The sequence below is a fragment of the Elaeis guineensis genome, chromosome 8 (assembly GCF_000442705.2).
Source record: "Elaeis guineensis isolate ETL-2024a chromosome 8, EG11, whole genome shotgun sequence".
Classification (NCBI taxonomy): Eukaryota; Viridiplantae; Streptophyta; class Magnoliopsida; order Arecales; family Arecaceae; genus Elaeis; species Elaeis guineensis.
In genome coordinates, this window is record NC_026000.2 from 88741418 (window position 1) to 88813506 (window position 72089).

At 39.9% G+C, this 72089-nt stretch overlaps 2 protein-coding genes and 1 non-coding gene across 4 annotated transcripts; 2 read left to right on the forward strand and 1 right to left on the reverse strand.

Moving 5' to 3' along the window:
• The first annotated feature begins 11543 nt into the window (after positions 1-11543).
• LOC105035368 (UPF0664 stress-induced protein C29B12.11c) lies at positions 11544-16221 on the forward strand. 2 transcript variants are annotated; one of them, XM_010910914.4, is made up of 5 exons: positions 11547-11828; positions 14234-14345; positions 15419-15490; positions 15577-15794; positions 15876-16221. In XM_010910914.4, exons 1-5 carry the CDS (start codon positions 11719-11721, stop codon positions 15988-15990), a joined length of 627 nt encoding a protein of 208 aa, XP_010909216.1. In that variant the 5' UTR covers positions 11547-11718; the 3' UTR covers positions 15991-16221. The 2 variants fall into 2 exon arrangements, with proteins under 2 accessions (XP_073117723.1, XP_010909216.1); XM_073261622.1 differs by lacking the exon at positions 15419-15490 and having other exon boundaries at positions 11544-11828.
• Positions 16222-16519: 298 nt separating this feature from the next.
• LOC105035369 (uncharacterized) lies at positions 16520-39445 on the reverse strand. The gene is made up of 3 exons (XM_073261621.1): positions 38937-39445; positions 33299-33505; positions 16520-16857 (listed from the first exon to the last, which is right to left on the reverse strand). The coding sequence occupies exons 1-3, from the start codon at positions 39375-39377 to the stop codon at positions 16714-16716; spliced, it is 792 nt and encodes a 263-aa protein (XP_073117722.1). The 5' UTR covers positions 39378-39445; the 3' UTR covers positions 16520-16713.
• A 14735-nt stretch (positions 39446-54180) lies between these two features.
• On the forward strand, positions 54181-54286 carry LOC140851307 (small nucleolar RNA R71). The gene has a single exon (XR_012134059.1). It is a non-coding gene; the product is annotated as a small nucleolar RNA R71 (small nucleolar RNA).
• The last annotated feature ends 17803 nt before the right edge of the window (positions 54287-72089 follow it).

Consider the following 72089-nt stretch of genomic DNA (forward strand, 5'->3'; position numbering starts at 1 on the left):
TCAATCCCATCTTGACACACGCAACGACAAGTCAAGTACTTGACTACACCCAGCAGCCTTCCGTCACTGAATTAAAAATTCAGGTAGTCCAGTGCCTAAGTGCAGTGAGTTGCTTGCAAGTCACCATGGCGATCTCAGGTCAGAGAGATATTTATACCCATATTCCATCGGAGCAAATCTTGACAGCAGAAATAGCTCCGGAGTCGGTCACGTTCAGTGCAGATGTACCCTTACATCTCACCTGTATGCCATACCAGTGTCTCCACACTCATTGGTTAAGAGGACAACCAACCTATATGGCACACAACGACCTATGTTTGATAAATATTGTCATCTTTGGTAACAACGTATCATTTGGTCTTGAACAAATTTAAGGACTAAACGACAAATCCTCTTTTGTCGAGTCTAAATAGTCCTAAGGATTTCATCACAACATAGGAGTTCATTAGAAGATGAAACATTTTGTGATGAAAAAAAAACTAAAATAATTTTTATTAATTCATAATTCATGTACAATACAAAAATGAGCACAACCATCAACAGACTGATGATTGACTTTGGGACACTATTCCCAACAATCTTCCACTTGGCCTAAAGTCAATCGGTACAGTATCTAGTACCCATCTTTGACTTGTAGTTGTCGAACTCCTTCACCGTAATGACTTTAGTGAATGGGTCAACCAGGTTCTCCTTCCCATCGATCTTCTGAAGATCGACGTCACCTCGATCCACAATATCTCGGATGAGATGGTAGCGGCGCAGAATATGCTTCGTCCGTTGGTGTGCCTTTGGTCCTTCGCCTGAGCAATGGCTCCAGAGCTTTCACAGTAGAGCAGAACTAGACCAACAAGGGAGGGTGCTACTCCGAGCTCGATGATGAATTTTCTCAACCACACCGCTTCTTTGGCAGCATCTGATGCAGCGACATACTCCGCCTCGCAAACTGAATCAGTCACTGTGTGCTGCTTGGAACTTTTTCAGCAGATAGCCCCACCATTAAGGAAAAATAAATTTCGACACACTTTTGCTGTCATCATGATCAGACTGAAAATTAGAGTCTGTAAATCCTATAAGTCTCAAGTCCGATTCATCATAAACAAGCCACTGGTCCTTAGTATTTCTTAAATACTTTAGGATGGTTTTAACAACCTTCCAGTGATTCTCCCGTGGATCAGATTGGTATCTACTCACTATCCCTAGTGAGTATGCCACATCTGGTCGTGTACATGTCATGGCGTACATGATAGATCCCACTACCGAAGCATATGGAATCCTACCCATACGCTCTCTCTCTTGAGGTATTGTCGGATAATCCCTCTTTGAGAGAGAAATTTCATGGCCTATCGGAAGATAGTCTTTCTTGGAATTCTCCATACTGAACCTCTTCAGCATAGTATCAATGTACGTAGACTGAGATAAACCAAGCAACCTTTTAGATCTATCCCTATCGATCCTCATCCCTAGGATGTAGGAAGCTTCTCTCAGATCCTTCATGGAGAACTGTGACGACAATCAAATCTTTATTCCCTGTAATGCAGGGACATCATTCCCGATTAAGAGAATGTCATCCACATACAATACAAGAAATATTACTACTGGACCATTAGCCCATTTATAAATGCATGGCTCTTCTCCGTTCTTAACAAAGCCATACGTCTTGATCGTCTTATCAAAATGTATGTTCCAACTCCGTGATGCCTGCTTAAGTCCATAAATAGACCTTTATAGCCTGCACACCTTAGACTCATCTATGGATGTGAATCCTTCAGGTTGTATCATATACACCTCTTCATCCAGCTCTCGTTTAGGAAAGCTATCTTCACATCCATCTGTCAGATTTCATAGTCCAGATGGGCAGCTATCGCAAGCATAATTCGAATGGATTTGAGCATTGCCACTGGAGAAAATATCTCGTCATAGTTTATACCATAACATTGATGATATCCCTTGGCAACCAGACGGGCTTTATAGGTTTCCACCTTTCCGTCTGCGCCTCTCTTCCTCTTGAAGACCCACTTACACCCTATGGGTTTTACTCCTTCGGGTGGGTCAACCAATATCCACACATCGTTGACCTTCATGGACTCCATTTCGGATTTCATGGCCTCCAGCCATTTCTCAGAGTCGGATCTCTGCATTGCATCCATATAGGTGATCGGATCCTCATCATTTTCATCAAGTTCGATAGGATCGTCGTTTCAGACCAAGAAACCATAGTATTTGTCCGGTTGATGTAGTACTCTACCAGATCGCCTTAAGGGTGCTTGAACAATAGGCTCCAGATCTGATCTAACCAAATTCGGTTCAGGTTCAGCAACTTGTGTCAGTTTTTTCACCTGTCAAACTTCATCAAGTTTGACCGTAGAGGAACAGTCCCTTCACCAAGGAACTCTTTTTTCAAAAAGATTGCCTTAAGGCTGACAAACACCTTTTGCTCATCAGCTAGGTAGAAGTAATACCCTTTGGTCTCTTTTGGGTACCCTATAAAATTACACTTGTCAGACCTAGGTCTAAGCTTGTCCGTAATTAAACGTTTAACATAAGCCAGACACCCTCAAACCCTAAGGTGCGAGAGTACTGGCTTACGTCCTATCCATATCTCATATGGTGTTTTGGTTACAGACTTACTCGAAACTCTATTTAGAAGATAACAAGTCGATTCGAGCGCATATCCCCAGAGGAAGATCGGCAGACCAGCAAACCCCATCATGGATCGAACCATATCTAACAAGGTCCAATTCCTCCTTTCAGATACACCATTATGCTGTGGTGTTCCAGGAGGTGTCCACTGAGAGAGAATCCCATTCTCCCCAAGATATGTCAGAAAATCATTGGAAAAGTATTCACCTCCTCGATCAGATTGAAGAGTTTTAATACACTTTCCAGTTTATTTTTCTACCTCATTTCGGAATAGTTTGAACATTTCAAACGATTCCGACTTATGCTTCATTAAATAGACATACCCATACCTCGATAGGTCGTCTGTGAAGGTTATGAAGTAGAAATATCTACCTCTTGCACTTGAGCTTATGGGTCCACGTACATCAGAATGTACCAAACCCAAGAGTTCACTGGCTCGCTCACCTTTTTCAATAAAAGGTGATTTGATCATTTTACCAAAAAGACAGGATTCACAGGTTGAAAGTGATTCACAATCACCTACTTCAAGAATTCCTTCTTGAGCCAACCTGTTTATCCCGTTCTTATTGATATGACCTAGCCTACAATGCCAAAGGTAGACTTCTGACACATTATCTATTCTAGGGCATTTACTTGGAGGTTTGAACCACATTAACAGGTTATGATAGAAAGTAAATTTTATTATTAAGTTGTCCAACAAACATTGTAACACCATTCAAAATGATATTGCAAACATTTCTTTTTATTAAAAATTGATAACCGTTCATGGCCAAAAGGCCTACAGAAATAATATTTAATAAAAAGCTTGGACAATAGTGACATTCACTCAAAATTATATTTTGAGAATTGATTACAAGGTTCATGATTCCTAATGCTGGAACTAGAACTTTGCTTCCATCTCTAACATTCAGGAATCTCTCGCCTTCATCAAATCTCTTACTGACCTGCAGACCCTGCATCGAATTGCAAATATGATAAGGACTTCCGATATCCAATATCCAGACAGTACTATCATAAATGAAAAAGTTGCAAGGTGTTATTATATAAGTACCTTGCTTCTTCTTTGGCCTGTTCGGGTCCAAGGAAGCAATGTATAGAGGACAGTTCCTCTTCTAGTGTCCCTTCTTCTTGCAAAAGAAGCACTCCGCCTGGCTCTGATCGGGCTTGCGCTTCTTGGTCTGACCTTGTGCAGATGTCCCAGCATGCAGCTACACCTTCTTATTCTTCTTCTTCTTGTTCTTCTTCTTCCATTTCTTAAAGGGTCGATGACCAGAAGAAGACCCTCCCACAACATTCACTGACTCCTTATGGAGCTGGTGATCCTTCTCAAAGTTCTGCAGCAACCCCAACAAACCGTGGTAGTTCACTGCAGGCTTTGTCATCCAAAAATGAGTAAGGAAGGGGAGGAAGGACTTGGGCAATGAATTAAAATCGCATACTTACCGAGCTGCTTATGCAGGGGAAAGCCTAGTTTAGTTAGGCACTCAATCATTTCGATCATGTACAATACATGATCAGTGACTGAGGCTCCATCCCTCATCCGAGCATTGAAAATGGCACAACTAGTTTTGTGCCTTTCAATGTCATCAGGCGTGTCAAAAGAGTCATTCAACATTTGAAGCATCTCCTGTGGCTGGGTGTTCTCGAACCTGCGGCTGAACTCATCATTCATTGCCGCCAGCATAGTATACCAAACGGTGGTGCGGTCGTTGAGCCACTTCAGATAAGTATCTTGGACCGTCCCTCTAACGTTCGGGGCTAGCTCCTCAGGTGCCGGATCTGTTACTACATAAAGAATTTGCTTATGCTCAAGGATGATTTTTAATTTTTGATACCAGCTATCGAAATTAGGTCCCATGAGCTTGTCATTATCTAATAATGATCGGAGGGACATGGTAGTGGCCATAGCTGCATAAAAAAAAACCAGACCTCTATTAGTACATAAATTATAAATACTAAAGACTTGGACTTTAGTCTAAAGTTTCTCCCAGTATTTTTACGAATTGGTAGCCTCAACCTCCAATTCGAAGAATTACTTTAATTCCTTAGTGGGTACTAGAATCCACACAGACTACACACGAGCCCAACTTTGGTTGGTCAACCCATGTGCATCTATGGGTAGGTTCATAACCAATTGTTTCTCTAAACAACTTCTAGTAATTGATTTTGCCCCAGAACCTAATCAGTAGGCTTTGGCCTCCACTGAAAAGATCTGGTTAGGTCCAACCATTAACATGATTTGATTTGGTGAATCGGATCAATAAATGATCAGGCCCGACTTTGGTCGGCCAACCTGACCACCATCAGAAAGACTCAAACCAAATTATCATATTATGAATGATAATTCCATTAGTCAATAAGCACCAGGCCTTTGGGCCTCCAATGATTATTAAACTAATGGACTCATTATCACTCACTTAATGAGAGGCTATGACTTAGTTATCAATATAACTTAATCATTTTTAGGACCTAATAATTTTTGAGAATTTTATTAAAGAATCGAAGAGAAAAAAATATCCAGCCAATTTCAATCCTCCCACTGACTTCACCAAGTCAGATTAAAAAAGGATTTACTTAAAGCTGGCATTAGGAGTACCTAAATCAGTTAAACTGATTTACCTAATGACATGGGTGAGCCCTAATCACCAAGTGATTTAATCAAAACCTAATTCATCAGGTTGGCCAGGTAAGTGAGATCAGTGGTGGGGATAAGCCATTAACTCGTCAGAGATCGAATCATTGCGAGTAGCTCCCGCTTAAAAATCACTGGTTAAAATGCCAAACTTACCTTAGACACCAACCGGTTCATTAGTTTTAATTTGATCAACATATTAAATAGGGTTCCACTGCGTAGCCATGAATTAAATCCATCTTGGTCTAGTTAAAGATATGGACCCATTCAACTACAACTATTGGAGTTGAGTCTAGAGTATCCTTGACCTAATCTAATTCAACTTTTGATTAGATTTGATCAATTACTCTAATTTAGTCCATTTCTTTAAGGTAACCTTAGGTCTAACCCAATTATGGACCTAATCCATCTAACCCATTGACCCACAAGTTTATGCAATTATCTTAGGTCTTAATTCACAATTCTAGACCTACTAGACAACACTTAATTCTTTTAATTAAGTATTTGGACTGATGGGTCAGGGTTTGGCATTTTGAAAATAATTTTTAAATTTGAAAAGTTTTATTTTCTGTTCACCAAATATGTTGACTCATTTCATAAATAGATCAGCACATTCATAAATAGCAATCATATTGCTAATTACATAATAGAAAATAACTCAATCAAAATAAATAATGAATATTTTTTTAGATCTAATCTAATACATTCATGATAAATTTCACAATCGAACCTTTATAATTAATTTCTTTCGCTGCTTCATTTGCATGGGATATAATTGCAGCGGCATCCCTACCGCCATATGAGACCCCATCGAATGGGAGGAGAAGGCCTTTCAACCCTACTTTTCTCCTATGACCGGACGGCCATGGCAACCAACCCAATTCGATTACTTGCTACTTGGATCAAGTATATCTAAATATACCAATTTTAAAATTTAAAATTTAAATTTTAAATTTTAAATTTTAAATTTTAAATTTTAAATTTCAAACAAATTTCAAATTTCAAAATTTTAAATTTTAAATTTTGAATTTTAAATTTTGAATTTCAAATTTAAAATTTTATCCAAATTTCAAATTTTGAATTTCAAATTTTTAAATTTTAAATTTTAAATTTTAACTTTTAGATTACAACTTAATCTACGCATGCAAATATATATATCATATCTAAGAACTAGCTCTAATACCATTTGTGGGAAAAATTCAGTGCAGGGATAAAATGATAATTTTAAAACTTTTCAAAATTATGATTTTATAGTAAAAAGATATTAATTAATCTAATTAATTAATATAAATTTACCCTACACTAGGATCTAAATATGATATATAGCATGCATTCATTTAAATTTGAAATTCAAATTCGAACAGTAAACACTTTACTGTAATGTGTTCAGAACACAATATCTTTGTGCGGGTAGTAGATCACCGCAATCTGATCACTATCGGGAGAGTCTGATCATTGCGACACAATCACACAGTGTGTCTGGTCTCTGCGGATCATCCACATGAAGCTTCCGATCTGATTGACTCCTCACAAGTGCTAGCTCGTTGTATAGCCCTTTTGACGGCGGATGCTGATCGAACTCCTTCGATCGATGTCTGTCGATTTTTTGGACACTCTGAATCATCATCAGACATGCTTGAGAAGATGTTGAAGATCTCCCTGAGATTTTGTGGGCTCACGACACTCGTAGCTCACTTTCTCACTTTCCGAACCCCAGGCTAAAACTCTAGGGAACTCACCGGAAACCTTGCACCCACTTTTCTTTCTTTTCTTTCTTTTTTTTTTGGAAGGATATGGACTTCCTTCTCATGCACAAGACTTCTCACATCCCAAAATTTTTCTCCAAAAAACTTCTTCTTGCATGCCCCACTCTTCTCCTCCTTTTATAACAACGTCAAACGTCTTATCCAAAAGAAAGGATAAAGATGAGTAATTGCACATTTGAATTCAAATCAAATTTTGAATTCAAATGGACACCAACTCATCCCTTATCCACTAAAGGTATGAGGCATGGCTTAAATTATGCATAGAGTGATTTCATGAGAAATCTTTTCTCATGTAATAAATAGGGCGTAAAAAAAGGGATAAGGTGCAAAGATTGATTGCCCATTCAAATTCAAACTTTATTTTGAATTTGAATGGCCAACCAATCATCCTTATCCATCTATTTGGCACATTCAAGTGGGGCGTGGAGAGGGCTTGGCATAAGAAAAAAATTCATGAGAAGTTCCTTCTCATGAATCCAAATGGGTGCAATGGAAGTGAGGTGGCGCATGGAGATTGGGTCAAGATGGTTTAATTATTTAAACCAACCTAATTGAACCAAATAAGTTAGGTCCAATTAGACTAATTTAAATCCAACTTAATTAGGCTTAATTAGGCTCAATAAAATCTTAATCAAATCAGGAATTGACTAAGCCCAACCTCTGATCAAATCAGGGACCAAACCATCTCGACGATTAGGTCAACTCTTAACCTAATCAGGTCAAACCCAACTGAATCCAATTCAATTGGACTTGATCAAAAAATAATTACTCAATCAAATTGAGTTAATTAATGATCAAATCACTAATAAAATCTCTCATAAATATTGAGTCCAAATCCGATGGGCAATCAGGTATCAGAATTCATCGATATGTAAACCTGATCGAAAAATCCCAACCGGTGGGACTCTTGACCCCGGTACCTATAATGTGTGGAACTCGTGATCAGAGAATCCTGATTCTCAATCACTGAGTCCCAAACATATAGGATTCTACATCAGCCATCAGATCAAATAAGAACCTCTAATGTGTGTGACCCCACAGGTTCGAACCTAAGTCGGTAGCACATGAACCAATTCCTGTACTAATCAAAGTGACCATCTAGCAATGGTATCCGACGATCGGATAGGTCGAATGGTCGCAATCCCAACACTCAGAACCTACGTAAATATGGTTACTATATAATTCATCCTTTTGACCTCTGTGTTTAGGATGACTCAGGGTTAAACTGTCAACCCTGATCAGATCATCTGAATCATGCTCAACTCAAACTGTCCTGTGACTCCTCACAAGAACTACCCTGGTCAAGGTTTTGCTAAATTAAAACACGACTGTACACGGCTCCTAAACTGGAGTGGTCAATCCCATCTTGACACACGCAACGACAAGTCAAGTACTTGACTACACCCAGCAGCCTTCCGTCACTGAATTAAAAATTCAGGTAGTCTAGTGCCTAAGTGCAGTGAGTTGCTTGCAAGTCACCGTGGCGATCTCAGGTCAGAGAGATATTTATACCCATATTCCATCGGAGCAAATCTTGACAGCAGAAATAGCTCCGGAGTCGGTCACGTTCAGTGCAGATGTACCCTTACATCTCACCTGTATGCCATACCAGTGTCTCCACACTCATTGGTTAAGAGGACAACCAACCTATATGGCACACAACGACCTATGTTTGATAAATATTGTCGTCTTTGGTAACAACGTATCATTTGGTCTTGAACAAATTTAAGGACTAAACGACAAATCCTCTTTTGTCGAGTCTAAATAGTCCTAAGGACTTCACCACAACATAGGAGTTCATTAGAAGATGAAACATTTTGTGATTGAAAAAAAGTCAAAATAATTTTTATTAATTTAAAATTCATGTACAATACAAAAATGAGCACAACCGTCAACAGACTGACGATTGACTTTAGGACACTATTCCCAACAGAGAGGATATGGAGAAGAAGAGGGGTGGCTGGCTTTTGCTGGGTAGGGAGCAGAATCACTTAAATCCTAGGCGCAGACAGGGTTTATATAGATCCTGCTGCGCTGCGTAGTGCCACATCATTCGATCAATCAAAAAATTCTATTTAATCTAAAAAAATTCTGATTGGTGGAGTGATGTCATCTGATCACATCAGATAAGAATTCTCACCCTCTCTCCTATGTTGGCGCCAACATTGGATAAGCACAAAGGAGATGGCGCCCAAGAGTTTATGTTGATCAAGACTCCTCTTGATCTTTATCCACTTCGGGCGCAAGCCTTGTCCAATTGTGGTGCCCACTTTGGTACTTATTTTTGGCAAGTGGACACTCCACAAAAAACCTCCAATAACCTCTTGCCAAGTGGCCTTCAGTTTAAGACCCATATATCAACATTTGACAGATGTCCTAAAATAAAAATGGCAGGTGTCAGGAATTAGCAGGTGTTGTCTTTAATTCATCTCATGAATTAAGACAAGCCTTTTTTGAGCTGGACTGGCTCCAGACAGACTGAGAGAAACCTTCTCAAGGTTCTCTGGGTGAGTCAAAACATATTTGACTCAATGAAGATAGAAAAGATTACACGAGGAGAAAGTTAGGCTCAATCGTGTGCTAGCACGATTTTCTTGAACCTAATTGGATCTAATCCAAATTAATTAGGCTAGCCCAATTGATGACATCCAGATCCTAACCCTTGTTAGTGTTACCCAGTTAGGTTCAATTCTATATGGTAATGAGACATGTCGTGATCTCATCATCGACATCATCGAAACTCCTTTCGATGGATCAGAACTCTTTTGATTCAGACAATTAGAATGATCAATCATCAAGATCATTCTAATTGCTTCCAAAATCCACCAGTGACACCTAGCAGTATATGGTGGCAATCCATCAGAACTGAAGACAAACCTCTTGGTGCAGCTACCTGTGTGATTGAATTCCTCTATCATGAGTTCCGACTGAATTAAGGTTAAGGTGAACTCATCAAACCCAATATCAATCATATGAATCAATCGATCGATCTGAGTCCGATGTGCAACCCTAATGAAAAATTCTTTTCCATTATTTCACTCTACCGTGGCCATGGGCTTAAGGGCTCGATCTTTCGATCATCATAGGACTACTCCTCTCATCTACCGAAGTTGATAGTCCCATCTTGGTGCGACCTAGTTCCTACAATGAATGTGCTACAACCAACTTACACCTTAGAGTTTCGAATGGCTAGGAGACCAAGTTATGGTGTAGTTAAACTATAACACACTCAAGGTAAACTGTCGATGCACCTCAGATCAAAGAATTAGACACACAACTGCAGCATCGAGCTTAGTCATCGACGAGAAAGTAGACTTCCTAATGACTGCTCGAGGTGGTCACGCTCAGTACTCTCGTTCTCAATGAATACCTGTACTCTCGCTCTGATGTCTTCACACCATATACTCAAGACACATCTACCCTAAGGAAGCGATCGTACACCAACCTTCCGGATTGATCACCATCCTCATGATGATCCTATGGTCATGAGCTGTTTATGAGTTAGTTATGTAAATTCATGCCTTAAATTTTTAACTCTTGAAAATATGAATTGACATTCCTACTAACTCAAAGGATGTATCACAGACACAATGTACACAATGTGATAGATGAATAACCCATTTATTGATTTATAGTCAAAATTATAAATTTACCCTTAGATTTGTACAGGAATGTGTCAGCTAATCTGGCATCTAGGGCACACATCTAACAAGATGGATGGATGGAGGATTGAGCACTTTGAGATTTGTGCAAGTGGATAGATAATAGAGAACGAAGTGCTTTGAGGTCTATGAAGATAAATGGATGATAAACAATAGAGCACTTCGAGATATGTGCAAGCAAATGGATGATAGATAATAGAGTGTTTGAAGATTTGTGCGAGTAAATGGATGATAGAGAATTTAGTACTTTGAAATCTATGTAGGCAAATAGATCACAGATGAAATACTTTGAGATTTGTGTAGACAAATGGATTATAAATAGAGTGCTTTGCGATCTATATAGGCGAATGGATGACAAGAAGAATGAAGCTCTTTAAGATCTGTATATGCAGATGGATGATTGAGACTAGAGCATTTTAAGATTTGTGTTGGCAAACAATGGGAAATGATAAGATGCTTTAAGATTTTTATAGGTGGATTAATGATAAAGAATCGAGTACTTGGAGATTTAAATGACAAAGATTAGGATTTCTAAAGGAAAGGTATTTTTATCTTTTATTGATTCTGTTAACTATGTTAGGATCCCAGGAAACGATTGGGCCATTTTACAATAAATTTGAAGTTTTGGGGCCTAATTGATACGTTTAAACTTTTGAGATATAAATATAAATAGTCAGGAGTATCCCTATAATTTTTTCTGTATACGTAATAGTCTAGTAATGGTTGATTAGTTCGGCTTTATGACGAGTATAATCGGGAGAAGAACAGATTTTATCGTTATCATGTTCCGAGAGGACATCGTATCCAAGTTCCAGCTGAAGCGTGGGGCAACAACCTTCGTCTATATCCATCCGGAACCCTCAAGCGAGCGACCGGCAGAGTCTTTCCATCGGTCTCCCTCTTTCCTCGTTTCTTTTTCTTTGTCCTGGAGATCTTCCCTGCCCCTCTGTATGCGGCAAGAGTCTAACCTAAAAATCTTGGTGAGAGAGGCAGGAATCGAGACGCAGAAACGAGTGAGATGGCTTTGAATCCACAGCTGTTCGCCAATGGGATGCCCGTCCCCTTCGTGGGCGAGATGTTCGTGCTGGCCCGGGATGGTGTCGACTTCGAGATCGACAAAATCCCCGGGTCTCCTCTCTTTCACCTGTTTCCTTTTGTTTTCTTCCTTTTTCTTTTGAAAAACGAAATCAAAATTGGTAGTAGATTCTATTTCATTTTCTCATTATCTTTCGTCTTTTCAATATAAACATGTGATATCAACGTTTCACAATTTATGTTTTCATATAATAATAAGATAAAATAGGCATTGGTATTTTCCTCGGCTATGAATTTGGCACCGATTGTTGTGTGGTTGATGTTAGAATTATAATTAGTTATAAATTATTTATCAATCCTTTCATGCATCTTGCTGAATCCTATTTTGATGGGAAAAAGGCTTGAACGACGGTGATGATATAAGCATTACCCCGTATTTGGATCAGCAGCCCAAAAGGGGAAAGAAGTTTTAGTAAACAATATGATTACCAATGTCTTCACATATGAAACATTTAATATATCAATTTTATGCGTTTATATCTTTGAGTTTGTGATATTAAGATTCGTTTTTTGTTAAGAAAACACAATCAATCTTAATTGATCTGAAGCGACATTGTGATTTGGGAATGATTTTGATCCAAAATAATTGTGGTTATAAGGTTTTGGTCAATTCCGGACATTTGGTTGAAAATGATACTGCAAAGGTTCTTGGTCATTGCTGGAACTGATACCTTCTTACGCAAAGAAGACCATGCAATAATATCTAGTCTATTGACCACTTTCCTAGCTGGACTACTATCATCTGCTTTTCCGATAATTAGGATCATTGATATTCTGCTGTTTTGTCAACATCTCAAAACTTATCAAATATTGTGTCGAATCGTGAGAGGCCTTTTTCACCATCCATCTGAGCAATGTCAATGTAAAATTTCCTTTGCCGGTTAAATCACCGTAAAAGAGGCTTGTGCGCTTGTTCATAGTTTTCTTTTGATATATTCAGTGTCTGCTTCTTAGATGTCTTTATTCAAATATAGCCAAACATCACAAAACTTGAATTGATTGTGATCCATACCACTCCACAAATTGCTGATGGATCTGAATTTTCTATTTTGCTATCATAAAAGTTGACTTTGAAGTATCATAGAACAGAGCGGGCACAATTTCAGGCAGTAGCAAAGAATTTTATCTAAGAATGCAAGTATGACATCACTCTCAGTACCAAAAAAAATTGTGAAACTTTACCTTTTCGGAAGAAGTAAAAACCCAAAAATAATCTTTGGAGATTTTCTTGATGATAGAAGTGGTACACGTCTTATTATCAATGTGTCTTGCTGCAACACCCATACATGAATATGTGACAAGGAAAAGCTGAAATTATATTAATTGATTCCAAGATGATATTGATGTAGGGTTAGGCACTAAGATTGCGAATCTTGATAGTCATAATATCTGCTTTGTTTTTTCTGACCATTGAGGAAACTCTCTAGGTAGAGTTTGGCATCTTAAAAGCAAGAAATTGTTTAGAAAATTGTAAGCGATTGAGATAGTATTATTTAGTCATGAAGTGGTCTCATGATAAGAAAGATAGACCTTTTGAAGGGTCTTAAGGTGACTAGCATATCCATACTCTTCCATGGATAGGGATTTTCTATGTTGTAAGCTTTATGATCATGCTCCATTCACTTTCATATGTAGAATTCACAAGGATTATATCCTTCAAGTGAAGTTGTCTTGAATGATTAGGAAGAAGATTAATTTGAGTATCCCATCAACTATAGAAGACTTATTCTATTGCCCTAGTGAATATATAATCGGTAGCATTAACACATATCTATAAAGTCCCTTAAGTATAGTGTCTTGAATATCTTGTTGTTGTTGTTGTCTGTTATCATCTCAATTTGCCTTGAAGAACAAATTTATGCTATTTGTTTTCCAACATCAAGCAAAGTATTCTGATCTTTTCTATAATGAATTATGCATTTCAGTTAGCGGTATTGCACCAATTGCTCTCTAAGGAAGTGCATTCAGTTTAAATAAGCATGATTATTACTAATTTTATTGGTTAGTGTTAGCATAGTTGTTTTGTCTCTTCTGTTTCAACAGTTGCTTGTGGTATTGTAAGTGAAGGATAACACCAGAATTACGTAGATGATCTTTTATGTGCATTTGTCTGTATTTGCACATGAGTATTTCTTGTATAAGCAATAGAGATGCAGAAGTACTGTTTCTGCAAAATAGTTTAATTGCCTAACCACAAATTACTATAATTTGGTTATTGTACCTACAAGATTCGATGTAATATGCATGCTAAAACATTTGTTTTTTATATACGATTGTGCAGCAAAGTTTCTGACTAAATTTTCCCTTGTGGTGTATTGTTTTAATCCATATAAGTACATGCAGCATATAGATTTTCAACTTGTTATGAATATAATTTTCTGCTACTGGTTATTGTGGCTGACCAAATTTTTCTTGTGGCACAAACATACTATTATCAGAGCTCATGGTGGTCATGTCAAAGCAAGGGGAACTATTTACTTGTCAAATATATGTTTGGTATTCGTTGCTAAGAAACCTGTTGGCAACTTTGTGGCTTTCGATATGCCCCTGGTACGAACTTCTGCACATTTCATGTCATTTTACTTTAGTATTGTTCATTGGTCTAATGAATAGGTGGTGCTCTCAATTTTTGCACCATATGTGGAATTGTATGAAAAATTGTTGAAATCTGTGATTGGTTAATTTGTATGCTTGCTGAATTCTGAACTTTGAGCTCTTTGGAAGTTTTCAGGGTTCTTGACAATGTGATCTATGTTATATTTAGACAGATGAGTATTTTCATTCTGATATGAGTATTGAGGATTCATGACTATGAGATTCAGCTTAGTAGAATATAGAAATTAGGAACTATACACATTTTTAATGTCCACCAATTTTCTGTTTTTAAGGTTTTGAAGTGTAAAGTTAAAGCCTGGAAAAGATGGTTAACATCAAAATAAAATAAAACTAACTTCAATTACAAGAATTTGATTTTGTCCATCAAAATTGAATATATTAAAGGGGAAAAAGGGAAATTTCATAATAGGATCCATAGCCATATTGATATAGAACTTGTCTGGAGTTGGGATGGCTTATTCTTAATGGAGTTTTGATCCTATAAGAACTGAGACAGCCTGATTGACTATTTTTGATTTGGTTGGGTCTAAATTTCACGCACTTATTTTTTGAGGTTGGATCTAGATCACCCTTGATGTGACCCTAAGTCAAAATCAGACCTAATTTAATTAGTGGCTGACATGACATGATCCAACCCAATATAACCTGAATGACCAGATCCAACCCACATAAAACAATTTATACAAATGCTATATATATTACTTGATCTTCTTTAAATTGCCAACAGTTTGGACATCAGCTTCACATGGCTAATGGGATTTTATCAGCACTATCTTGTAAGTTATAAGGTTTTATGTAAAATAGGAAGTGGTCTGTGAGGATATATCATTTCAAATTCTTTAGCTTGATTTGAAGTCAATGCTCATGTTGGTTTTCTTCAGTTTATTATCTCCATCTAGCTGGTATCTGAAAGAGTTAAAAAATTTTGCTGGTTGCATATTCTTCAATTTCCTCTTAAGCTTCCAACTTTGCATCTGTAATTAACAATAGCCGGCTATCATTGGCAGTTACATGTTCATGATGAAAAGTTTAACCAGCCAATCTTTTTCTGTAACAACATATCTGGATTTGTCGAACCTGTAAGTATAAAAGAAGCATCTTGAGTGGAGTGTTTTAAGTAATATTCTTGTGGCTCCAATAGCTGACCTTGCTATGGCAATAACAGGTAGTTCCAGATGATCAGCGCAGGTCTCTCTATTCCACTCATTCCTTCAAGATTCTGTTTAAGGAAGGTGGATGTGGAACTTTTGTTCCCCTTTTCTTGAATCTTATTGCATCTGTGAGGCAGTATAATCAGCATATGGCAAATTCTGCTCCTACTGCTTCTCGTGTTGACCCACTACAAGCTGCTCAGACTCCAGTGGAGGACATGATGAGACATGCGTGAGTAGACTAGCAGGGTTCCGTCTTCATTTATCTTCTAGGACTAATTTATTTTGTTTCTAATAAATTCTTGGCCTGCAGGTATGTCGATCCAAATGACCCAACCAAAATCTTTTTGCAGCAGCCGACACCCGAATCCCAATTGAGGAGGAGAACATACCATTCCCAGCCTGCTGAGAACTCCTACAAAGTTTAGTACTACAGTTGTCTTATGTGTCGATACTGCCACTTTTAAATATGAATAAAATTGTGAACTTTAATGCTACTATAAATACTGCATTTTCCTTTGTTGGTCATCTGACATTGTGTCTCAGAAAATTTGCCTGGATGGTTCAGTAGCTTAGAAGAAAATTTGATTGCAATGCGGTCCTTGTTGTAATGTCTATTGGATGTTTATTGGCATCTGTTTCAACACTGTTTTTGCCAAGCTTCTCCCTCTGTGTCTCCTATATTAATTTTAAATGAAGATAGCAGGATTGATTTAAAGGGAACTAGGACTACAAAGATGAGACACTTGAGAATTCTGATCCTAGTAACTTTTCTAGCAGTTATAGATCTGGGTTACTACCGTGCCCAGCCTGAGTTTGAAATTTTTAACGATCGTATGGTTAAGGACATTGCAGATAGTGATAATGATACGCCACCTTCATTGCCCAGGAGTTATTCGTAAACCAAGGCCTGATCTGGGAGCTTACTCCAACAATCTCATCTTCCACACAAAACGCTGGGGAGATGAAATGGTTCAAATACTTATTGTGCATCAATTGTTTTTGCTTTTTCTTCATGGCCTTGTAGTTCAGAGTCTTACAAAATGAATTTGATTGCACATGGCTGTCAACTGAATTTGAATAGCTGATGAGATCTAGAAATTGGCATCAAAGAAATTTCGCAGGTCATGGCAACATGAAGAATTTTCATATCAAGATATTCTTGCATGCTTTAAGGATCTGCATGTTACCATGCCTGCTGAAGTCCGCATTGGATGCACTCTGAGAACAGCCACACAAGCATCTGTAGTCTTCAGATGAGGTTGGACCGATTCCCATATCTTCTTCTTTTGGACCTGGGGCATAGCAAGTCATCAGCTGTTAAAAGTCCATAGAAGAAAGAGTGCAAATATATAAGATTTTTCAAACAAATTACAGAGTACAACTGATTCGATGCGTTATGTCATGCATGCACCGAGAAAAGCTCACGGATTTACATGTGCAGATGCTACGGACCAATTTCATAACTTGCCAAATATTAGATTTTGAAGGTATGAACCGTTCCAACCATACCAAGAAGCATGTGAAGTGAGAAACCACTACCAAAATATATGCTTCAAGCAAGCTGGAAATATGATTGCTGGAAATAACTTAAGAGCTGGAAGGGGTCATTAGCAACTTTCCATGGATCAGCGACTTATTGACTAGACTACTCTGAAGTAGGATATATAATGGAATATATAAAGGACTTGGCTTATGTATTCAACAAATATCGTTCATGCATGGGACATAATCTGGAAACATAGTAGTGAGACAAGCTGTCTTATGATCTTGAAATGGTGTGGTTAGAAGAATAGAGTTTCTAGCTGATTTACTTTGTCCTGAGATTGACATATGATCCATTTAACATCAATACCATCTTTCCATCAACAACAGGAAAAAAAAACACATGAACACATCTGGCATATAATGATTGAATGTAAGGTTTACAGCCTAAGTACCATACCCTATACTGGTAGGTTACCTACAGTACGTCCCTGTATTGACATGTTTTATACTGCGAGTTGGCACAGCAGCTGTACCATGTATCGGCATTGTCCCATACCATATTGGGATCACATTGGGTCAGTACAGTATGACCTGTACCAGTGTGTTATGGAAAAAATCCTGATGAAAGAGAAAAACAAAAAAAAAAAAAAATTTACATACATACTCTCCTAGAATTTGTATGAATATTCTTCCAAAATTGATATTTATACATACCTTCATAAATACTTATTTTGCATGTTTACACTTCTACTTTTTTTTTTTTTTTTTTTTGCACATGTATCCATGCCATCTAATATCATTAAGAAATTAGTGGCTTAAAATTGAAATTATTGAAATACCCTTAATGGGTACACATCAGTGGCAGATCCAAAAATTTTACTTTGTAGGGTCAATATGATAAAAGAAGTGGAGGAGCCGCAAAGAAAGAAAGAAGAAAAAATAATAAAATATTATTTTTTAAAAATCATAAAAGTTATAAAAAATAATAATGTGTAATACCTTAAATATCCTTTATAATAAAATATTAAAAAAATATTATAGCAAAATTTTAGATATTATTAAATGTTAAAATTATGATGACTAACCAAAAATTATTCTAATCATATATGTTTGGTATGAGTGAAAAAAAGAAGACAGAAAAAAATTAAAAGAGTGTTACAAAAAAAAGAAGTTAAAAAAAACATACCTAATTCAAGTTGAGAAAGAGACAAGAACATATGATTTTCTATTGCATTTAGATTGATTAGGATATAAAAAATAAATTAATGTGGGATTTCAATGTAACGGATGGATGGATAGGGACCATGGGTTAGGGTGGGGTATTAAAAGACAAATAAAAAAGTAATAAATAAAAAAAAAAAAGAAAGAATGAGACAGAGGGGAAGAGAGGTCAAAATGGCATGAGAGAGGGAGAGAGGTGGGATATGTGCGTCACTAAAGAGAGAGAAAATGTAGATCATAATTATTCTATTCATCTTTTGATGTGGTCCTTCTAGGGGATAAAAAATAAATCGATGTGAGGTTTAAATATAACAGGTGGATGGATGGGGTTGGGATGAGGTATTAAAAAATAAACAAAGAAGTAATTAATAATGAAAGAGAAAAAAGGAGAAAGAAAGAGGGAGCGAGGTCAAAGTAGTATGATAGAGGGAGAGAGAGATAAGACGTGTGAGCCATTAAAGATAGAAAATATAGATCAAAATTACTCTTTTGATGTTTTATTCTTTACTTCTTCAAAATTTTACATGAGATATGGAGTCAATGCATAAAACTAGTGGAATCAATTTTAGCTTTTCCTACTAGTATATATACATGCCTAATTTTTTTTTTTTTGTGGAGTCAATTGATCCCACATTTACTCACATGCATCCGCCAATGGTACACATGCAAAAAGAAACCTTTATAAGGGTATATATGTAATAATTTTGCAGGTATTCATGTAACTTCTGCTTCTTCTTTTGGTAATAGGCGAGCACCATAATTTTATAAAAAAGACTAAACCATGCTCAAAGCTCACCTTTTATTCAGGCTCTCTTATTGATCTTATAATCTTATAATGGATTCTCTACAACTGATAGATACAAATATATTACACTAACACTAGTTTAATCAAGCAGCAGAAGAAAATACTGTAGAGGTTCAGATCTTTGTCTATGACAACTTGAGAAGGTGTACATGGGGAAAAGACAGAATAGAGACAATAAAACAGGTGCCAGGAAATTAAAGCAGCAGGCATGACATGTGAGAACAGTCACTCCGGCCAGCCAAAATCTAGAAACAAGAAAGAGCCAGTTTTGGAGGTCTACTTTGTGTTAAGTTGGAAGCAAAAAGGTTGCACTGTTTTTCCTTCCAAACTTCCATCACCATCCATCAAAGAAAATAGACAACCAATCAGCATCACCATGGAAGCAGAAGGTAAGTACCATGATGATCTGTAAGCTAGAGATACAGCACATGAGTGATCATCCCTAGGAGCCGATGGTCAATATTTGATATCGAACAAACAGACACAGGAAGAGGTAAACAGCGATAAGAAGGATATCGCACTCATTTCTCAAATCATTGTAGACAAAATTTTCCCAAATAACGAAGCTGCAAGAATATTGGTGAATGGTGATTCAAGATCTTCCAAAGATATAAGAATGGGTTTACTATCTTACAGAACGTTTTGATCGTAAGGTCTCTAAATTTTGTTCATTCAACATTAATGGTTAGACGTGATTAAATTCTAATTCTAAGGGTATAAGCCCGATCAGTCTTACAGAAATGCATACTGATATTAGACAAGTAGGTCTCCAAATTTTGTCCAATGTCAGAATTTGTATCCAGATCTGTCAATAGCTAATTTGGAGTAAAGGTCTTTCAAACATGGCAATTCCCATATTAGTTAAAATTTTGGAATCCAGGCTCCAGTTGTTTTTTAGCTTTGACCTCATTGTTATTTTCTTTCCACAGGAATAAGAGAATTTAGCTGAAGATCTCATTGCACCAAAACACCTCCCAAGTTTTAATAAAACCTATCAATTAGGGTCTAATACCCATATCTGAAGTCACCTCATCCCTTCCGTACGATGTATTACAATGCCAAACATGGATGATAAACAGCTCCAAACATGAAATTTCAGACAACCTCTTGCCATATCCCTGCCTTCACAATATTTGTTCTAGAATGTGCTTCATGAGTTTGATGTTTCCTTGCATCAGCATGCCCACCTAATTAAGATTTGCTTAGTCTAGAACAATTTACAAAGCATTGCAATATGCCTCAAGCAGACCACTTATAATGATTCTAAAAGGGGCACAAAAGAAACAAACATGTCACATATCAGGCTATTTGAGAAGAAAGATTTCAGTGGCGTGACAAATGTTAGGGAAGGAGATGGTCAATGTGAACTGAGGAAAGGGAATGATCATATTAACTAGATTAACATGTTATACAAAATGGCATACACGACTAAAACTTTAGATCAAGATTTTAAATCCCATGGGATGAAGGTTTACCAATTTCTCCATGAAATAGGATGCTCTATTATGCCATCCCATCCCAGCAGCACTCCCAATAATGCATCCCATTAGATATCCTCTGTCTCTCTCCCCTTCTTTTTTCTTTTTTTCTTTTTTTTCTTTTTTCTTTCTTTTCTTTGTTTTCTTCTACCTTCCTTTCTTTCGTTTCCTCTCCTCTTCTTCTCCCTCTCCCTTTTTTTTATTTTTCTTCTTTCCTTTCACTATTCCTTTTGTTCATTTTTTTCCTTCTTTTCTCTTTCTTCTTCTCTCCCCGCATGGATGGATTTCAGCGTTTCAAATCCATACTAGTCCCATTTTCTTACAGGAACGGGATGGGATGACCAGGATGCCTCCCATCTATTGGATTCCGATGGCACAGCGGAAGACTCAGATGTTTAAAATTTTTCATTCAAATACCCAAATGCACCAAAATCCTAATGCCCAAAAATCCTTGATAATACCAATCAAAGTATAGATCTACAAGAAGTATTAGGAAGCATAACTTTTGAATTTTGATTTGATGAAGAATTATTTTCACAAGGCACACAAGTGTTTGCCCTTCAACAGTGATCCACACAGAAATCGATCCAAGGACAGTGCTCCTTCCTTAACCTTGCTTCAAGAGTTCTAGCCCTTAGAACTCGACCAGCGTCTAATTGATCAAACCCTCCTCCAAACCTGAGTCTGAATCTCTCAGAACTTCTTTAGGACCTCTTAAACCCTTTATCCTATTAGGAGTAGGCTTGTCTTAAAAGAGCAAACTTTATCCTAAAGGAACTAGAGTTGTATGAGAAGGAGAGAAGGAGTGGATAGGGTTGTAAGAATTGAATTATCAACCCTATTGACCGTCCCCTATTTATAAGACCAGAGGGGGCGCCAATTAAAAAGCCACGCCCTATCTGAATAGGCATATCACTTCTATGTATCATAATTCTGAGTCTTTAAGCAGAAAGACTCATCAAACTTGATACGTTATTTCACCCTTCTCCCACGTGCATACGTCACAAAGGGATGCTTTTGGCATCCCAAATGAATTCAGATTGAACCAAAATTTGACATGTGGAAAGAGGATTCAAAATTGAATTCAGATGGACTGATAAGCAGATAAGAGTCCCTTCCTTCTACTTAAAGCAGAAGGACATTTCATGCAACTCTATGCATGATCTATAGATTACCCGCACGCGCCAAGTTCCAGAGCTTCTCACGCCAATCCAAAGACATTTTTTACACTTTAAAAAGTATGCCAAGGAAGTTAAGGAGTTAATCTTCGTGCCATAAGGGTCAGAGATCCAAAGCAAAACTCTAGTCCTTCTGCATGCCAAAATAGAGTGGGCGTGCACCCCCTCTAAATTTAGCACCAAATGTTCCTAGCCACTTGGACTCTTGATTTCTTGGCGTGGATAAGGCTTGAGGCACCCCACTTTGAGCTGCCTCGAGATGGCTCGATCTAACCTAAATGTTCATCAAATTGAGTTTGCCAAATAGCAAAATTTGAGATCAAATCTGATAAAGAGCTAGGGTTAGCCACACGTGCTAGCATGCTTACCATAACCGATTGGATCCAAAATTTCAATCAACCACATCAAATAGATCTTTGATCAATTCTCTTATGTGTGTGATCCATTGGATTCCACATCTAGCTAGTAGTAGGTCCGAATGAAAGTTGACCTAATTTAATTAGACTCCTAATCGATTAAAGTCCAAACTGTGTGAATCCGAATTCAACAATTAGAACTCTTTTTAATTGATGATCCAACCTACAAATCAAAATTGACGTCTAGCAACATATCATGACTATCCAGAAGATGTGAAATTTGATGAAAATATTAAATATATCCTTCAATGGCAAGTTACCGTGCAATTCAATCCCTCGATCATCCCGCATCCCGAATATATTCATGAGTATGGAATCATGTCAAACTCAAATATATATTCATATTGATTCTCCATCAATCAATGATGACTCCGATGATGAAGCATTAGAAACTCTTTCTAATCTTCATCCTACTTTGGCCAAAGACTTTCTGAGTCATCTAGAGATGAGAATGCATAGGATATCTATCATCTTCTCTTACTAAGAGTGATCGATTTCTTATTGATCGACTCATAATCTCCATACACACTCCTCTATATCCAGAACATCCCATACATATCTTAATGCCATGCCTAAATATGAACCAAAACATGGATTCATATACACAAGATTTCATGATGATCTCAGATCACTTGCACAACTCCCACTTAAAAAATCATCTTTTGACATGCAAGTAAGGTTTTATAAAATGTTCTCTGTCGGCGAGTCGATTTAGTGAACTCCTTCTCTAATGAGCACCCATACCTTGTATTAATGTCTCACATAAGTGACTTGTGAAATCAGCCACCCTCTCCATCAAGCATATATAGGATATGCCAATCTATCCAGAACATTGATCTCCGACTTAATGTTCCTACGATCAGAAATGTTTAAAATTAGGATTTTAGATTTCACAGGCATGAATTCTTCATGGTCTTAAAACTATTGCTCTAATTTATGGGGTTTATCATAATCTTAAACACAATAAGATACAGCTATAATGATGAATCAATACCTCATTTCATTAATAAATGAATAATATCATTGTATGAGTTGGAAGTTTATAAAAACAAGTCCCATCGCATCACTCATGCAATTTGCTTGTAGGATATTCTTCTTTCATCGTCTTGGCGAGACATAAACCTTGCTTTAGATGATGCTCCAACACCAACATGACAGCTAAGGAATAAGGAGACAAAATGAGCCCAAAGTCAAAGGTTTCCTGCTACAAGTTACTAGGCCTGCTTTATGTTAGTAAGTGAAGGGATTTAGATTCCCCCCACCTACTTGTTTACTTCTCTAAATCTTTTTAAGAGATTCAGCTTGCCATATCTGCCCCTGAATCTGATCCTACCTGCTCCTACTTCTGGTAACTACCAACTGGGAAGTATGATTCTAGGAATGATCCCTCAATTATGAAATAATTACAAGCTGTAGATACTAATTCTCTGAAAATAAATTGAATTCCTAATTGAAAGAACTAAAGAATGCTTAACTATCTCCTAAAATATTTACATGCAAGACACCTAAAATTCAAAGAAACAGCGAACTAATGGAAAATAGATCCAAAAAAGAAAACTAAAGAATGAAAAATAGTTCAAACTTAAGTTTCTTGTTGATGAAATTTAGACCTAATTCAAAACCTAAACTACATCAAATGCTTCCATGATAGATTTCATATACAAGATCCAACCCAATCCACCACTAACTATCCATAATTTGACTATGAACCTGAAAGTTTTCTTGAGATTGATATGTCTGATGGTTGCTCAGATGCATTTTGATCCATGGTCCTAAGGTCCCTTATTGCATGATGGATGTTGAACAGGCACTAGATACAAAATTTTAAATGGACAATGTGGTGTCTAATCTCAACATGAACCAACAAAATAGCATCAAGTTTATTTTTGATATTTGAATTCTCTATGGCTCTTTAACAATTATATCCAAGGCTTGTCACCCCATTTGTCGATTGAGGACAATCAACTTTTTGAACTACAGTATCTTCAACCAAGGGATTTGTAATTAACCAATTTTAGGTTTTCTAGTCTTTTTCTTTGCCTTTTGTCTGTGTCTCGCTTGTCTAGCTTTAAACATAATGACCAAGACCTCACTTAGCAAGGCTACCTAAAAGGTATTATTTAAGTTCTTTGACCCTATATAAGTATCTATTACCCGGTGCATAGACAATATGCAACTAAAAACATACCTACACAGATCATCACATGCTCCCTTTGTTTAAGCCCTGGCATCCTTGCCATACTAAGGGTCTATGTCTATTCAAATCAAATCACAATGTCATATCAACTTGTGGTCAACTCAAATCAGCCCTTGTTGCAGTGTCCCCTAGTTCATCTAGACCATAGGTCGGATCCGCTCTAATACCATTTATAACGACTTAGGATCTCATCCAAAAAAACTAGCCAAAAAATGTTATCTAGGATCTTTGATCCTATACAAGTACCCAAGATCTACCTAATGCATAGACAATGTGGGACTAAACACATGCCTTCACAGATCCTCACATTAACATCATAAAAAACTCTTATCTTTATCAAGTCACGTCTCCATCTCTTGCATGCACCTTTCTAGGCCATTGATCTGACGACCAGTGTAATTGGGATGCCGCTGGTAGATCACTAGTTTTCATCAATCTTATGATCAAGCTTCTAGAGATGCTCTTCATGTAATTTAATCCTTTTGCCTTGATTAACATTCACCATCTTTCTAGCTTTTGAAGATATCAAAAGAAAAGGATATCCCTTTATGTTCCAATAGCAATTGTGACACACATCAGCTTAGAATCATACTGCAGAAAGTAATTCAAATTGCAGACAATAATTTTCAGATCTAATTTAATCTGATTCTTTTCACTATTAAAAATAGCAAAAATCAACAAAAGATGGTAATTAAAGGATTGAAGAAACAAAAGAGGGTATAAATCAAAGAAGAATAAAGATTAGAGAGAAATCTAGGTAAAGAAAAGGAGATTAAAGAGATAAAATGCTTTAATTTATTCAATATTCGTCATCTGCTTGACTTTAGACTATATCCACTCTTTCTTTAAGGACTCATTTGGTTGATGGGAAGTGGAGGGGAGAGCCAGTTCCTAAGAAGTGGAGAGAGGACCTCTTGTTTGGTTGGAGTTTTAAGAGGAGAATGAAAAAAATTCTTCCCATGAAAAAATACTTCTCACATTTCATGAAAAGTAGAAACCCATGGAGGAGGTGGATTTTGGTACTTCCCATGGGATAGAAAATGGTGATACTTTTTTCTTTCACAAAATATCCTTTTAAGGACCTATGGCTAAGATTTTGCAAAATATCAATGGACGGTTACGATGAAATACTGAATAGTGATATAATATTATATTAATATTATTCTAATATTTATATAAATATAATATTAATATTATAATATTTATTATATTTTAATATTATTTTAATATTTATACTAATATAATATTAATATTATATTATATTATATTTATATAATATTTTATTTAATATTATATTTATATCTATATTACTAAATTTATTATATTAAAATATTAATATAATATTAATATATATTAGTATTATTTAACACAATAAATTATCATGATTTAATATTATATTATAATATTTTAATATTATATTTATATAAAATTTAGGAGAAAAAGGTATGGTCTTATATCTACTAAGGGCATAATAGGTATTTTACATAGTTTTCTCAAAAAAAATAGGTGCTCAACTAAACATAAGCTATTCTGCAATTAGTCATTTTTCCATGATCAACCAAATATGCCAAAATCCTATTCTCAGAAAATAATTTTTCAGAAAATAACTTTCTAGAAAGTTATTTTTTGAAAAAAAAAATTCTTTTCGTGAACCAAACAAGTCCTTAAGGAAAAACATAATAAGGCTTATCAAATAGGTCAACTAACTCATTATGACACCTTTAGGTTTTTCCATGAGAAAAAAAGATAAATGAATAAAGTAAAATATTCCCAAACTTTTTATATATTGTGAAATTCATCTTTATAAAACCTAATATAAAAAGTCATCAAAGTAAATTCAAAACACAATCATCCAAGGTTCGTCGAACTGCTACATACCATCCATAAAGGGATACCATGGTTTGCAATACCGGTCCCTATCGAGCAATATGGGGTGTACCATAGCATACAAAATGCTATACCGTCCCTACCAACACTATCGTACCATACCGAACCACGGACCGAATACTATAATAGGATTTTATCGATATGAGGTCCAGTACTGAGATGGCAAACCTTGGGACATACCATATTGTATCAATGCTAAATGGATACTTGGTAATGGGGGCACACTAAGTGTTGGTACACCAAACCAATCACCATATCCAGCCTCCTCTTTTTTAGGGGGAAAGCTGGTGGCCTTTTTGGCATATTAATTCTTTCGACGGGGCGGCCTGATTCGTTCGATGGATCCGAGCGAGGTGGTTGTCATTTACCAATGTGTAGGTGGTCTAGGTTCCTATGATCGAGTCTTTTTGGCCTCTATAAACATATTTTCTTAGTGTATTAAAGTGGGCCTCTCTAACCGGATTGACACTGTACCAACATAGCATCGGTTCGAGGTCTAGAACTAAGATCAAGAGCCTTAATCATAATGAATTAGAGCCTTGCCTAACACCAATATGACTAAAAACAAAACTTGTTGACTCTACAATTACTCCTAATAGCAAAAAATTATTTTTTTCTTTGAAAGGAACGGGAAACTTATATCAAGGGTGCCATGCCTACTTCGAAGTTATTCCGATCACTCACTTCTACACATGTTTTGCAAGTGCTTCCTAATTTATTTTTTTCCTTAAGAGATCCATTTGTCCACAACTACACCTAAATATGCTTTCGCACTTGCACACTCTTTTGTTTTCTGATTTTGTTCTCAAAAACCCAAGAAACTGGATTGGACAAAATGTATGATAAAACCCTTTTTAAAAAATATTGTTGGTACAATCTTTAAGGCTTTTGGTTGTAAACATTTATTGCTTTCAGGAAAAGAATAAAAATAAAAGCAAGGAAGAGCAAGAGTTTTGTGCCAATGCTAACTTCAACATCAATCTCCATGTGGTATTTTATGTTGTAGAGACAAAAACACAAAAACAATTATGCCAAACAAGCCCTTCGATCCTACTCCAACAGGACTTAAAGTCCCAAACTTCAATAAAAAAGGCCCCAAAATTAAATATGAAAATCACAACATAAAAGATATCTAACCTACGCCCAAAAGATTTAAATATAAGACTCTGAAAACTCAATATGTTGCTGTAAGTCTCTGGGCCAAGGTGGACTACCAGGTTGGTCTCCTACCAACCTAAAGCTCGGCATCTATCCGAGAACTAGATTTCCTTAGAAAACCTGAAAATGAAGCCCACACTCATCAGAGATTCTCCGATGGGGGACCTCCGATGCTTAAGTCAGCCGAAGCTTAAGAATAGCAGAGAAAAGAAAATGAGAGAAAGAGTGAGCTTGTTCTCTTTGAGAAGAGCTTACTTAAGAGTCTTCTATGCCCTCCTTTATATAGAGTAGGGTAGTCATGCGTTACCTCCAAATTAGATAACGAAAGCGAAGAATCAATGCTCACGATCATGAGGATTGCAGGTAGTGGGTTACAAGCATTAATTACGTGATATTAGCTCATGTGCCTATAACTAAAGGAAACCGCACGAGATTCTAAGAGATTTCTTCGAGATGATCTTTCCTTCTATAGCAATCTGATAGCATAAAGCCTCATCTACTGTCATTGGTATAATCCTGACCTCGGGGTCAGTAGCCTTCTGATCTAGGGGTCAGGTAGTAGCCGATGACGTAGAGTCATTTCAATTTGGTTCCATAGTCTTCTCTCCCCAACGCCCGAATGAAGTCATTTGTCTTTCTTTTAAGTCGTCGGTAAGGTACCCAAGATGAGTGTTCGACCATAATCGAATAAAAAGAAGGTCGAGGTTAGGTGATATATTCCCACCATAACAATTATCCCTCCACTTCCGAGCCCGAAGTGACTTCACCGCTTTAGAAGAATGAAATAGCTAACTTCGAGGCTCAACCTCAGCCTCCAGTCCGATCTTCAGATCGAAGCATTTAATCCATAGTATTCGATGGAGGAAATTTGGGAGCTTCATTAATGCGCCGCTTCGCAAATCCTGACGCAATTATGAGGTATGGCTGGCTCGAAGTGTTAAGGCGTAATGATTTGAAAAAGAGATCCGACTGTTATTTTCGGGTCTGTCATGGCTTGCCATGTGTCGATCATCGATAGGCCCCGCACTATACCTTGCGCATCGACCTACGTGGCTCCATCTAGAGGAGATGAGACGAAGAGTCGCACGGTTGGTGCCTCTAATGTGTGCCATGTGGCAAAATCCAGTGGCACAGGGCTTCAATTCGGACCATTGGTGAGTAGTATAAATAGGCCTTTTATGCTTTTCTTTCTCCTTATTTGCCTAGTCGAGTTCCTTTCGCTCTCTGCTGTTGCAGCCGCTAGAAGAAGGTTCGTCGATTGCCACCGTCTTTTCCGACACCGGCAACTTTTAGATCTTCAAAGCCCCCTTTTTGGTTGGTCCTCCATCCTTGTATTTTGTTTTTCCTTGTTTCCTATTGTTTGTTCGATTTTTTGGCTTGGCTCCCTTTTTTTATCTTCTTTGTTCTATTTGTGCATTTCTCTTCTTCTCTTCCATGGCTTCTGAGGGCAGCGAGGTCAGGGGCGAAAATCATCAAGGAGGTAGAGGTCCTCGACAACCTCCTCTCCGAACTGGATCCAAGGGTACTTCTCGGACCACCATCGAGGCTGACTCCTCGTCTGGATGCCAGTCTTCTAAATCCTAAGGCTCGGATAGTCCTATGCAGAGGTTTGGGGACTTCTAGCCCCCAAGTATCAAAGAGTCAAGCATTACTGAGTCCAATCTGAGAAGATTCCAAGCTAAGTACTCCATCTCTTCGTCTTTTCAATTGGAGATTCCAGGTCGGGAAGACCGAGTCACCAATACTCCGGAGGGGCGAGTCGTCTTATCGAAGAATCTCTCCGAGTTGGTCTCTATCTTCTGCTCCACCCTTTCATCAATAATATTTTAGATTTTTATAAGATCCTTCCTATCCAGATCAACCCGAACTCCACTCGAGTGATCATCTTTTTTATCATTCTTTGTGGTCTCCTCGAAATCCCTACAAGGTGCTCGCTTTTCAAGGGCAATGTTTGCTTTGAAGAGATATGCCCGCAAGAAAGGGTAGTGGTATTTTTCTCCCTAAGGAGGATGTAAGTTCTTTATAGGACTTCTCTCCTCGGTCCACAACTAGAAAAGCTGTTTCTTTTTTGTTTCCTCGAACCTGCCCTGGAGCTTTAATTGGATCCGGGATGATCCCTAGCTCTCTCCAAATAAGGGCCAGTCGATCCTTCCTAAGAATGATAAAGATCATCACGCCCTGCTTGATATTGAGGTGCCGAAGCTAAAGGTACTGGTGACTGAGAAAGCACTATATGACATCGGCATTAGTCCGATACTGCCTCGGGATATAATTGATTTTTCTTAACTTAGAAACTTTTGCTGTGTCTTGTTGCCGGCTTTCTTACTAACCATCTTTCCTCAATTTTATAGCAATGAGGCCGATTTTGGAATCAATCCCCACATCGTCATTAGGGATCTCAAGCATGGATCCACTTGAGATCGATGACAAGTCTGAAGTCATCACTGTCGTGCCATTGAGGTCGGCTCCTCCGACCACTCTGGAGTCGGCTCGAGCTCCGACCTCACCGCCTCCCAAATAGACCCCATCCCCATCTTATCCAATGTCCCTACCTATCTCTCCAATGACGCCAACCCCTACGACAAGATCCGAGGCCACATCCGTATTCGAGGCTCAACCTTTGACGCATAAAACCTTTGATTAATTAACCTTTTGATTAATCAAAATAGTTGAGCAATTGTTAGGGTTTTACATGTGCTAGCACGTTTATGGCCCTAATTAGGATTTCATCTAAATCCAATTAGGTCCTCCAAGGCCCAATCATAAATCCATGACCAATTTTCTTTTATGTGTGACCCATTGAATTCCACATCTAGCCAGCAGTAGGCCCAGACTCGCATCAACTTAATTAGAACTCCTCTAATTAATTAGGTCTAAGACATGTTAAGTCCATGTGCTATAATTAATTAGAACTCTTCTAAATTAATTGCTGAATTAAACTTTTTAATTCATAAGAACCTATAACTCAAGATTAACGTCTAGCAATATGTCATGATTATCCAAAAGATAAAATTTCGATGGAATAACTAAAACACCCTTCTATAATGAGGTACTGTGCAATTAAATTCTTCGATCACACAACATTCTAGATAAACCATAGGCAAAAAATCATATCAAGCCCAAATACCTATCCATATGAATATTGATCTGATGATGATGACTCAATTGATGAAACAATAAAAACTCCTACTATTCATCCTGCTTTCGCCAAAGACTTTTTGAGTCATTATTATATAAGACCATATAGGACGTTCTCTCCTCTTATAAAGAATGATCGATTCCTTGTTAACTACTCACAACCTCCGTGCATAATACTTCACCATACCCAGAACATCTCAGAGTCATGCTAGGGTATGAACCAAAACATAGATTCATATACACAAAGTACCATGGTGATCTCAGATCTAAAGATCACTTGCACCACTTTTACTGAAGAACCATCTTTCGAAATGCTAGTAAGGCTTCATCAGATATTCTCCATATACATCAATTCAGTGAACTCATTTTTCAATGAGCACCCACATTCTCGTATTAGTGTCCTCACATAAGTGATTGTGAGATCATCACCCTCTCCATCAAGCATACATAGAATGTGCCAGTCTTGTCGATATTATTGATCCCTGACTCAATAATCCTATGACTGAAAATATTTTAGATTGAGCTATCAAGATTTTAAATCTCATTGGCATGATCTTATCATGGCCCTACAATCATTGCCTTAATTTATGGAGTTCGTCATAATCTTAACTAAATCATAATAAGATAATAAGATACAGTATATGACGAAACACAATGCCTCATATTAGTAATATTTAATCAATGTCATATGTATGAGTAGGAAGATAAAATAGAAAAATTCTATCGCATCATCCATGCGATTGACTTGCAGGACACTTTTCTTTTATTTTCATCTTAAACCAATGTTTCTGACTTGAAAACTTCTTTTCGTAGCTAAACCATGATATCACTATCCTCGACGAGTAAAGCTCTAGCTAGAGAAGAAGCTTTGGGCCTCAAAGGCCCAAGTGAAAGCTGCCGAAGAGGTGAAGGCGCTCAAAAAGAAGGCACCTAGTGCAAGTATTAGGTGCATTACGTGCTAAAAAGTCCATTTTAGAGAAGTATTAAGCGTAGTCGCACATGCAAGTGCTTTTTGCTTAAACATGCTAAGATTGAGACACCTAGTGCTCGTTCAATGCAATTGCTAATGCTAGTGAAATTTGTCAGATGATTGGTAAGGAAGGAAAATTCCAACCCATAAAAGCTACTCAACCGATGACTTTTCCCATTCCCCTTAACTGTTGACTTCTCCCCCAACCAAAAAACATGGTATTGGTGCAACTCTTTTGAAATTTAATCAAAATAATATATAAAAAAATAATTTTTATCTTTTAAAAGTTAGTGTATAATAAATAATGCTATTATCAATCAGATTCATCCTCTCAATTTACCAGTCCTACATGGAATTCACATTGGAAATATTTTCATCAAATATAATAAAAAAATTATCATTGGCCATAACAAACAATAATCAAACTAAATAAGGCATTCTAAATAAAATATATTTTTAACTATTTCATTAATAAAACACATTTTTAACTATTTCATGAATAAATATAGTTTCTATTCAAATAAAATTTGAATTAGACAATTACTGATTAGACTGCATTGCTCAATAAATCAATAGGCCAATCACTTTCTAAATATTTTAGATTTCCTTGGACTTAAACTATAAAAGTTGGTGAAATTAGATAGGTCAATTGATTGATTCATCTAGTTAAAACATTTGTTTAAATAATAATTAATATCTGTATCTTACTAAACAATTACCCTAGGACAAAAATAACCTCTATTATTCAAATTTTTGCTATATATCATCTTCAAAATATTATTTTTAATTCAAATTTTATATAATTGAATATATATTATATTCATGTTAAATTGATATCCTATTTTTGCTATCAAAAATTATTTCTGTGTGATATGTAACTTTAGGATATGTTTGTTGTCCATTATCAAAAATTATTTCTTTGGGTGATATGTAACTTTAGAATACGTTTGTTGTCCATTATAAGCAATAATAATTATTTTCATTGGTAAGTGATGGTTTTTTATTATCACTTAACTGGGAAAATATACTTTTTTCTAAAGTTTGTCAATTAAAATAGAATGAGAAGAGAATAACAGGATTTTAAAAAATAATAAATTTTAAACAAGCTGCACAAATACAAAGTCTTTTGGTTGGGTAAAGAAGTCAACTGGGGAACCAGGAAACTCACCAATGAGAAGTGTTTACCAGCCGCAAGACTCCCTTCTCAAATGGTCATCCAGGAATCTTCTCTAGTATTAGTTAATTATGTTGAATGAATGCCAGGTGTCATAACCTCAGTGTGTGCAAGCAAAAGACACCTACACACACAAGTACACGAAGCACTGATTATTTTTTACAGCTTGATTGAGCCCATGGAGTAGGTCTCTCTAATGGTTATCATCATGCTGGGTGGTTGTTGCAAAAGCTGCCAGTTTTCTTTAAGTTCGGTAACAATATCCAGTTTATCTTGCCCATGGAGCAAAAATTTTATTTCATGCTTTTTGCTGAACAATTTTCCTATATGCCTACAAGAACTTGCTTAGATGGACATCTCATAATGTAATTGCTCCAAATCCCTTTTATTACCAAAGAAACAGATTCTTCCATACACAACCAACATATCCAAACTCATTCTCTGACCCCATAAGATGTGTGACACAGGAAAATTAAAACATTATGGATCAAGAATTTAATGTTAAAGGAATTCCACATTTACAAAGATAGAAGTAACTAGAGAACAAAATGCAAAAAAAAGTTTCAAAAGGTAAAAATTGGGAAACTAAAGCAATACAAGAATATAGTTAATTTCTAAAGCAATACCTGATTAGGTGTCGCAGCTTCTGGTTGTCTATCTTTTCCATCTTCTGAGCCAAACCAAATTCTCTCACCAGGGACTGAACCTTCTGGAGGTAAAAGAAGCTCAACAGTTTCACGAGATTCATCAGAAACAGCCATTAGCATTCCATTCGACTTAATGCCACGCATGTTCCGAGGCTTGAGATTAGCTAGAACAACTACTTTAGCATCCTGCAAAAAATTCATGTTAACATCAAAGTTAATTTTTAATGTTTAACTGTTTGTTTTACTAGCTGTTGCTGGTACCAATTACTAACAAAATGAAAATGTTCTATAACTCATGCATGTTAAATTTACAGCTATCCTAAAATTAACATATTAAACAAACCAGCTGAGCAGGAAGCTCCAACCTCCAAATTTACAGGGTAAACATACATGCACTTGTACCTCATAATTTGAAGCTTTTTCGCAATAAGATGGTAACCTTCCATTCACAATAAATTGGATGCATGGAAAACTCAAGCTACAAGTGATTTTTCTCTTTATGTTTGTAAATGGCAAAAGAAATTATAAGCTGAGTGGTAAATGACATCCCTCGGGATGGTTTTGCAGGCAAACTGACCCATGCAACTAACCAGTACAAACACTGTACCGCTTGGTACACTTTCTTTTTTCTCTTTCTTCGTTGCTCGTTTTACCTGGTAGGTGCCTGTGACCCCTTACCGCGCTCACACTATGGTACATAACATACCAGCCAGTGATCAGTATGGGTTCACACCTTGATTTTTAACTTCTTGTTTGATAAGGTAAACTCTCCCAATCATAGTACTGAATAGTACAAGCAAAAACAAGACTGCAGCAATAGATAATAGCTGGAGTGGACAAATATATAGAGGTTTTTATGAAATCCCCTCTCACATCAAGTTGACTTTGGCATGAGGGTGAATTGCAAACAACTGTAAACATATGTTATTTAGATTTATTCAAATGCAATTAATTTTTGGATTGGAAACAAAGGAAAATCAGAGACCTTGGAATAATTTGAAAAAAATGAGGCTGGAATTATTTTTCAAAAATCTAAAAGATATGATGCCCTTGAGGCTAATAGATAGCTTGGTTGTTGAACTGTAATAACAGGAGATTCCAACAAATCACCAAAAGAGGACAAACAAGAATTAAAATTTGAAGGTTGAAAGGAAAAAGTAGGGGAAGAAAAGTAGCTTGATTTAAGATATGGACCAAGTTAATAGCGCTAGTCTCTCCCCTACAGCTCATCAATAGATCCTATTCTCCAAGCATCTCCTACATTAACAGGGCTTGTAGGGAAAAGAATAGCCATTGGTTGAAAGGATTTCACTTAACCTTTATTCAGAGGAAAAAATATAGAAAGGTTGCTTCAAACATGACAATGTGAATGTTCCAAAATTGTCATGTTCCACAACATAAAATAGGAAATATGACTCATCCCATCATTCACATATAATATATAATAGCCATAATGCATATAAGAATAAGGCAAGCTGTATTCCAAATACACAATTGGAGCATGTGAACTCTTTGTAGCTATCAAATTCCATGCCAAAGACAGGACAATGTTTCACTCCACCAATAACACGAATTGATTAGTGATCAAGAGCTAAGAACGGCAACCCTTATTCCATCATAGATCCATGCATCTATTTGTATGCATATGCTTAAATGGAAAAGGTTATATTTAGGTATATACATAGACTGTTGAGCAAAAGCATAAGGCAAGGTAATTGAACTCTCAACAAGACTAGGAGTAACAAGCAAGGTGAAGATAAGAAATCTACATGAAAAAGAAAAGAAAAAAGGTCATGAATTTTGTTTTTAGATAATTTACCAAACTTTAGTAAAAACCAATATTACATATTGCAAGTGTGCACAAAACTCATATAGATGGCAAAGTATTATGAGATCAGGTCTCGAGCAGTTGCTGCCTTCCTAGATGCACAATTCCAATGGATACCTTTGGTTAGCATTTTTCCACAACCACTAGCTTGATAACAAACTTCAAATCCTAACATTTTCTAATAACAAGCTTTCCATCAACCATTGATTATAGATGAAGACTGACTTAGACTTTGGACATCAAGGTAACCTAAAAGTTTGACTAGTATTAGGACTCCATGTTGGGATATATCTATCAGTATTTTTAGCCCTATGTTATCTTTATGCAGAAGACTTTGTAGTGGATGCAGTGATCTCTCACTTGAAGAGGAAGAAGATCTACCAAAGAATGGAGTAGCAAGATAGGCAGAAATAAATGACAAGAAATCTCAAACCCAAAATATGGAGAAGAGAACCAATAATTTTCTTCAGCTTAAGAAGGCTTTTACAATGGCTAGAAACCTCTACTTATAGTTGTATAACCTCTTGAACCCACCCATGAACTTGTCCATATTCATTTCTTTAGGACATTTTTACAAACAGGAAAAATAATCACAGAAAAGAATCTCCCCTATAATCTACTATAATTTTATTTGATAGAAGAATGTGGTCTTCTAAATTTTTTATCATCTTGTGAAAATGGAGTTCACGAAGGATTAACTCAATTTTTCTCAGCAAAAGCACATTGGAATCCTCCAGGCAAGGTAGTGCTATGACACCTTGTTCGTAAAAGCGAGCATAACGATAGGGATAAGAAGAAACAAACCATCGAACAAAATCACCCAATACAAAAAACAAAAGCACTGATGTAATGAGGTTTGCTTGTGGGATTCCGGTAGGCAACATGCAATCATCACCATTATAAGACACAATCTTAATAGACAAGAATGATCTAAGTAAATTGAGAATCACAGCATTTTCCATGATACAACTCAATTTAGAAAGGCGACCAAAACAGAAAGAAAATGGGCTTTATAAATAGGCCTAAACCCATGGGCAACAGTCAAGTCTGAATTGGGTTTTTACAAAGGAAGGCCTCAAGCCAACTCATTTGAAAGAAAGAAAATAATGGGTTACAGCAAACTGAAGCTTAAATAAAAAAGGACCTTATCAATCCTGTTCTAAACTCGCTTCAGCTACAGCATTTCAGAGATTCATTGGAGTTCACAAGATCCCTGATTTGTCTTGATGCCAGATCCTTCCAAATCTGCCTAGATTTGATGTATCAGCCTTATTTGATCATATCTTCAAAATATATTTTCCAAACTGCACCAACCTTTTAAACTAGCTTAGATCCGAACTCAATGTCGAATCTTTTGCTCCTATGGTCAACCTTTGACAGCACCAATTCAAATATGTGTTAGGTAGGTCCATGACACATGCATCACTCTATGTTCAAGTAACAGTGAAGGGAGTTTTAACCATATTGGATAAGAAATTGGAAAATTTCTGGTTGATCTGTGAACATAATTAGATTATCCTTCTTGTACGTGTAAATGTGCTTCCCTAATACTTGTTTAAAAGTTAAAGCCATGATATTATATTATGAGTAATAATTGAATAAATGTAAGCCTCCAATGTTGTGGAATTTGAAATCCTCCATTACACCCTTGTTCCTTTTCTTCTTAGAAAGGCATACTATTTTAATGGCCCAAGACTTGCAACCTATTCAAAAGTCAATGCTCTTTGATTCCATAGATATTGTGACTTGAGCAGTAAAGATGTATATGATTATGCAAACTAATTGTTAGGAACAACTTTCACAAGCCACCATTAAAGAAAAACAAAATTTAATTGGTTAGTTTCAAAGGCTACTCCAAATAACAAAGAGAGGGAGATCTTTTGATATAATGTAGGATGATCATTTGATGTTGCAAGTTTGTGATTGTCTATAGTTCACTGATCAATTATTCAAATCCTTGTTTAAAAGGAAAAATAACCATGAGTGACTGCAAACCATCTTAGTGAAAGAAGATGCTTAGGATTTGTTGCTGCCAATCCTCTTGTCACCTGTTCGCCGAGAACGAGCACCTGCAAAATAAAATTCGCACTAACCGGAGTTGTCTCCGGTGAGGACCCTCTGATGCTTAAGTTAGAGGGGGAGACTGGGCAACAGTAGTCTGAGAATGGAGACAGAGTTCAATGCATAAAAATTAGTTTACCGAAACTTGTTGCCTTACCCCCTTTTTTATAGAGTAGATCATCGTAACTGTCGGATATGGTCCCGCATTTAGCGGCGTAGAATCACAGGACGGTAATCTCGTAGTAGGTTATCAATCCCAATAGATTACGCCACGGTATCAGTGGAGTAACCGTCCGTGACGGTTATGATATATTTGAATGAGTCAGCCGACTGTGCATCGGAGATCGGTTGTCAGTTAGTAATATTCAAATCCTTGTTTAAAAGGAAAAATAACCATGAGTAACTGCAAACCATCTTAGTGAAAGAAGATGCTTAGGATTTGTTGCGGCCAATCCTCTTGTCACCTGTTCGCCGAGAACGAGCACCTGCAAAATAAAGTTCGCACTAACCGGAGTTGTCTCCGGTGGGGACTCTCTGATGCTTAAGTTAGAGGGGAAGACTGGGCAACAGTAGTCTGAGAATGGAGACAGAGTTCAATGCATAAAAATTAGCTTACCGAAACTTGTTGCCTTACCCCCTTTTTTATAGAGTAGATCATCGTAACTGTCGGATATGGTCCCGCATTTAGCGATGTAGAATCATAGGACGGTAATCTCGTAGTAGGTTATCAATCCCAATAGATTACGCCGCGGTATCAGTGGAGTAACCGTCCATGACGGTTATGATATATTTGAATGAGTCAGCCGACTGTGCATCGGGGATCGGTTGTCAGTTAGTAACTCTGAAATACCGACAGCTGAAGTAGTTTATTGTCCGAAGAGTCCGAACATCAACCGCCTACTGATCTTGATTCGGTGAGGGATGTTCAGTTAGTCGATCGAAAGTAGCGTTGGCCTGCTCAGCCGACATATAGTCGGTAATTACTTTCGAGATTGTCTGTTCATTTGGTGGGTCAAAGTCGGACATCGGTTGATGTGTGTCGGAGATCGGTCGATTTGTGGAGGTCGGTCGGTTTACTCCAATAGAATTTTTAGCAGTGGATTTAAAAGGGAGAAAGCAAATACAAATCCAGGTCACTGCAAATCAGACATGATGAAGTGCACTTCAGAAAAGAGATGTTCTGTTTATGTTACCTAAAAATTTGATCCCTTAGCACGGTTTTCTATTGCGGTGAGTTATGCGCTTTAATAATAAAAACTATAAATAACTATAAAAATGCTATAAACTATCAGCCTAAATTTTTGACACATTTCGTGTTGTGTTGAACCTTAATCTCATTTTTCTTTAATGGGGTAGTTCATGAATGCCACATCACTACTTTCAGCGCATCTTAATGCCTCAAAATGATCTTCCAGTACCGTCCTTTAATACATCTGCATTCACCACAAAGAGATCTTGGAATGACAACGTACTTTTACATCAATAAAATCCACCTATCACAGAAATCAATCCCTTCCAATCCACATTATCATAACCTTCTCCTAATTGAAAACTACATACTCAAATTGGAATAGAAAGACCCCTTTTTTTCTTTTCTAATATCAACTCCAGATGCACACTTAGAAATCCTCAAAGAGATAATGTATTTCTCTCTTGGCATCTTGCAATGCAGATAAAATAGAGAGAGAGAGAGAGAGAGAGAGAGAGAGAGAGAGAGAGAGAGAGAACCTGGAGGTGGTCTACGGGGATGTAGTTGACCAGGCCGCTACAGATGATCCTGGGCTCGGCCTCTCCCACGTCCACCTCCTCCACGTAAAGTGTATCCGCCTCGGGATGCCTCCACGCCCTCAGGACGCGCCCGACCCTAATATCCAAAGCATCCGCCGCTTCCTTCACCGGGTCGGAAGGTGGCGGAGTAGAAGCATCCTCCGCGGCGGCACCGCTGGTTTCCACCGCCGCGTGCGGAGCGAAGGTGGAGCAGACCCCCCTAGACCGCGAGAAGGGGAGGAAGGAGAGCAGTCCGCCGCCGCCGCATCCCCCCGCATTCCGACCGGATCGCAGGGAGAATTTTCCGCTGGAGAAGGAGAGAGAAGAGAATCTCCTCCCGTGGCGGCCTGCCACGAAGGCGGAGGAGATGAGAACGCCGGTTCGTGATACGGCCGCCATCATCCTGCCCAAGTGACCGAAGACGACCGCGTTATCTGGAGGGATTAAGCTCGCCTCACCGCCCGGTAGGCATCTGCGTATTTGCTTGTAACGTTCCAATAATCGCGTTATAGCATTTCGACATCCTAATCAATTTTAGAAAAACTAGTTTATAACCCAGAACGGGATGCGATTTGTTCTTTAAAAAAAATTTTTATTTATTAATTTATTAATATCTATATTATATATATCTTAAAAATAATTAAAATAATAAAAAAATTATTGGGTGGATGTATGGCCAGGACACCACCTCCCAAGATCTTTTCAGTACCACGCGATGCAGCAGGAAGAAAGAAGAAACAAAACAAAAGGAAAAACAATCAAAATACGTGGATCAGCCACAAAAGAACTCGCCTCCACGGGGCATGCAAACTTCACTATGAAAAAGAAAATTTTACAAGAGGAGACCTCACCCTCAACCCTTGTACACCCAATTCTCTCTCACCTGAAGTTCCCCTCACAAAAGCTCTCTCTCTCTTGGAGACCCCCCTGAACCCCTGAAGAGCCTGGCGACCGCTGTCCAGGAGCCTCCTGCTCCTTCTCTCTCAGCGCTCTCGTCTTTTTCTCTTCAATCGGGTTCGTACGGCTCCGTACGATGCGAAAAACCGAACTCTCTAACTCTCTGTTCGTCACAGGAGCTTTTATAGACCTTAATCACTAGTTAGATCATGATTAGGACTCCTTAATCAACCCAAATCACGTCTCAGACCGTCGGATCAAGACCGGGAGCCACCTAGGCCCTCCGATCACGCTCCGATCCATGGAATAGTGCCGTGGACCGCGAGAAACGTGTGGAAAATGCCCACGCAGTCCACAGGCCCCGTCGTGGACCGCCCGGTCCACGGCGGACGGGGTAAAGGGGCCAGCAGGCCGCTGGGCCTGGGCCTGGGACGGCCCCGCGCGCGGGCCTGCACGCGCCTGGGCCGCGCGCCCGCCTAGGCCGCGGGCCCCCACCCGCGCAGGCCTGGGTCGCGCGTCCCGCGCACCGCCGCCTGTGGCCGCGCCGCTGCCGCCCGCCGCCGGTCGCCGACAGTCCTCCACCGCCTCGAATGTCGTGCCAACTTCAAAAGCTCGTATCTCCTCCATCCGAGCTCCGTTTCAGGTGATCTTGGTCTCGTTGGACTCCATTTTTTGCTGCGAACCTCGCTGTGGGATCAATATGGGCTAAATCTTGAGACGTCAAATCCTAACAATCTCCACCTCGACTCGATATTCGGCCTCCTCCAAACTCTGAGAGCTTCTGGATCTCCTCGCCCTCATGCCCTGGGGCAATCGCCTGCTAATCATGGATGGGCAAACATGGGAGTTGAGCCAGGCTGCTCGATCCCATCTCCGTCGTATGCTGTGCTCCTCCTGACCTGAGACCTGCTCGGGGCATCATCCTGCGGCAATAGGAATCTCACCTTGCGACATCGCCTCTCGTCCTCCCGAGTCTCCTGTCTCGTGCCCGATCCTCCTCCTGGAGCTCCACCTCGCTCTGGGCTCCACCTGGCTCCCGATGCTCCACCTCGCACTGGGCTCCCTGCCAGGTAATAATATCTTCTGCTCCCCTTCTTCCCCTCCAGCACAATCCTATCGCCGCGTAGCACCCTCAGGATTCCTCCACCAGCTATCGTCCTGTAGCCTCTCGAATCCAGTCTGCTAAGTGAAATAAGATTCCGCCTGAAATCGGGTATGTATCGGACCTCCCCCAATCTCCTCACTGCACCATCATGTGTCCTCCAACTGACCGTCCTAATGCCTCTGATCGCACAGCTCGATCTATCCGGCAGATATACAGTGCCCTCACTGTTCTCCAAGGAGTCAAGCTGCTCCTTTCTGCAACACACATGATAGGGGCATACAGAATCTAATATCCACTGCTGGGAAGAAGTAGATACCTCATCAGATATCTCAAAGACATCTCCATCTAAATCACTGCCGGCCGTCGCTACAGCAGCCACCATCCGATTTTTCAGTTGAGGGCAATCTCTGGCTAGATGCCCCAACTCTTCACACCGGTAACACTTGATTTTGCTCAAGTCCCTCCTGGACTTAGACCGCCCTCGTTGCGATCTCCTGTCGCTCTGTCTACCACCTCCTGCACCTCCAGAAGCCACCAAAGCTGAGCTATCGACACCTGAGCTCGAAGCTGGGTTCTCCCTCCTGAGAACCTCGTTCTGGAGTATCGCCGCGGTGACCTCGTCCATCTTGATAGTGCTCTTCCTTACTAGAAGAGCAGTCACCAAGGACTCGTACGAAGGGGGAAGCAACGCCAGCAAAACCAGCGCCCTGGTCTTCTCCTCAACATTCTCACCAACGCTGAGGAGGTCGGTGAGGATCTTCTGGAAGTGGCTCAAATGCTCCTGCACGCTGTGTCCCTCAGTCATCCGTAGTTGGTAAAACTGCCTCCAGAGGAAAAGTGTGTTGGTGAGAGACTTCGCCATGTACAACTCCTCGAGCTTCGACCACAGCACCGTCGGGGAAGTCTCACTCAGTACATGGATCACCACCTCATCTGCCAGGTATATGCGGATGGTACTCACCGCCTGCATCTGTAGCCATTTTTAATCCCGCACCTCCATGGTGGTCGGCTTCTCATCGCATAAGAGAGCATCGATCAACCCCTGTTGGATGAGCACGTCCTTCACCCTTGCCTGCCACAAGGAGAAATTGCTCTTACCATCAAACTTGTTGATCTCCATCTTGATTGTTCCTATTTTCTCCATCTTCAGTCTTGCTCACCATCGCTGCAATCTGCGTCCTTGTACCGCCTTGCTCTGATACCACTTGTTGGGTGGATGTATGGCCAGGACACTACCTCCCAAGATCTTTTCAGTACCACGCGATGCAGCAGGAAGAAAGAAGAAACAAAACAAAAGGAAAAATAATCAAAATACGTGGATCAGTCACAAAAGGGCTCGCCTCCACGGGGCATGCAAACTTCACTATGAAAAAGAAAATTTTACAAGAGGAGACCTCACCCTCAACCCTTGTACACCCAATTCTCTCTCACTTGAAGTTTCCCTCACAAAAGCTCTCTCTCTCTTGGAGACCCCCCTGAACCCCTGAAGAGCCTGGCGACCGCTGTCCAGGAGCCCCTGCTCCTTCTCTCTCAGCGCTCTCGCCTCTTTCTCTTCAATTGGGTTCATACGGCTCTGTACGATGCGAAAAACCAAACCCTCTAACTCTCTGTTCGTCACAGGAGCTTTTATAGACCTTAATCACTAGTTAGATCATGATTAGGACTCCTTAATCAACCCAAATCACGTCTCAGACCGTCGGATCAAGACCGGGAGCCACCTAGGCCCTCCGATCACGCTCCGATCCATGGAATAGTGCGTGGACCGCGAGAAACGTGTGGAAAATGCCCACGCAGTCCACAGGCCCCGTCGTGGACCGTCCGGTCCACGGCGGACCGGGGCCAGCAGGCCGCTGGGCCTGGGCCGGCCCGCGCGTGCGGGCCTGGGCCGTGCCTGCGCGCGGGCCTGCGCATGCCTGGGCCGGCGCCCTCCTGGGCCGCAGGCCCCCCCCAGTGCGGGCCTGGGTCGCGCATCCCGCGCGCCGCCGCCGCTCGCCGGCAGTCCTCTGCCACCTCGAATGTCATGCCAACTTCAAAAGCTCGTATCTCCTCCATCCGAGCTCCGTTTCAAGTGATCTTGGTCTCTTTGGACTCCATTTTTTGCTGCGAACCTCGCTGTGGGCTCAATATGGGCTGAATCTCAAGGCATCAAATCCTAACAAAAATATATATTTTATACATAGTATGGATTATAAGATATTTATAAATTATTTTATTTTTTTTCTAGATTTATGATTTCCCATAGATTTTTTGCCGTTTAGCTCCTCCTAAAATCCTCGTCATCTTTTCATATTAGCATTCGTTCTCCTTTATTTTACTCTCCATCTCTAAAGCTCATTCTCTCTTTGTTGCTCAAGAATGACTACCCAAGAGGCATGAATTGAGCACTTTAAAAATTTTAACCAAATTAAAGCTTTAACAAGTATGTCCTCAAATAAAATGATTATGAAGTGAAAGCAATTAGTAGCAGCAGAAATAAAACATATAAATTGCTAACTATGGAATTAAAACTAAGCTAAGCAAGAATTGAAAGCAAATAAATCAAATACAAGAAAACACAATACAAACATATAAAATTTATAGTGGTTCAAAGTAATCCGCTCCTATATCTACTCTCCAAACTTTTCTTAAAAATTTCACTATAATCCTCCCTTGATTACAATATGTTTATTTTTTTGAGCTTACAAACAAACTCGATTTTTTCAAAATTACCAACCACAACCCTACACCGATAGTTTTTCGGACTCACTGTCAACCCAATTGATTTTAACCTTAACTCACCAACCACAACCATACAAAGATTATTTTTTCGAACTAACAATCAACCTTTATTGGTTTTAACCTTAACTCACCAATCAAATCACTACAAATATCTAATTCAAAGCTTGGACCAATCCAAATTTCTCACCCCAAGAAACTTGAAAGAAAATAAAATACAAAGCATACAATTTCAGCATAAAAGAAAAATTAAAAGAAGAACTCTTTTGAAGCGCAGTGAAAAAGCTGAATGATTGTTCTTTAGAAGCTTTGTCTTCTCTACTGTTGGTATAGAATTCCGCCGACGTCGGAGAAGCTGGAGTAGAGATGACCACATCCGCCGCTGGGACCTGCAAGGGAAGTCTAAACCGAAATTGGGGATGCTCCGGCAAGACCCTCCGATGCTCAAGTCAGTACTCTGCCTCAACAGAAATGAAGTGCTCGAATGAGAATTTTAGCAGAGTTTCGAGATAGAATTTTGAGCTTAGAGAGAACGTATCTGGGAGTCCCTTTTTATAGATGAAGAGTGTAACTGATTGACAGTGACATCTGTACCATCCGGTAGTGGGCCGTTCAGGGCCATGCAGAGTTTATTACGGAGAGTAGTGGCGTCAGGAGCCGTTCAGGGCCACGTGGAGTTTGTTACAGAGAGTGGAGTGGTGTCCGTTGTCGCAACTTGCCAGAGAGTGGTGGGGCCACGTGAAATCCGTTACAGAGAGTGAAGTAGAGTAGTGGCCATTGTCGTGACTTACCGGAGGTTCAGATCTGTCGACTGAAGTTCGGTTGGGATGCTTGATGGAGCGGAATGGCTTTCTGTCTCATCAATCTAGGAGAAGCTCGGATGTTTCCGAGGTTGCTGACGGGTCTACTGTTGTCGGGTGCCTAGAGCGCTGATGCTGCAGGCGGGAACCATCTGCTGTAGCAGATCGGACAGGGACTTTCTGTTGGGAAAGTCCGATTTCATAAGGAGTCCGGCAGAGGGTTGACCGACAATGGACTTCGGATGGCGTTACAGAGGTTTGTCCGCTGAAGGAGTCTGAAGGATCCTGTGGAAGTCCGGTTGGCGTTGTTGAAATCCGTATGGGGACCACTTATTGAAGAAGCTCGGCTGAAGTTCGCCTATAACAGGAGTTCGGAAGAAATTCGTTTACAATAGAAGCTCGGATGGACTTCGCTTACAGTAAAGATCCAGAGTAGACCGCTCGTAGTAGAAGTTCGGAGTAGACTGCTTGTAGTAGAGGTTCGGAGTAGAGATCCTACTGGTAGAGGCTGTTTGTCATAGAAGCTCGTCTGTGATCCACCCACTGTAGAAGTTCGGACGGAGCCCGGCCCTGGTAGGAGTTCGGATGAAGTCCACCTGCAATAGAAATTCAGGGTAGAGGTCCGGCTCTCGCAGGAGCTCGGGTGAAATCCAGAAGGTGGTTGACCATCGTAGAAACTTGGATGGAGTCTGGTTACTGTAGAAGTCCTACTGTTGGGGAAGCTCAGCCATTGATGAAGTCCGGAGGAAGTTCGGAGTAGAGTCAATCGTGGCTGGAAGAAGTCTGGAAGAGATTCGAAGAATAGTCAATCACTGTAGAAAATTCACTGATATTGAAGCCTAAAGAGCATTTGGAGCAGCCCGGTACGTGAATGGAGGAGCCCATTATCGAAGAAGTCTGGATGGTAATATGGAAGCTCGGATGATTGAGGGAGTTCAGAAAGATGCCACACAAGGTCGGAAGCCGGAAAAGCCCTAAAAGAGTCGACCATTTACAAACTTCGGCTGGGGTTATTTTACACCCACCATCAGTCCCCCTACTTCCGAGTTCGAGTTCCGAATGAAGGAAGTACAGAGAAACTTTCACAGCCGAAGTTGCCTCCCTCGATTTTCATACTCGGTTGCTTCTAGATATTTTGGCGTTTGGCACGCTGGTGCTGGAGCCTTTTCAAATCAAGGCGATCCGAAAAGATTTTTTCAAAATTCTCGCTGGAGCGTTGCTCTAGGTATGGTGCAATAATGGCTCTGTCAGCTGTCAGCCACTTTTAGCCGCCTGCTATGGTGAGTGGGACACGCGACGAATGTAGGTCAGCCAGAGGAGATCTGCAATCATTACTGCGCCGGGCCCTGTTGCCTATTTAAACCCCTCCCTTCCTCCAGGGATTTCACTTTGCCTGAGAGTCCTGTTGGTGCTCTTCTTCTTCCTGATAGCTCCATCCTTCCTCAGCATCCTTTTTGGCCTTAGGTGTTCTTCGAGTCGTCCCCATCTCTGCATCTCTTCATCCCTGCATCCTTCGGACCAGCCTAGGTTAGTTCCAGAACTCCCCTCCTTGTTTTTTCTCTTGTTGTTCTTCTTTTGTTTTTCTTCTGTCACATTCCATCTGTTCGGTTTTCCACAAACTTTCCGTTTCTTATTTCTCTCAATTTTTTCAGAGTTTTTAGGATTTTTGTTTGATTCAAAATATCTTCTAGCACTTCCTCCTCTAGCAGTTCTAGAAGTTCGTCCATCCCAGCTTCCCAAAACCTTAGCTCTGTAGAAGAACCTCGTCTGGTCTTTGTACCAGACACCATCTCCAGTTCGCTGACTCCGGAGGAACTCTCACTGATTAGGTTTCAGTATAGGGTTCCTTTGGAGTACGAGCTGGAGCTCCCCGGGCCAACTGGTCGGGCTAGCGCTCCTCCCCCTGGCTGCTTCTGTTCATATCAAGAAGCTTGGCGTGAGAAAAAAATTCATGAGAAGTTCCTTCTCATGAATCCAAATGGGTGCAATGGAAGTGAGGTGGCGCATGGAGATTGGATCAAGGTGGTTTAATTATTTAAACCAACCTAATTGAACCAAATAAGTTAGGTCCAATTAGACTAATTTAAACCCAACTTAATTAGGCTTAATTAGGCTCAATAAAATCATAATCAAATCAGAAATTGACTAAGCCCAACCCCTGATCAAATCAGGGACCAAATCATCTCGATGATTAGGTCAACTCTTAACCTAATCGGGTCAAACCCAACTGAATCCAATTCAATTAGACTTGATTCAAAAATAATTACTCAATCAAATTAAGTTAATTAGTGATCAAATCACTAATTAAATCTCTCATAAATATTGAGTCTAAATTCGATGGGCAATCAAGCATCAGAATTCATCGATATGTAAATCTGATCGAAAAATCCCAACCAGTGGGACTCTTGACCCTGGTACCCATAATGTGTGGAACTCGTGATCAGAGAATCATGATTTTCGATCACTGAGTCTCAAACATGTAAGATTCTACATCAGCCATCAGATCAGATAAGAACCTCTAATGTGTGTGACCCCGTAGGTTCGAACCTAAGCCGGTAGCACAGGAACCAATTCTTGTACTAATCGAAGTGACCTTCTAGCAATGGTACCCGATGATCAGATAGGTCGAATGGTCGCAATCGCAACACTCAAAACCTACATAAATATGGTTACTGTATAATTCATCCTTTTGACCTCTGTGTTTAGGACAACTCAGGATTAAATTGTCAACCCTGATCAGATCATCCGAATCGTCCTCAACTCAAACAGTCCTGTGACTTCTCACAAGGACTACCCTGACCAAGGTTTTGCTAAATAGAAATATGACTGTACACAGCTCATAAACTAGAGTGGTCAATCCCATCTTGACACACGCACCGACAAGTCAAGTACTTGACTACACCCAGCAGCCTTCCGTCACTGAATTAAAAATTCAGATAGTCCAGTGCCTAAGTGCAGTGAGTTGCTTGCAAGTCATCGTGGCGGTCTCAGATCGGAGGGATATTTATACCCATATTCCATCGGAGCAAATCTTGATAGCAGAAATAGCTCCAGAGTCGGTCACGTTCAGTGCAGATGTACTCTTACATCTCACCTGTATGCCATACCAGTGTCTCCACACTCATTGGTTAAGAGGACAACCAACCTATATGGCACACAACGACCTATGTTTGATAAACGTTGTCGTCCTTGGTAACAACGTATCATTTGATCGTGAACAGATTTAAGGACTAAACGACAAATCCTCCTTTGTCGAGTCTAAATAGTCCTAAGGACTTCACCACAACATAGGAGTTCATTAGAAGATGAAACATTTTATGCTGAAAAAAGTCAAAATAATTTTTATTAATTCATAATTCATATATAAATATAAAAATGAGCATAACCGTCAACAGGCTGACGATTGGCTTTGGGACACTATTCCCAACAATCTCCCACTTGGTCTAAAGCCAATCGGTGCAGTATCTAATACCCATCTTCGACTTGTAGTTGTCGAACTCCTTCACCGCAATGGCTTTAGTGAATGGGTCAGCCAGCTTCTCCTTTCTGTTGATCTTCTAAAGATCGACGTCACCTCGATCTATAATTTTTTGGATGAGATGGTAGCGGCACAGAATATGCTTCGTCCGCTGGTGTGCCTTTGGTTCCTTCGCCTGAGCAATGGCTCCAGAGCTGTCACCGTAGAGCAGAACTGGACCAACAAGGGAGGGTGCTACTCTGAGCTCGGTGATAAATTTTCTCAGCCACACCGCTTCTTTGGCATCATCTGATGCAGCGACATACTCCGTCTCGCAAACTGAATCAGCCACTGTGTGCTGCTTGAAACTTTTTCAGTAGATAGCCCCACCATTAAGGGTAAAAATAAATCCCGACACACTTTTGTTGTCATCATGATTAGACTAAAAACTAGAGTTTGTAAACCCTATAAGTCTCAAATCCGATTCACCATAAATAAGCCACTGGTCCTTAGTATTTCTTAAATACTTCAGGATGGTTTTAATAACCTTCCAGTGATTTTTCTCTGGATCAGATTGGTATCTACTCACTACCCCTAGTGAGTATGCCACATCTGGTTGTGTACATGTCATGGCGTGCATGATAGATCCCACTGCCGAAGCATATGAAATCCTACCCATATGCTCTCTCTCTTGAGGTGTTGTCGGATAATCCCTCTTCGAGAGAAAAATTCTATGGCCTATCGAAAGATAGCCTTTCTTGGAATTCTCTATGCTGAGCCTCTTCAGCATAGTATCAATGTACGTGGACTGAGATAAATCAAGCAACCTTTTAGATCTATCTCTATAGATCCTCATCCCTAGGATGTAGAAAGCTTCTCCCAGATCTTTCATGGAGAATTGTGATGACAGCCAAATCTTTATTCCCTGTAATGCAGGGACATCATTCCTGATTAAGAGAATGTCATCCACATACAATACAAGAAATACTACTACTGGACCATTAGCCCACTTATAAATGCATGGCTCTTCTCCGTTCTTAACAAAGCCATACGTCTTGATCGTCTTATCAAAACGTATGTTTCAACTCCGTGACACCTACTTAAGTCCATAAATGGATCTTTGTTGCCTGCACACCTTAGACTCATCTGTGGATGTGAATCCTTCAGGTTGTATCATATACACCTCTTCATCCAACTCTCCATTTAGGAAAGCTGTCTTCACATACATCTGCCAGATTTCATAGTCCAGATGGGCAGCTATCGCAAGCATAATCTGAATGGATTTGAGCATTGCCACAGGAGAAAACATCTCGTCATAGTGTATACCATTACGTTGACGATATCCCTTGGCAACCAGACGGGCTTTATAAGTTTCCACCTTTTCGTCTGGCCTCTCTTCCTCTTGAAGACCCACTTACATCCTATGGGTTTTACTTCTTCGGGTGGGTCAACCAATGTCCACACATCGTTGACCTTCATGGACTCCATTTTGGATTTCATGGCCTCTAGTCATTTCTCAGAGTCAGATCTCTGCATTGCGTCCATGTAAGTGATCGGATCCTCATTATTTTCATCAAGTTCGATAGGATCACCGTCCCGGAGCAAGAAACCATAGTATCTGTCTGGTTGACGTGGTACTCTACCGGATCATCTTAAGGGTGCTTGTACAATGGGCTCCAGATCTGATCTAACCAAAGCCGGTTCAGGTTCAGCAATTTGTGTCGATTTTTTCACCTGCCGAACTTCATCAAGTTCGACCTTAGAGGCAACAGTCTCTTCACCAAGGAACTCATTTTCCAAATAGATTGCCTTAAGGCTGACAAACACTTTTTGCTCATCAGCTAGGTAGAAGTAATACCCTTTGGTCTCTTTTGGGTATCCTATAAAATTACACTTGTCAGACCTAGATCCAAGCTTGTTCGTAATTAAATGTTTAACATAAATCGGACACCCCCAAACCCTAAGGTACGAGAGTACTGGCTTACGTCCTTGATGCGTAGTCGTTAATAGCACCAAAAATAACTCTACTCACTACGTAGGTAGGATGAGTCGAGATCGTATCCTCAGAGACTTTGGACTAAGTTGAGATTACAAAATAAAAGAAAAAATACATTATTTTGATTTAGAAAATAAATTATCTTAAAATTGATGTAATTAGAAAATAAAGAGCTCAGGAGTTTTGAATTAATTTTGCACTAGCAGAGTTATATCTCTTTTTTAATTAAATAGATGTTATTAATCTTAGAAAAAATACCTATCTTTCCTCGGCACACCTCGTACCCGTAGATCACGACGTGTCTCTGGAAAGTACTAGGTAAACAACTCTTCTTTCCTCGACACGCTCCGTACCCGTAGATCACAGCACGTCTTCAGAAAGTAAAAGTTGTTCCTAATATTAATCTAACAAGAAAGCATAAATAAAAGTATATGAAAGAGAGTAAATAAAGAACTCATGATAATTTAAATAAAAAGCATAATCTTTATTGCATATGAAAAATATAAAAAAGTTTAGAACAATAAACCCGCTCTGTGTCGTTATAAATTTTTTTCTTCACTCTCGAGACTGCTAGCCTAGCTGCTCATGAAGTAGTCTCTTTTTCTTCCTCTATGCAAGGCTTTAGAAGAATTTTTGGGCTCCCCCTCCAATGGAAGTACAAAAGCCTTTTTATAGGTGTTAGAAGGGAGGAGTTTTACATGATTTTTTGATGTGGGACTAAAGAAAATACTAAAGATTAAAAAATAGATGGATGAGATGGAAAGATCACAAGTAGATAAAAAAAATATAAATTTTTCCTCTTGAAGTATTTCTAAATATATATTTTTTTCCTTCCATCTGTTTGTCTGTCCCCACGAACCCCGCGCGCCCGCTTGCCTGTCGTGCCGTGCTTGCCTCGCGCCCGTGTCTGCCTGCGCCCACACGTCCGTGCCCACCCATCCGCCCACGCCCACACGTTCACCCACGTGCTGCTTCCACATGAACCCACCGCGTGACATTAGCTTACGCTCCAAATTACAAAAAGAAACTTTTGTTTCTTTAAAATGACGTCTATATCTTTTTTGGGTTCCTTGCATAGTATCTTCATTTTCTATAATACCGTATGCATCCTTCTTTTATTTAAATTTTATTTTAAGTCCAATTTTCTTCAAACTTGAGTCTTTTTATCTGTAAATCAGACTCTTTGTATCGACGATCATCTTTTCTGTAAAACATAAAAAGAAGCATTAAATTTTTAATAAATAAAATAAATTAAATATGATTTTCTGCTTTAAATGACTTAAATTAAGTGTTTATCACACCCTTCAACTTGAATTTTGCTCATCTTCAAGTAAAATAGATATATCAGCATTGTGTACTGACTCGATCTTAACTAAAAAGTTAGGTTAGGCAACCCAAAAGGTAGATGATACCTGATCAGACCATTAAAGAGATATTTCATTGGATTATCAATTTGACCCAATTAGTGGCTGAGTATTAACTAAAGAAATTTCAAGAGCTTTTCTTTCACCAACTCCCCACTTTACTCTTTAAATCCTCTAACTTAATGTGAGAGAGGTTTATTATCTTCTTGCAATTTAGTCCCCTTATTATCCACTATTTTTTTTTTAACATTGCCCACCTTTTTACGTGAACCACAATGCTTACTTAGGCGAAAGGGCCCGGTTACTTAGTAGGAAACTAATATATTATTTTTTTTAAGTAAAATTTAAAAAGAATTTTTGCATACCTCGACCTTTCCACCCAATCTCTCATGAAGCAGATTTTTTATTGAGATCAGTAAGAAGAGGATTGTAGAATCACTCCTAAAATTTGGTCTAGTCTAAATCCTACCATTTATTAGGTTTTCTTAATAATTTATTCCTCAGTATCTCTAAAATTATCTTGACCGTTAATCATTCATTTATTAGGATGCCTAATTGACTCTTAATGAAAATAAAATTTGGATACACAAAACTAATTATTTCTGACCATACTCGAGGATTTGATTAATTTTTATTTTCTTCTCCCCCCAACTTAATCTACATTATCCTCAATGGAGTAGGAAAGCAAAGAAAATAAAAAGGAGAGAGTGCACTTGGGATAATTTTGCTTCGGAAGTTGAAGATAGCTTCATTGATTAATAGGCTCTTGTTCTAAATTTCTGTAGCTGCGGTAAAGTAAAAAAAATAAAAAAATAAAAAAAAATATGAAATCGTTGGGTTGCCTCCCAACAAGCGCTAAGTTTTACGTCTTCAGCCAGACGTCATACATACTTGAGCGTAGCAGGAAGGGATTTCAATTCTAACATAGGTGGTGATTCTAAAGATGGGACTATTGGTGTACTGGCTAATGTGGGCAATGGCTCATACTTGATTATCCATGGAGGAGTGGTTTATCGTGTGGTGTATCCAATAAGGTGTTAACTTCTTTCATATATCCCTTAAAGTTATACACTCCAAAGTGAGCCAAGCAAGTATCTAAGGGGTCTGATGCTAGAATTGTGGGTGTTGCATCTTCTATAATGTCTTCTAGTATATCTACTTTGAAGCAACTATCCATTGATGGTCCTTGAGAAGCATCAAACACATTCAGTCTCAGTTTCTTATTCCCAAATGATACGTCCATGACTCCTGTCCTATAATTGATGCATGCATTTGTCGTAGCTAGGAAGGGTCATCCTAAGATAATAAAAATTTGTCTTGGGTTGCCATTTAATTCCATGTCGAGAATCAGAAAATCAACTGGAAAGTAAAACTCATCTACCTTGACCAAGACATCCTCAAGCATTCTACGTGGTTCCTTAATTGATCTGTCGGCTAATTGCAGTGTGACTGATGTGGGTTTCAGTTCTTCGAATCCAAAAAGTTCATACACTGAACTAGGTAAAAGATTCACACTTGCCCCTAAGTCCAGAAAAGCTTTTTCAATGTGATGATCTCCTATAACACAGAAAATGATGGGGGCTCCTGGGTCCTTAAGCTTTGGAGGAGTGGCATGTTGGAAGACAGAACTAACCTGTTCAGTGAGGCATACTTTCTTTGGGATTTGTGATCTAGATTTACGTTTTTGGGTGCACAAATCCTTCAAAAATTTGGCATAAGCAGGGACCTGTTTGATTGCGTCTAGAAGGGGAAGATTAATTTGGACTTGCTTAAATAATTCCAACATCTCATCGAGTTTTCCTCCCTTCTTATCTGCAGGAATAGGGGCTTTCAGGGCATCCAAAAATGGAGCTTTAGGCAAGTAAGATGATTCCGGTGCAGCTGGTTCCTTCTCTATTTTCAGATCCTCCTTATTCTTGGGTGATTTGGCTTCAGTTAGAGGTTCAGGGTCAGTCTCATTGGTTTTACTAGTGTGTTCAATGACCTTCCCACTTCTCAGAGTCATGATTGATTTGGCATGTTCAGAAAAAACTTCTGGGGTATTAGAGCTCTCAATCACAAATTGCCCTCTTGGGTTGCTCTTGGGTTGGCTAGGTAATTTTTCTCCTTCCCTCCTACTGAATGCAGTCGCTAGTTGACCTATTTGGGTCTCTAGCTTAGCAATGGATTGTGTGTGGGAGTTAAGGATCTGAGTGTTGACTTCTAATCATTCTAGTGCTTTTAGAACTTTTTCTTCAAAAGCTGAACTATGACCAGTAGTAGACGGTTGAGGAATATTTTGAAATTGATGGTATGGTCCATGCCTATATGTTGGATCCTGATATTGAGATCGAGGTGTGGTAGGACCAACCACTGATTATGGTCTCCAGGAGAAATTTGGATGGTTTCTCCAGTCGAGGTTATAAGTGTTCGAATATGGATCATTTCCTGATCTGCGAGCTTGTTGGACTTGAGCTTGCTGAACCTGCTTGTGCACAAACTTAGAAAATTGAGGTGCGGCTGGGCATTCACTAACAAAATGGTTCGGACTTGCACACAATGTACAAACTTCTTGGATTGGGTTAGGTAGAATCGAGGATTGTCCAGTATTTAAAAGACGATCTAATTTTTGGGACAGTTCATCTACCTTATGATGGATATCTATGGCATTTCCTACTTCATATATTCCACCTCTCTTTGGATTTAATATGGATTTATCTCTAATAGAGGCAGACATATGATGTAATGAATTTTCACTTAAAATTTCAAACAGTTGCCATGCCTCATCCTCACTTTTCAGCATGAATGTCCCACCGCATGATGCATCGACCATTTATCGATGTCTTTCAGATAGCCCATCATAAAAATATTGGATTAACTGCCACTTGGGTACAGCATGGTGGGGACATTTTCTAATAAGGTCCTTTAATCTCTCCCATGTTTCATGAAATATTTTTCTATCTAATTGGAAAAAACTAGTTATGGCTTTCCTTATTTGATTAGTTCTTCCTATAAAAAAATATTTCTTGAGAAACTCTACTTGCAGCTGGTCCCAGATTGATATAGTCATGGAATCCAAAGTATGTAGCCAGTATTTGGCTTTGTCCTTAAGTGAGAAAGGAAATAATTTTAACCTAAGAGCATCATCGGAGAAGCTGTGAATTTTGACAGTTGAGCATATCTCAAGAAATTCTTCAAGATGTTTATAAGGGTCCTCATTACTAAGTCCATAAAATGAAGGTAACATTTGGATTATACTGGACTTAATTTCATATTGAGTGGCCTCCATAGGAGGCACTTGAATACAAAGAGAGTAGGTATATGTGGAAGGAGTAAAGTACTCCTTCAATTGTCTGGGTGGATCATTCTCCTGATTTCGGTCTATATTTTTACGTCTATTAGCTCTAAAGGTTCTTTCTATTTCTGGATCAAAAGGTTGGATTTCTGATCGTAACGATCTACGGTCAAGCATACACCTTACAATTATACTTTAGAGCAAACATAAAAAATTTTAGTTTTTATAATATATATATATTTTTATAATAAAGTGAGAAAAGAATGAAGAAAATCTAAAGAGAAGAACCTAAGAATCTTAAATCTATAAAAAAGAAGAAATTAGTTAATGTTTAGATGTTAATTGCAATCAACTTAAACAAGTATAGACTCTCTATCCTAAGGTTAACTTAGATCTAGACAGCTCTTAACTTTCAAGACCGCTTTTGAGCACTCCAAGCTTAAGACTGACTAACTGACTCGGCCAGATAAGCGTAAGATGTGGGAGGTTTCCTGCTCATTGCTTTCCTTAGACACCAACTGAGTTGGCCAGATCAGTCAACGAAACCAATTGAAAACCACTTTCTTTAACCATTTGCCTTAGACACAGAGCAATTAACCAATCCGCACTCGGTTCAACTCTAGAGCTTTCTTATCCTATTGAGCTCGAAATCCTTAGGGGTCAATGTCTAATTAATTTTAGATTAAGGTCTAGGTTATGCAAATGCAAGGAAGTGATTTGTGGGTCAAAGAAGAGTGATCAAATCTCCACCTTATCTGATTAATGGGTTATTGCCCTTAAGATTAATTATGGAGATGAGATACAAAGAAACAAGGTGTCCAATCAAGTTAGAAATTTTTATATTTGAGGTTATGCTATTTTAATTAAGTGTTATAAAATATCAGTGGCTTTTTTTTTAATTTAATTTAATCGTACCAAGGTCTCCGGCAACGGTGCAAAATTTGATGCGTAGTCATTGATAGCACCAAAAATAACTCTACTCACTACGTAGGTAGGATGAGTCGAGATCGTATCCTCAGGAACCTTGGGCTAAGTTGAGATTATAAAATAAAAGAAAAAAAACATTATTTTGATTTAAAAAATAAATTATCTTAAAATTGATTTAATTAGAAAATAAAGAGCTCGAGTGTTTTGAATTAATTTTGCACTAGTAGAGTTGTATCTCTTTTTTAATTAAATAGATACGATTAATCTTAGAAAAAATACCTATCTTTCTTCGGTACACCCCGTACCCATAGATCACGACGTGTCTCTGGAAAGTACTAGGTAAACAACTCTTCTTTCCTCGGCACGCTCTGTACCCGTAGATCACGGCACGTCTTCGAAAAGTAAAAGTTGTTCCTAATATTAATCTAACAGGAAAGCATAAATAAAAGCATATGAAAGAGAGCAAATAAAAAACTTATGATGATTTAAATAAAAAGCATAATCTTTATTGCATATAAAGAAATACAAAAAAGTTTAGAACAATAAACCCACTCTATGTCGTTACAAAATTTTTTCTCCACTCCCGAGACTGCTAGCCTAGCTGCTCATGAAGTAGTCCCTTTTTCTTCCTCTATGCAAGGCTCTAGAAGAATTTCTGGGCTCCTCCTCCAATAGGAGTACAAAAGCCTTTTTATAAGTGTTAGGAGGGAGGAGTTTTACATGATTTTTCGATGTGGGACTAAAGAAAATACTAAGGACTAAAAAATAGATGGATGAGATGGAAAGATCACAAGCAGATAAAGAAAATATAAATTTTTTCTCTTGAAGTATTTTCAAATATATATTTTTTTTCCTTCCATTTGTTCGTCTGTCCCCACGAACCCCGCACGCCTGCTTGCTTGCTGTGCTGCGCCCGCGTCCGCCCGCGCTCACGCGTTCGCCCACATGCTGCTTTCACGTGAACCCACCGCGTGATATTAGCTTACGCTCCAAATTACAAAAAAAAACTTTTGTTTCTTTAAAATGATGTCTATATCTTTTTTGGGTTCCTTGCATAATATCTTCATTTTCTATAATACCGTATGCATCCTTCTTTTATTTAAATTTTATTTTAAGTCCAATTTTCTTCAAACTTGAGTCTTTTTGATATGCAAATCGGACTCTTTGTATCGACGATCATTTTTCCTATAAAACATAAAAAGAAGCATCAAATTCTTAATAAATAAAATAAATTAAATATAATTTTTTGCTTTAAATGACTTAAATTAAGTGTTTATCAGTCTTATCCATATCTCATATGGCGTTTTGGTTACAGACTTACTCGGACCCTATTTAGAAGGTAACAAACTGATTCGAGCACATATCTCCAGAGGAAGATTGGTAGACCAGCAAACCCCATCATGGATCGAACCATATCCAACAAGGTCCGATTCCTCCTTTCAGATACACCATTATATTGTGGTGTTCCAGGAGGAGTCCACTGAGAGAGAATCCCATTCTCCCCAAGATATGTCAGAAAATTATTGAAAAGGTATTCACCTCCTCGATCAGATCGAAGAGTTTTAATACACTTTCCAGTTTATTTTTCTACCTCATTTTGGAATAGTTTAAATATTTCAAATGACTCCGATTTATGCTTCATTAAATAGACATACCCATACCTCGATAGGTCGTCTGTGAAGGTTATGAAGTAGAAATATCACCTCTTACACTTGAGCTCATGGGTCCACATACTTCAGAATGTACCAAACCCAAGAGTTCACTGGCTCACTCATCTTTTCCAGTAAAAGGTGATTTGGTCATTTTATCAAGAAGACAGGACTCACAGGTTGGAAGTGATTCACAATCACCTACTTCAAGAATTCCTTCTTAAGCCAACCTGTTTATCCTGTTCTTATTGATATGACCTAGCCTACAGTGCCAAAGGTAGACTTCTAACACATTATCTATTCTAGGACATTTACCGGAGGTTTGAACCACATTAACAGGTTGTGATAGAAAGTAAATTTTATTATTAAGTTATCCAACAAACATTGTAACACCATTCAAAATGATATTGTAATTATTTTCTTTTATTAAAAATTGATAACCGTTCATGGCCAAAAGGCCTACAGAAATAATATTTAATAAAAAGCTTAGACAATAGTGATATTTACTCAGAATTACGTTTCGAGAATTGATTACAAGGTTCATGATTCCTAATTCTAGAATCGAAACTTTGCTTCCATCTCCAACGTTCTGGAATCTCTCGCCTTCATCAAATCTCCTACTGACCTGCAAACCCTGCATCGAATTGCAAATATGATAAGGGCTTCTGGTATCCAATACCCAGGGAGTAGTATCACAAATGAAAAAGTTGCAAGGTGTTATCATATAAGTACCTTGCTTCTTCTTCGGCCTGTTCGGGTCCAGGAAAGCAATGTATAGAGGACAGTTCCTCTTCCAGTGCCCCTGCTTCTTGCAAAAGAAGCACTTCGCCTGGCTCTGGTCGGGCTTGTGCTTCTTGGTCTGACCCTGTGCAGATGTCCCAGCATGCAGCTGCACCTTCTTATTCTTCTTCTTCTTGTTCTTCTTCTTTCCTTTCTTAAAGGGTCGACGACCAGAAGAAGACCCTCCCACAACATTCACCGACTCCTTATGGAGCTGGTGATCCTTCTCAAAGTTCTGCAGCAATCCCAACAAATTATCGTAGTTCACTGCAGGCTTTGTCATCCAAAAATGAGTAAGGGGAGGAAGGACTTGGGCAATGAATTAAGGATTGCATCCTTACCAAGCTGCTCGTGCAGGGGAAAGCCCAGTTTAGTTAGGTGCTCAATCATTTTGATCATGTATAGTACATGATCAGTGACTGAGGCTCCATCCCTCATCCGAGCATTGAAAATGGCACAACTAATTTTGTGCCTTTCAACATCGTCAGACGTGTCAAAGGAGTCGTTCAACATTTGAAGCATCTCCTGTGGCTGGGTGTTCTCAAACTTGCGGCTGAACTCATCATTCATTACCGCCAGCATAATGCACCGAACGGTGGTGCGGTCGTTGAGCCACTTCTGATAAGTGTCTTGGACCGTCCCTCTAACATTCGAGGCTGGCTCCTCAGGTGCCGGATCCGTTACTACATAAAGGATCCGCTCATGCTCAAGGATGATTTTTAATTTTCGATACCAGCTATCAAAATTAGGTTCCATGAGCTTGTCATTATCTAATAATGATCGGAGGGACAGGATAGTGGCCATAGCTGCATAAAGGAAAATCAGACCTCTATTAGTACATAAATTATAAATACTAAAGACTTGGACTTTAGTCTAAAGTTTCTCCCAATATTTTTACGAACTGGTAGTCTCAACCTCCAATTTGAGAAATTACTTTAATTTCTTAGTGGGTATTAGAATCCACACAGACTACACATGAGCCCAACTTTGGTTGGTCAACCCATGTGCATCTATGGGTAGGTTCATAACCAGTTATTTCTCTAAACAACTTCTAGTAATTGATTTTGCCCCAGAACCTAATCAGTAGGCTTTGGTCTCCACTGAAAAGATCTGGTTAGGTCCTACCATTAATATAATTTGATTTGGTGAATCGAATCAATAAATGATCAGGCCCGACTTTGGCCGGCCAACCTGACCCCCATCAGAAAGACTCAAACTAAATTATCATATTATGAATGATAATTCCATTAGTCAATAAGCACCAGGCCTTTGGGCCTCCAATGATTATTAAACTAATGGACTCATTATCACTCACTTAATGGGAGGCTATGACTTAGTTATCAATATAACTTAATCATTTTTAGGGACCTAATAATTTTTGAGAATTTTATTAAAGGATAGATGAGAAAAAAATATCCAGTCAATTTCAATCCTCCCACTGACTTCACCAAGTCAGATTAAAAAAAGATTTAATTAAAGCTGGCATTAGGAGCACCTAAATCAGTCAAACTGATTTACCTAATGACATGGGTGAGCTCTAATCACCAAGTGATCTAATCAAAACCTAATTCACCAGGTTGGCCAGGTAAGTGAGATCAGTGGTGGGGATAAGCCATTAACTTGTCAGAGATCGAATCACTGCGAGTAGCTCCCGCTTAAAAACCACTGATCAAAATGCCAAACTTACCTTAGACACCAACCGGTTCATTAGTTTTAATTTGATCAACTTATTAAATAGGGTTCCACCGCGTAGCCATGAATTAAGTCCATCTTGGTCTAGTTAAAGATATGGACCCATTCAACTACAACTATTGGAGTTGAGTCTAGAGTATCCTTGACCTAATCTAATTCAACTTTTGCTTAGATTTGATCAATTACTCTAATTTAGTCCATTTCCGCGTAGCCATGAATTAAGTCCATCTTGGTCTAGTTAAAGATATGGACCCATTCAACTACAACTATTGGAGTTGAGTCTAGAGTATCCTTGACCTAATCTAATTCAACTTTTGCTTAGATTTGATCAATTACTCTAATTTAGTCCATTTCTTTAAGTTAACCTTAGGTCTAACCCAATTATGGACCTAATCCATCTAACCCATTGATCCATAAGTTTATGCAATTTTTTAGGTCTTAATTCACAATTCTAGACCTACTAGACAATACTTAATTCTTTTAATTAAGTATTTGGACTGATGGGTCAGGATTTGGTATTTCGAAAATAATTTTTCAATTTGAAAGGTTTTATTTTCTGTTCACCAAATATGTTGACTCATTTCACAAATAGATCAGCACATTTCATAAATAGCAATCCTATTGCTAATTACATAACAGAAAATAACTCAATCAAAATAAATCATGAATATTTCTTTAGATCTAATCTAACACATTCATGATAAATTTCACAATTGAACTTTTACAATTAATTCTTTTCACTACTTCATCTGCATGGGATATAATTGCAGCAGCACTCCTACCACCATAGGAGACCCCATCGAATGGGAGGAGAGGACCTTTAAACCCTACTTTTCTCCTATGATCGGACGGCCATGGCAACCAACCCAATTCGATTACTTACTACTTGGATCAAGTATATCTAAATATACCAATTTTAAAATTTAAATTTTAAATTTTAAATTTTAAATTTTGAATTTTAAATTTCAAACAAATTTCAAATTTTTGAATTTCAAATTTTGAATTTTAAATTTTGAATTTCAAATTTAAAATTTCACCCAAATTTCAAATTTCAATTTTCAAATTTTGAATTTCAAATTTTAAAATTTAAATTTTAAACTTTTAGATTATAACTAAATCTACACATGCAAATATATATATCATATCTAAGAACCTGCTCTGATACCATTTGTGGATGAAATTCACTACGGGGGTAAAATGGTAATTTTAAAATTTTTTCAAAATTATGATTTTACAGCAAAAAAATATTAATTAATCTAATTAATTAACATAAATTTATCCTATACTAAGATCTAAATATGATATATATTTATATATTTATTTAAATTTAAAATTTAAATTCGAACAGTAAACACTTTACTGTAATGTGTTCAGAACACAATACCTTTGTGCGGGTAGTAGATCGCCGCAATCTGATCACTGTCAGAAGAATCTGATCATCGCGATGCAGTCACACAGCATGTCTGACCTCTGCAGATCATCCACACAAAGCTCCCGATCTGATCGACTCCTCACGAGTGCTAGCTCATTGTAGAGCCTTTTTGACGGTGGATGCTGATCGAACTCCTTCGATCGATATCTGTCGATTCTTCGAATGTTCTGGATCATCAACAGATATGCTTGAGAGGATGTTGAAGATCTCTTTGAGATTTTATGGGCTCACGATACTCATAGCTCACTTTCTCACTTCCCGAATCTTAGGCTAAAACTCTAGGAAACTCATCGGAAACCTTGCACCCATTTTTCTTTCTTTTCTTTCTTTTTCTCTTGGAAGGATATGGACTTCCTTCTCACGCACAAGACTTCTCACACCCCAAAATTTTTCTCCAAAAAACTTCTTCTTGCACGCCCCACTCTTCTCCTCCTTTTATAACAACATCAAACATCTTATCCAAAAGAAAGGATAAAGATGAGTAATTGCATATTTGAATTCAAATCAAATTTGAATTCAAATGGACACCAACTCATCCCTTATCCACTAAAGGCATGAGGTGTGGCTTAAATTGTGCATGGAGTGATTTCATGAGAAACCTTTTCTCATGTAATAAATAGGGCGTAAAAAAAGGGATAAGGTGCATAGATTAATTGCCCATTCAAATTCAAACTTTATTTTGAATTTAAATGGCCAACCAATCATCCTTATCCATCCATTTAGCATATTAAAGTGGGGCGTGGAGAGGGCTTGGCATGAGAAAAAAATTCATGAGAAGTTCCTTCTCATGAATCCAAATGGGTACAATGGAAGTGAGGTGGCGCATGGAGATTGGGTCAAGGTGGTTTAATTATTTAAACCAACCTAATTGAACCAAATAAGTTAGGTCCAATTAGACTAATTTAGACCCAACTTAATTAGGCTTAATTAGGCTCAATAAAATCCTAATCAAATCAAGAATTGACTAAGCCCAACCCCTGATCAAATCAGGGATCAAACCATCTCGACGATTAGGTCAACTCTTAACCTAATCGGGTCAAACCCAACTGAATCCAATTCAATTGGACTTGATTCAAAAATAATTACTCAATCAAATTGAGTTAATTAGTGATCAAATTATTAATTAAACCTCTCATAAATACTGAGTCTAAATCCGATGGGCAATCAGGCATCAGAATTCATCGATATATAAATCTGATCGAAAAATCCCAATCAGTGGGACTCTTGACCCCGGTACCTATAATGTGTGGAACTCGTGATCAGAGAATCCTGATTCTTGATCACTGAGTCCCAAACATATAGGATTCTACATCAGCCATGGATTAGATAAGAACCTCTAATGTGTGTGACCCCGTAGGTTCGAACCTAAGTCGGTAGCACAGGAACCAATTCCTGTACTAATCGAAGTGACCATCTAGCAATGGTACCCGACGATCGGATAAGTCGAATGATCGCAATCGCAACACTTAGAACCTATGTGAATATGGTTACTGTATAATTCATCCTTTTGACCTCTGTGTTTAGGATGACTTAGGGTTAAACTGTTAACCCTGATCAGATCATCCGAATCGTGCTCAACTCAAACAGTCCTATGACTCCTCACAAGGACTACCCTGGTCAAGGTTTTGCTAAATTGAAATACGACTGTACACAGCTCCTAAACTGGAGTGGTCAATCCCATCTTGACACACGCACCGACAAGTCAAGTACTTGACTACACCCAGCAGCCTTCTATCACTGAATTAAAAATTCATGTAGTCCAGTGCTTAAGTGCAGTGAGTTGCTTGCAAGTCACCATGGCGGTCTCAGGTTGGAGGGATATTTATACCCATATTCCATCGGAGTAAATCTTGACAGCAGAAATAGCTCCAGAGTCGGTCACGTTCAGTGCAGATGTACCCTTATATCTCATCTGTATGCCATACCAGTGTCTCCACACTCATTGGTTAAGAGGACAACCAACCTATATGCCACACAACGACCTATGTTTGATAAATATTGTCATCCTTGAAAACAACGTATCATTTGGTCGCGAACAGATTTAAGGACTAGACAACAAATCTTCCTTTGTCGAGTCTAAATAGTCCTAAGGACTTCACCACAACATAGGAGTTCATTAGAAGATGAAATATTTTGTGATGAAAAAAACCAAAATAATTTTTATTAATTCATAATTCATGTACAAATATAAAAATGAGCACAACCGTCAACAGGTTGATGATTGGCTTTGGGATACTATTTCCGACAACTTCTCCTCCCAGTTCGGTAGAAAGGAGTTGTTGAAAGGCGCCCCCTCTTCTATCCACAACTGGAAGAAGAGGTTCTTCTATGTCCGATACCCGACCTTGGAGCTGGGATTATCCCCTTGGGGCTCTCTGAGGGATTTCGTCCGTCGGGCTTCTAGCCTGGAAAGGGACGACCTCAAGCCTCCAGTAAGCTCGAGGCCTATCCAGCCCCCCTCCTCTCTGAACTGTTGAAGGAATAACTCTTGTTCAACGTCGGCCTGAGCCCTCTTGACCCTGTCGGTACTATCATTATTATAATTTTTTTTTTGCTTCTCCTTTCTCTTATTCTATTTCTGAGCCATGTCGATCTTCTTTTATTGCAGACATGGACACAGGCGTGGCTCGGAGGTTAGCCCAGGGTCTCAAGACCCACAAGAGAAAAGGCACCACAATTTCAGGGTCGGCGAAGAGAGCTAGGACAGAAGAGATGAGTTCGACCGTGCCTGCTCAGGTGGCCGTTGCCGTCGATGCCCCTTCTGACATTGAGCCTGAAGTCCCCCGAGTCTCTTCACAGAGCCCCCTGGTCGAGGTTTCCACTCTAGAGGCTCATCCTGAGGGGGCACCGGGGGTCGAAAGGAGGAGGAGGAAGAAGACCCTGGCCCGCAAGAGCCGTAGCTGCAAGGCTGCCATCGAGGGGGCCGACTGCTCCGAGAAAGATTTGGGAGAAAATCCCTTCAACAATAGGGATTTAATAAAGAGGCTGATCGAAGGGTGCATTCTGTCTGAGGTCATCCATAAGATCGTCCTTGCTGATCCTGAGCTGCGAGTCTGGGACTCTTTGGGATCTTTTCTTGAGGTAGGTCAATTTACTTTTTTCTTCTTCTTGCTTCTTTACTTAGTTTACTCCTTAGCCTTTATATTGACTCTCCGGTCTCTCTTGCAGATTGGACACCAGCTCATCACCAACGTCAAGGCGATGAAGATCGTCAAGAGGGAGGCAGCCTGGGTGGAGAAAGGTCACTTGGCCGAGGCCGCCCGCCATCAGGAGAAGATTGTCGAGATCACAAGTCTCCAGGAGGTGCTGCAGAAGGAGGGACAAACCTCGTCCGATCGAGGGCCGCCTTGGAGGAGGAAAGAAAGAAGGCAGAGGCCGAGGTCTCCGAACTGAAGGCGCAGGTCTCCGAGCTGAAGGTGCGGATCTCGTCCCTAGTCTCGGAGGCAGGGGCCCGAGCGGTGGAAGAGTTCAAGACCTCCTCCGAGATGGAGGATCTGCAGGTCCAGTTTGACCAGGATGCTTTCATTAAGGGCTTCAAGCTCTGCCAAGAGAAGATGGCTGGAAAGTTTTTCGAACTGGACCTCAGCTTCTTGGATGAGGCATCCGACGATGAAGTCGGACCTTCCGAAGCTGCGGCCGATCCTCCTCCAGCTGGGATCTCCTCGATTGCCGCGGTTGCCGCGACCGACCTTCCGGGGGCACCGAGCTCCTCCACTTCTGTGCCAGAGGTCCGAAACCTCTAGTTTTGTATTTTTCCTTTGTGGCGACTTTTCTTTGTTCTCTTGTACTTAATAATTATTTAATCAATGAAATCAGATTCTTCTTCACAGAGAGCTCCTTCTTCTTCTTCTGCATTTTTTCCTTCTCTTTTATCTTCTTGCACTAATTTGAGTTGTGCGCTCTTGTCTTCCAACGACAGTGTCCTGTCGAAGCTCTTCCCCTACCACAGGGGATTTCTCTGAAGTCGATGATCCAGGACCTCAGAAGGAAAGTTTGTCACTTGACGGAGAAATTCAAGAAGCTGGATGACAACTTCACTGACTGAGGAAGAGCCATTCGAAAGTCATTGTGGAGGCTACTCGCTTTCAGGACCTCCATAAGAAGGGTTTCATGGAATACACCTGGAGGAAGGTCGACTTCGTGGCAGAGCTTGAGGAACTCCGAAAATACGTCAGCGATCGATTTTGGACTCAGGCTTCCAAGATCAGCTCTCTTGAAGTTGAGCTGGCGGCTGCACGGGAGAAGATCGGCCAGTTGGAAGGGAGCTCATCCTGGCTCGCAGCTCAGGCCGAACGCGATCGAGACTGGTCGAAAAAATTCTCCGACCTTCAAAAGCAGCTGCAAGATGCTGAGGTGAACTACAACACCTACCGAGTCGACTGGTGCGGGCAAGTAGAGGACTACTAAAGGAAGCTCAAGACGGCGACCGATGAAGTTGCCAGCCTTCAGAGGCAATTATCTGGGAGAGTCCAGCCCACCTCCGCACAATGCTCTGACAAGCTCCGCTCCTTGAGGGAGACCATGGAAGAACTGTCTGTGGCCCTTGGACAGGAGAAGGTCGAACTGTAACGGTTGAAGATTCAGCTGGCCCACGAGCAGCAGGCAGTCAAGGATGTCGAGGTGGAGTCCGAGGTCCTGAGGAAGAGGCTTCAAAAGTCGGAGGGTGAGAGCCGGCGATTCCACCAGATGTACCGGGAGATGCTGCTAAGAAAGATGGAACTAGAAGAAGAAGTCAAAAACTTAAAGCAGTCCCTAATAATGTTTGGAACCGAGAGCTCGAAGTCAGAAGAAGCTGAGCTTCCTTAAAGCTCCTTTTTACCTTTCATCTTTCCATGTATTCTTTTTCTTTTCTTGTCATTTTTCTTTTTTGGGCCTTCAGGGTTTTGTAATGTACACTTCACTAATGAGATAAAAAGAAAATTTTTCATTATCTTGTCCATTCTTGTATTAAGTTGTCGTTTACTAAATTTTTTTTATCTTCCATCTTGTTCGACATCGGTGTTATTTGTAATTTCTTGTCTATTCTTGCTTTGAGTCGTCGTTTATCAAACTTCTTTTATCTTGTTCGATATCGACGTTATTTGAAGGTTCCTAGTTGCCGCCATGTTGATTTACCTTATTTGTTCATGACCGTAGGTCTTTTCGAGGTCATTTGAGTTTGACGCTTCCTTCCGATGCTCGAGCTTGGGGGTCCGAACTTTTCGTTACTTTGAGGAAGTTGATTTTTCCTCAGTCTGTGTCGAGTTCCCTCCTAGCGACTGAGGGTTTTTGATAAGAGTCTCCTTCCTCGTTGAGACGAGGTCCCTTGTGTCTTTGATGTAGTCTATTTTTCACTTATCACTGGTGTAGTTTGTCGCTTTCCCTTTTCATCTGCCCCCTCCTTTTTTTTTGTGTTCGAGTGAGGGTTTTCTCTCTGCGCTTAACGGGGTCATGGGAGTGTAGAGGAGCCATTGAGGAGACTTTCCTCCTCGTCTGGTCTTGATCAATCGGGTCTTCATTTGTGTTAGGATGAGGTTCTCCTCCTATTTTCGACAGTCAATTTCAGCTCCTGTTAGGATGAGGTTCTCCTCCTGTTTCTAACAGGACTGTGGGGGCACATAAGGGCTGTTGCTAGGGCCTCTCCCCTCATCCGGTCTCTAGATAATCGGGCCTTTGACTTTGCTCATGTTAGGACGAGGTTCTTCTCCTGTTCCTAACATGGCTATGGAGGCACATAAGGGCCGTTGTAAGGGCCTCTCCCCTCATCCAATCTTTAAGTAATCGGGCCTTCGACTTTGCTCATGTTAGGATGAGGTTCTCCTCCTGTTCCTAGCATGGCTGTGGGGGCACATAAGGGCCGTTGTAAGGGCCTCCCTCCCATCCGATCTTTAAATAATCGGACCTTCGACTTTGCTCATGTTAGGACGAGGTTCTCCTCCTGTTCCTAACATGGCTGTGGGGGCACATAAGGGCCATTGTAAGGGCCTCCCCCCCATCCGATCTTTAAATAATCGGACCTTCGACTTTGCTCATGTTAGGACTAGGTTCTCCTCCTATTCCTAATATGACTGTGGGGGCACATAAGGACCATTGTAAGGGCCTCTCCCTCCATTCGGTCTTTAAGTAATCGAACCTTCGACTTTGCTCATGTTAGGATGAGGTTCTCCTCCTGTTCCTAACATGACTGTAGGGGCACATAAGGGCCTTTATAAGAGCCTCTCCCCCATCCGGTCTTTAAATAATCGACCTTCAACTTTGTTCGTGTTAGGATGAGGTCCTCCTCCTGTTTCTAACACGCTTAGTTTCGATTGTCGGAAGGAGCTATTCCCTGTCGTTATGTGCTCATGCCAAAAGAAAAGATATACAAATATGAAAGAAACTTTTATTTAAGACAAAGTTATTGGTAATACATTCATAGATTGTTTGAATCCCATAGCCGCGAAAGGTCTGCTCCCTGTCAGGGTCCTCCAGAGATGGAGTTGATAATCTTAATTGGAGGCCGATCTTCAGGCTACTCCTCCCTCTTTGGTGGCTCCGATTGCGACAGGGCCCTCGATCGATCTTTCCTACCTTCAGGTCGGCGTCGAATGAATCTGTCGAGCCGACTTCACTGATGAGCTCCTCGATCTTGTCTCGGAGCTGAATGCACTCCTCCGTGTCGTGGTCGTGGTCACGATGATAGAGGTAGAACTTGTTAGGGTTGTACTTTCCGGGGCATGTGCGCATCCTTTCCGACCTTGGCAGCTGCTCCCTAACCTCCATCAACACTTGAGTTTTTGATGCGTTGAGAGGGACGTAGCTATGAAATCTTCCCGGGGGAGAGCCCCATCGAACTCTGCAGTCTGGGCTTCTCTGCCTACGAGCCCGGGGAGGAGTCTGGACATGCTTGTATCCGGAGGGAGTTCGAGAACATGGTCGAGCTTCACTCGACCCTTTTTCAACTGTGGGCTTGCTGGAGTCTCCTGCCTGCCGCTCCTTCACGGCCTCCTAGTCCTTCATCTTGAAGGCTTCTTTTGCTCAGACATATCTTTCGGCCCAAGCCAGCAAATCAGGAAAGTCCCTAGGATACTTTTTTTCCAGGGAAAATAGAAGATCGTTCTTTTGAAGACCATCCTTCAGGATGGCCATCGTGATCGATTGGTCCAAGTTCCAGACCTCCAACGTGGCGACGTTAAAATGGTTGACGTAAGCTCGAATGGATTCTTCCTCCTTTTGCTTGATGTTGATGAGGGATTTCGAACCTCTTTGGAGATGCCGACTGCTGACGAAATGAGCAACGAACTGGTGGCTCATCTGATCAAAGGAGAAGATAGTATCCGACTTCAGTGCCGAGTACCAATTTCTTGCTGCTCCCTTCAAGGTAGATGGGAAAGCTCGACACAGGATGGCGTCTAGTGCACCATGGAGCAGCATCATTATTCGGAAGGCCTCCAAATGGTCAACCGGATCTGAGGTTCCATCGTAGCTCTCGAATTGGGAGAGCTTGAAGTTCGACAGGATTGGCTCCTACATGATCATTTGAGAGAAAAGAGGGTCAGTGCAGATGTCCTCACCGTAAGCAGTGGGAGCATGGCAGAGCTCTTCGATCCGCCGGTTCATCTCCCAAAATTTTTGATCCAGGAGGTCCTCTCGACTGTGAGTCTCGAGGGTCTTCTGATGGAATGGAGGTAGAGACTCTCCAGGGGTGAAATCATGATCGGATGGTGGGCTCTCTGTCTTCTGCTTCCCCTTTTCGGGGAAGACAGGGTGACTTGCCCAAGTGGCCCGTTCGATCACCGGATTCTGAAACTCCGACGATGCTCTTTCCAGCCGCACTGATGCCTGCAGTTGCTGCGGCTGCTGCTGCATGGCCTGCACTGCTTCGGTGAGGTCTCTGACCTACTAAACCAGTAAGTTGAACTGCTCCATGCTGACTGCCATTGTCGGAGAAGGAGGAGCCTGAAAAATTGGAGACATGGTCGAAATTTGTGGAGCTCGCTGAGATCTGATCGTGGAGGCCAGGGATCGCCTGGTGGATGCCTTTCGAGGAGAAGTCAGGTGATATCTGGTAGGAGAAGGAGAAGTAGATGTCGAAGAAGGTGACTGGAGACAGTCCCATTGAGCACTCCTTTAAGAACAAGGGTACTGCAAAGACACAGGGCCCTTCCTTTAGCGCCAATTATGTTGGTGCAGAATTCCACCGACACTGGAGAAGCTGGAGTGAAGATGACCGCATCCGTCGCTGAGACCTGCAAGGAAAGTCTAAATCAGAGTTGGGGGTACTCCGGCAAGACCCTTCAATGCTCAAGTCAGTACTCTGTCTTAACAGAAATGGAGTGCTCGAATGAGAATTTTAGCAGAGTTTTGAGATAGAATTTTGAGCTTAGAGAGAACGTATCTGGGGGTCCCTTTTTATAGACAGAGAGCGTAACTGATTGACAGCGACGTCTGTAACCACCCGGTAGTAGGCCGTTCAGGGCCACACGGAGTTTGTTACGGAGAGTAGTGGCGTCAGGGGCCATTCAGGGCCACGTGGAGTTTATTACGGAGAGTGGAGTGGTGTCCATTATCGCGACTTGTCAGAGAGTGGTGGGGCCATGCAGAATCCGTTATAGAGAGTGGAGTAGAGTAGTGGCCATTGTCGTGACTTGCCGGAGAGTTTGGATCTGTCGGCTAAAGTTCGGCTGGGATGCCTGATGGAGTGGAATGGCTCTCTATCTCATCAATTCAGGAGAAGCTCAGATCTTTTCGAGGTTGCTGACGGGTCTACTATTGTCGGGTGCCTAGAGCGCTGATGCTGCAGGCGGGAACCATCTGCTGTAGCAGCTTGGATGGAGACTTTCTGTTGGAGAAGTCTGATTTTATAAAGAGTCCGACAGAGGGTCGACTGACAGTGGACTTCGGATGGCATTGCGGAGGTTCGTCCACTGAAGGAGTCTGAAGGGTCCTGTGGAAGTCTGGTTGGTGCTGTTGAAATTCATATGGGGACCGCTTATTGAAGAAGCTCGACTGAAGTCCGTCTGTAACAGGAGTTCGAAAGAAATTCGTTTACAGTAGAAGCTCGGATGGACTTCGCTTATAGTAGAGATCCGGAGTAGACCGCTCGTAGTAGAAGTTCGGAGTAGACTGCTTGTAGTAGAGGTTCGGAGTAGAGATCCTGCTGGTGGAGGCTATTCGTCGTAGAAGCTCATCTGTGATCCACCCATTGTAGAAGTTCAGATGGAGCCCGACCTTGGTAGGAGTTCGGATGAAGTCCACCTGCAATAGAAATTTTGGGTAGAGGTCCGGCTCTCGTGAGAGCTCGGGTGAAATCTAGAAGGCGGTCGACCATCGTAGAAATTTGGATGGAGTCTGGTTACTGTAGAAGTCCTGCTATTGGAGAAGCTCGACCATTGATGAAGTTCGGAGAAAGTTTGGAGTAGAGTCGATCGTGGTTGGAAGAAGTCTGGAAGAGATTCAGAGAATAGTCAATCACTGTAGAAAATCGGCTGATATTGAAGCCCAAAGAACATTTGGAGCAGCCCAGTATGTGAATAGAGGAGCCCATTATCAGAGAAGTCCAGATGGTAATATGGAAGCTCGGACGGTCAAGGGAGTTCAGAAAGATGCCACACAAGGTCGGAAGCCAGAAAAGCCCTGGAAGAGTCGGCCGTTTACAAACTTCGACTGGGATTATTTTACACCCAACACCAGTCCCCCTACTTTCGAGTTCAGGTTCTGAATGAAGGAAGTACAGAGAAACTTTCACAGCCGAAGTTGCCTCCCTCGATTTTCGCACTCGATTGCTTCCAGATATTTTGGCATTTGGCGCGCTGGTGCTAGAGCCTTTTCAAATCAAAACGATCCAAAAAGATTTTTTTGGAATTCCCGCTGGAGCGTTGCTCTAGGTACGGTGCAATAATGGCTCTATCAGCTGTCAGCCACTTTTAGCCACCTGTTATGGTGAGTGGGACACGCGACGAATGTAGGTCGGCCAGAGGAGATCCTCAATCATTACTGTGCCGGGCCCTATTGCCTATTTAAATTTGCTCCCCTCCTCCAGGAATTTCACTTTGCCTGAGAGTCCTGTTGGTGCCCTTCTTCTTCCTGAGAGCTCCGTCCTTCCTCAGCATCCTTTTTGGCCTTAGGTGTTCTTCGAGTCATCCCCATCTCTGCATCTCTGCATTTCTGCATCCCTGCATCCTTCGGACCAGCCTAGGTTAGTTTCAGAACTCCCCTCCTTGTTTTTTCTCTTGCTGTTCTTCTTTCATTTTTCTTCTGTCACATTCCATCTATTCGATTTTCCACAAACTTTCTGTTTCTTATTTCTCCCAATTTTTTTAGGGTTTTTAGGATTTTTGTTTGATTCAAAATATCTTCTAGCACTTCCTCCTCTAGTAGTTCTAGGAGTTCATCCATCCCAGCTCCCCAAAACCTTAGCTCTGTAGAAGAACCTTGTCTGATCTTTGTACTAGATGCCATCCCCAGTTCTCTGACTCCGAAAGAACTCTCACTGATTAGGATTCAGTATGGAGTTCATCCGGAGTACGAGCTGGAGCTCTCCGGGCCAACTGGCCGGGCTAGCGCTCCTCCCCCTAGCTGCTTCTGTTTATATCAAGAAGCTTTCCACGTCGGGCTTTAACTTTCGCTCCCATCTTTTGTCATCGCTCTCTTCCACTTTTTAAATATTTTTTTAGTTTCTGTAGTGCTGAACTCCTTTAGATTTTTGATAGGATTTCTTTCCCTCTGTTGCCTTGTCGAAGTCCAGCCAACCCTTTTCTTGTTTAGAAATTTCTATACTTTCAAGCATCACCCCTCAATAAAGGACTGGTGGTACTTCTCCCTCCAGTTTGGTAGAAAAGGGTTGTTGAAAGGCACCCCCTCTTCTATCCACAACTGGAAGGAGAGGTTCTTCTACGTCCGATGCCCGACCTTGGAGTTGGGATTACCCCTTGGGGCTCTCTGAGGGATTCCGTCCGTCAGACTTCTAGCCTGAAAAGAGATGACCTCGAAGCCTCTAGTAAGCTCGAGGCCTATCCAGCCCCCCTCCTCTCTGAACTTCTGAAGGAACAACTCTTGTTCAATATCG

Bases quoted from the DNA above. Each gene is read 5' to 3' on its own strand.
- LOC105035368 (XM_010910914.4), top strand. From the start codon at position 11,719: ATGGCTTTGAATCCACAGCTGTTCGCCAATGGGATGCCCGTCCCCTTC. The intron at 14,346-15,418 runs GTACGAACTTCT...TATCATTGGCAG, and splicing joins TGGCTTTCGATATGCCCCTG to TTACATGTTCATGATGAAAA. The intron at 15,795-15,875 runs GTGAGTAGACTA...CTTGGCCTGCAG, and splicing joins GAGGACATGATGAGACATGC to GTATGTCGATCCAAATGACC.
- LOC105035369 (XM_073261621.1), bottom strand. From the start codon at position 39,377: ATGATGGCGGCCGTATCACGAACCGGCGTTCTCATCTCCTCCGCCTTC. The intron at 33,506-38,936 runs GTTCTCTCTCTC...AATTTTTTGCAG, and splicing joins TCCCCGTAGACCACCTCCAG to GATGCTAAAGTAGTTGTTCT. The intron at 16,858-33,298 runs GTATTGCTTTAG...GCTATGCCCCAG, and splicing joins AAGCTGCGACACCTAATCAG to GTCCAAAAGAAGAAGATATG.